At 44.0% G+C, this 71,874-nt stretch overlaps 1 protein-coding gene across 1 annotated transcript; it reads left to right on the top strand.

The window, feature by feature from the left end:
* The first annotated feature begins 18,725 nt into the window (after window positions 1–18,725).
* Utp6 (UTP6 small subunit processome component) lies at window positions 18,726–49,341 on the top strand. Its single transcript, XM_036198054.1, is given in 20 exon segments — window positions 18,726–18,937; window positions 20,122–20,206; window positions 22,487–22,528; window positions 22,952–23,044; window positions 24,463–24,510; window positions 25,426–25,489; window positions 26,488–26,606; window positions 28,654–28,731; window positions 30,782–30,863; window positions 31,576–31,657; window positions 33,482–33,669; window positions 36,238–36,317; window positions 36,674–36,751; window positions 39,564–39,632; window positions 39,634–39,744; window positions 41,044–41,124; window positions 41,277–41,386; window positions 42,367–42,433; window positions 46,446–46,518; window positions 48,102–49,341. Coding segments are annotated over 20 exon segments (1,797 nt in total). The 5' UTR covers window positions 18,726–18,845; the 3' UTR covers window positions 48,257–49,341.
* Window positions 49,342–71,874: the final 22,533 nt, after the last annotated feature.

Here is a 71,874-nt window from a genome sequence, read left to right as displayed (position 1 = left end):
CTGCTTGCCTCTTGCCTCCAAGTGCTGGGGTTAAAGGTCTACACCACCAGGCATTTTAAAATTTTTATTCTATTATTACTCTGTGTGTGTGTGTGTGTGTGTGTGTGTGTGTGTGTGTGTGTGTGCTTGTGATGGAGGCAGGGACATGCACATGCTGTGGCATGCACTGGAGGTCAGAGGACAACTTTGTGGAGTCGTTTCTCTCCTTTTACCTTACATGGGTTCCAGGGATCAAGATGAGGTCATTAGGAATGTGTGTCAAGCACCTTTACCTGCTGAACCTGTTTTTTAAGGAATGACTTTCCTCTTCAGTCTCCCTTTCCTCAATACTTACTCCAGCTGGTGCTGTTAACACAGTCACTCTGTATTTACCAAATGCCACTGCATTTTAGTGAGGAAGAGTCTCTTTCCTCTAGGACCTGGAAGGACTGGAGAGGAAAGAGAGGACTCTCAAATGCTGGAGAATTTGTCACAGCGTCCTTTGCAGCAAGTGTTGGTGAAAGAAACAGTGGGGCTAGCAAAGGAACTGAAGGTCTGCCTGTTCCTGGCGCCTCCTGTTTAACGGAGATATCACTCTGTAAGCAGGCGATTTCCTCCATATGGATGAGTCCACATCATAAAGGCCATGTTCAGTTCACTATGAGTGCTATAAAACTGTAATGTGTTGGTTATGCTATTAATTAAATCAGAGTTTCTTTTTTCCCTCCTCAACCGGCAAGTTTTTGTATCTTAGAAGTCTTTGCTTTTTAGTTAAGTGTTTGAAAAGCAGAAGAAAGAACAGAGCCACAGAGAGAATGCGTTCACGATAGATAAAATTCCCAAAGAGAGTTGGGGAACTTGTTACATCCTGTGCTCAGTGTTTTGTGATGCTTGAAATGTTTTCTAGAGAGAGAAGTATGATACATAACAAATAGCTGGGAAAGCTCTGAGTCATGAAGACGTTCTTAAGAGCCCAGCTACTGGTTCTCGCTTCAGAGATATTTAGAGCATTGGGGATGTAGCTTACTTGGTAGAGTGCTTGTCTAGCAAGCCTAGAATCTTGGGTTCCTTCCACAGCATTGCATAAACAGAGTGTGGTGGCACACTGTGTACCCCAGCACTTGAGAGATGAAAGCAGGTCAGTTCAAGAGCATCTTCAACTATGTGAGGAGTTCAAGACCAGTCTGGGGTCCATAAAGACCCCATTTCAAAAGGAAAAAAAAGGCATTTTATTTTCCTTTTGTGTTATTTATTTATTTTTATTTTATATGAATTGGTGTTTTTCCTGCATGTATGTTTGTGTGAAGGTGTCAGATCCCCTGGAACTGGAGTTACAAACAGTTGTGAGCTGTCATGTGGGTGCTAGAAATCAAACCAGGGTCCTCTGGAAGAGCAGCCAGTGCTCCTAACCACTGAACCAGCTTGTGTGGGGGGGGATTATTAAGATAGAGCCACGTATGGTGGTGCATGCCTGTAATACCAGCACTTGGGAGGCAGAGGCAGGATTGCCCAAAGTTTGAGGTTAGCCTGGTCACTGTAGCAAGTTCTGGCCAGGGCTCCAGTGTGAGACCTTGTTGTAATTTAATTGCCCTAACTTTTTCAGATAAAGGCCTTGAAAAATCAGAATGCTTATTAACATTTATCTTAACTGTTTGTTTGTTTGGTTGGTTGGTTTTTTTAGAGACATGGTTTCTTTGTATATCCCTGGCTGTCCTGGAACTTGTTCTGTAGACCAGGCTGGCCTCGAACTCAAGGAGATCTGCCTGCCTCTGCAACCTTTATGTATCTATTTTGGGCCATATTCCCATTCTCTGGTCACACTACTTTCAGCATCATTCTACAAATATTTTCTCTACTTTTCATATACTTGAAATGCTTCATGCCCCCAAATGTAAAGTTCTACGAATTTATCATTGTAATCAGAATCTATGAAATGAAAAATTTCTCTCGGTCTTCCCAGATAGGATAAGTTTCCCATAATTTTTGTACTTGTCTCTCTACTAGATAATGAGAGTTGGGAATGAGTCCAATATCATCTGTGTGTCTTTAAAGCCAATTGTAGAATAGGTATTCAGTAATTGCCTGTTGAACTGATTAGTGTAAGGAACAAACATATTGGCATAAAGTTGCTGAGTGCAATTCTGAGTGTGCCTCCAGGTAAACATCTATAGTGATAGGAAGATATTGAAATGAGAGCTAAACATCTAGGTATCTAATCCTTGCTACAAACCCCATGCATAGATATTGGAGAACGTATTTCAACTTTCTAGACCTGTTTCTATATATATTTAGAGAGTTATATGAGCTCAGTCTGAAATGGAATCATAACCTTAAATATTTTAAGTCAGAAAATTGTACAACTTTGATAAAATATGTACTAAGTCCATGAAAAAAAATACACTAATGACAGGCATAAATAGATGCTTTACTTACATGGGAAGCTTATGTTTCAGTTATAACTTTTATGCATATTTACATACATTTTATATTTAATTTACTGATGCATTTTTAATTTTAAGCAAGATCTCACTGTGGGACAGATGAGATATCTCAGCAGATTTGGGTACTTGCTGCCAAGCCTGAAGACCTGAGTTCAATCCCTGGACCCTACATGTTGGAAGGAAAGAACAGATTCCTACAAATTGTCCTCTGACCTCCATTCCATATGCATCTGTGTCATGCATACATGTAGATGTAATTCTGAATGGTTTTATTAAATAAGAAACACAGAGCCAAAGGCAGAGTTAAAAGCCCAGAGATCAGAGAGCAGTAGCTAAGAGCTGAGACCAAGACTGCCTTCTTACCACCGCTGCGGCTGCCATCTTAATCCTGAGAAAGAGACCTGTTTCCTGTGTGTCTGTCTTTTTATTGACTTTCTGTTCTTCCTTCTCATTAGTTGTAAACCCAGCCACATGACCTCCTCGTCACTGCCTGCCTATACAGACCTCCAGGTCTCTATGGTTGGTATTGAGATTAAAGGCGTATGTCTCCACGCTGGTGGTGTCCTAGAACACAGAGATCTGCCTGTCATGTGATTGGGACTAAGGGCGTGTGCTACCACTGCCAGACTTCTGCTAAATGGCTTGCTATTAGCTCTAACCTTCAGGTACTTTTTATTTATTAACATACAAATAAAATCACATTTCAGCACAAATAAAATATCACCATACACACACACACACACACACACACACACACACACACACACACACACACAGCTGGTACATGTGTGAGAGGACTACTTTGTGGAATTAGTTCCCTCTTTCTCCCTTTATGTGGGTCCAAGGAATTGAATTTAGGTCATCAGGCCTTTAAGGTAAACACTTTGCCTGCTCTACTGAGCCACCTTGTCAACATCCCAGCCCTTCTCATGAAGATTTTGTTTTGTTTGGATTGTCTTTTTTTGTTTGTTTGTTTTTGTTCTTTTGTCTTTCCAGACAAAGTTTCTCTGTGTAGCCCTAGTTGTCCTGGAACTACCTCTTTAGACCAGGCTGACCTTGAACTCAGTTCTGTCTGCCTCTGCCTCTATAATGACAATAATGCAACCAAAAGCAGATCTGATGGGCAAGGAGTGGGTGTGTTGGTCGTGTTCACCTAGTCTGAGCTGCCCAGGAGGCTGGCCCAGGAGGCTGGCCCAGGAGGCTGGCCCAGGAGGCTGGCCCAGGAGGCTGGTTTGAGTCCAATCTGGGCAACAAAGTGAGATTACTTTTGTTACACTAATCTCAGATGATTTTGCAGTAAAATTATATGTTATTGTATATGCTCTTGAGATTATGTCCATCTAAACTATATGTTAGAAATATTAATACGATTTACTATTTATATCTTTTCCCAGTGCCATGCTCAGTGATAGGATCTTGGTAGCTTGAAATCAACGTGAAGGACAGACACTATGCAAATGGGCAATCGCTACAAATCAAGGCCTTTCTTTCCTTCTTCCCACTCCTAAGAGGTGGTTGCTAAACATTGATTAGCATACCATTGTTGAAAGCCAAAACTGGAAACAGGGCAATGAAGAAATGGAGGATGGAGGAAATTTGCACAGTAGAAGAAAAAGGTGAGAGGTATGAGAAAAGAGGGAAGGAGTAGAATTATTTGGAAATTCCAATACACAAATAGCAGGAATTTGAAAAGAAAGAAAGAACAGAGATGGTGGTAGAGTGTGTGTGTGTGTGTGTGTGTGTGTGTGTGTGTGTGTGTGTGTGAAGAGATTGTGATGATTAGTTTTAATTGTCAACTTGACTCAATCTAGAATTACTTGTGTAGAGAGTCTCAGAGTGGGACTGGCTAGATCAGGTTGGCCTGTGGACAGCTCTGTGGGAGATCTTGGTTATATGTGAAGATCCCAGCTACTAGGGGCAGTACCATTCCTTAGACAAGGGGTTTATGGACTGGGTGAGTTTAGAGACCGTGTTGAACACAAGTAATATACACCCCTTTCTATTTGACTATGGGTGTCATGTGACTAGCTGTTTTTAAGTTCCTGGTGCCTTGACTTCCCCCGCAATAAAGGACTGTATGAAACCTGGAATTGTGATCAAGAGGAGACCCTGTCTCCCCTGAGTTACTTTTTTATCACAGCAAGAGAAATGAAGCTAGACCAGAAAATAATGAACAATGTAAAGGGAGACAAAGGAACACAAGAAAGATTTCGGAACTAAACTCAGAAGTTCCTGAATTGAGCCTGTCTAACTCAAGGAATGAAAAGATGCACATCAAAACATGTCTTCCTGCATTTTCAGAATATCAAAGATAGAAGCTTCCAAGAATTAACAATGAAAACAGGTTCTCACACAAATGCATTTCTACATGCAAATAAAAAAAGGATTTAAATTGTTCAGCATTTAAACTGGAAGGTAGGATATGATTCACAGTTCTAAAGAAAAATAATTTCTGGGCCTGGAGAGATGATGGCTCAGTGGTTAAGAACACTTTCTGTTCTGCCAGAAGACCTGGGTTCAATTCCCAGCACCCACATGGCAGCTTATCATTGCCTCTAACTCCAAGATCTGACACACCTTCACACAAATATACTTGTAAGCAAAACACCAATGCATATAAAATGAATAAAAGAAAAGTAATTTCCAACTTAGTATTATACACTCAGACAAATTATCACGTTAATTTGTGAGGTGCTTAAATAAAGATATTTTGAAACAAGAGCTTTAAAGAATTTTATCATCAGGTTGGGGATTTAGCTCAGTGGTAGAGCGCACAAGGCCCTGGGTTCGATCCTCAGCTCAAAAAAAAAAAAGTTTGTTAAAAAAAAAAAAAAAAAAAGAATTTTATCATCTCACCCTTTTTCAGAAAGTTACTGGAGGATGTGCTCTATCAAAATATAAGAGAAAAAATAAACATAGAATCCAGAGCACAAGGGACTCACAAAAGAAGTGAAATCCCGATGTGCAGTGGTGGTGCATGCCTTTAATCCCAGCACTAGGGAGGCAGAGACAGGTGTATTTCTGTGAGTTCGAGGCCAGCCTGGGCTACAGAGTGAGTTCCAGGACAGGATCCAAGGCTACACAGAGAAACCCTGTCTCAAAAAACCAAACCAACCAACACCACACACACACAAACCCTCTCTTCAAAAAGGGAAATCCCAGCATGACAGCAAAGAGAAATCCCAGAACAGCTGTGCAATGGGCTTCATATCCAACAGTTAAGATTGTATTAGGAAGGCTTTTCCAAGAAACAACAGAAAACGCATGTAGCCTGATCAAGCCGAGTAGTATTTACAGTTCTGACAGAGCGTTGGAGAGAAAATTAATGATGGGCACACAGAAGCCTTAATAGACCAAAAATTGTGACAATAACTGATGGGGGGGGGAATGAAAGAATAATAAAGGAAATACAGCTGCATTATAGTACACAGACACTCTGTGAATAGTAGTTTTGAATCCATGATAATGGAAATTAAAATTGTATTTAGCCCACGGTGGGACCGACATTTGGAGAGGATGGGGAAAGATGAATGGAAGGGCTGAATTGGCGAGGGACCAATAAGGCGATCCCCGCGGTTAGTGGGAAACAGACCCCGCTGGCCTCCGTAGAGACAGAGGAAGGTTTCTGGAGGTCTCGAACCCCCTTCCCATTGATGAAGACTTTATAAGGGAGATCGGGGACGGCGAGTGGAGAGATTGATGGAGGGGGTTTTTGCAACGGGGTGGCGTTGCTCCCACCTGCTTTGGAGAAAGCTGCGGGCAATGCTACCCTCAACCCGGGAGGCCCAGGAGACCGCATCTGGGAAGCTTGAAGCTCTGGTGCTGCCCCGGGCTCGACCTGGCCCTACTTTCACGAGGAACCTGTGGTGGTGATGGTAGGGGGAGGCCGATCGCCTGCGGGCAGAGGGCTCTGCAGTTGCAGGAGCTGGAGCTCGACTAGGTCCAGGCGGGGAGGACAAGGCCCAGCCCTGTTGTCGCAGCACAGTCGCGGGTCCAGGGCGGGCCGGAGACTTGCACTGGGCGCTGCCTGGGCGGGAGGGAAGCCGCAGTTCTACCCCGGCACTCCCAGCCGCGACACCCAGCCACACTAAGACCCATCAGCTGTCTGCCACTCCGGACTTCATCTGAAGCCCTCTGCTTCACTCCCACCTCACTTCATATCTGGATCCTTCTCCCACCCTGACCTCATCCCCACCCCACCTCAAACTTGGATCCCTCTCCCACCCCAGCCTCATCCCCACCCCACCTCAAACCCCTTCCAATTCCACCCTTATCCAAACCCTAACTTAGGACCTGCATATCCTCCCCAGGACCTCCCCAGACCTTCCCTTCAGACTTGGATCCCTCTAGCCCCTCAGATCTGGATCTCTCTCCCCCACCGTGGGCCTCTCCCCATCCGTACTCCAGACCTGGAACCCCCTTCCGCACCTAGGACCTACCCCCATCCAAGTCTCCTCAGACTTGACCCTTTCTCCCACGCTGGCCCTGCCCTGTTTCTCACCTCAGAGCAGGATCTCTCACGCAGCCCTCAGCTCTAAGTGTTGTCCCAGCTGTCTTACCCCAAGCCGTCCTGCCCTGTAGCCCTCAAAGGGCAGGTGGCTGAACAGCGTGTTGCCTCTGCCACCCTGCTGTACCAGGTCCATCCCTGAGCCCTGGCCGCTAGTCATTGCAGGGTGTGTTAGGACCAAAGTGAGCCAGCCTCAGCCGGTTCTACATCTCAAAGCAGGAGACAGGACAGAGCTGTCAACCTGGGCAGGGAAGGAGGCTCCGGATTTGCCTAGAAAAGAACCGAGAGAGTTAAGAGGAAGGTGGTATTTGGGTAGCACCAAGGTACTCCGCTACACCTTGGCTTTAAGAACATTTAGAAATTTGGTGGTAAGTCAACAGAAATAGCAGAAGACGGTCCATATGATTGCACAGCCAAGTTAAAATAAGAGAGGGCATGCAAGCCGGCAGAGAATGATGCTATGTTGTTACTATTTTATTATTTTACAACCTTAAAATGCTCCTTGGCTTTTAAAACGAACGTAAGCCAAAACTGTTTAAAAGAACCGTTAGTCACCTTTGTTTACTCCACGTCTTAAATTTCCCAGCAAGCTCGCCACAAGCTTTGTGATCTTGGCCAACTAACTTCATTGAGAGCCTGGTTTGCTTATCTGTTAAATGAGGGTCGCTTAAGAATTAATGACAAGGTAGGCAAATTGCTTTGTGATGCCTGTGATGGGCACAAACTAGCTGTCCAACGAACCTTATGAATGAAGTTATTCTAAATGAATAAGGCAGTTTGTAGTCAAAAAGCGGCCTCTTGTCCACAATACCTGTGTTTCGGAGAGCTGGAGTGGAGGCGATCCAATTTGAATGTGCGGTTTTGAGCAAACCAAAATTGTAAAAGAGAGACCAATAATAGAGCTGCTTGTGTGAACAATTTGAGGTCTTTTAAAATGTTAATTTGTACCTGGACAGTTCCCAGGTTGTAGAAGCTTAGGGTGAGATGGGGGGGGGGGGGCGGCAGAATCTTCCAGAGAGACATAATTCATTATTATGTATTTCATCTTACAAAGAGTGTTTCTCCTATGAGAAATGAATCTCACGTTCCTTTAGGCAGAAGTGTCTCTGACAAAACTAACAATGTCTAGAAGAAAAGCTGAGGTAATTTGCTGTGACATATCGGTGAGAAATTCAGGGAAAGTATATTTTCACCTTACTATCCTAGCTAAACCTAAAGTGATATGAACATGGGATCTGAACAAGAGCTTAATTCCAAGGCTTTTCTTTAGACTCTATTAAAATGTTTTTCTTAAACAGAAATCACAGAAACAATATACCTTAATTATATAATTCATATTGACTACACCATTCCTTCGATAATAAATATGAATGGTTTGGAGAGCAATCCTCCAAGATTTATTTATTAATTAAATTTTATCTATTTATTATTGCATGTGTGGGTGCATTATGTGTGTGTGTGTGTAGCCCTTCTGCGGAGGTCAGGAGACAACTTTGTTCAGCTGGTTCTTTTCTTCTGCTTTTACATAGGTTTCAGGGATCAAATCCAGACGACTAGGCTGAGCAGCTACCAGTGAGCTACCCTGGCTTATTTCTTTTGTTTAAACACCTCCTTTTTTTTTTTTTTTTTTTTTTTAAAGATTTATTTATTGGGTTGGGGATTTAGCTCAGTGGTAGAGCGCTTGCCTAGCAAGTGCAAGGCCCTGGGTTCGGTCCTCAGCTCTGAAAAAAAAAAAAAAACCTTTAAAAAAAAGATTTATTTATTTATTATGTATACAGAAGAGGGCGCCAGATCTCATTACAGATGTTTGTGAGCCACCATGTGGTTGTTGGGAATTGAACTCAGGACCTCTGGAAGAGTAGTCAGTGCTCTTAACCTCTGAGCCGTCTCTCCAGCCCCTCTGATACACTCCTAAAGTGGATTATACAATATATTATTCTTCAATGTGCCTTTTAAATTTTGGGGGCAGGCTTCGAGACAGGATTTCTTTGTGTAGCCTTGGCTGTCCTAGAACTAGTTCTGTAGACCAGGCTGGCCTTGAACTCACAGAGATCCACCTGCCTTTGCCTTTTAAATTTTTAACCATGTGTGTTAGTCCTCTTTCCATTTCATTGTATATGTATGTGTACACACACTGTGCATTCCTTTCATTGTTGTTCTTCTATTTTGTTTTTGGATACAGAATCTTCCTGTGCAGCCCAGGTTGGCCTGAACCTCACAATCCTGCTGCCCAGCCTCCTAAGTGCTGGAGTTCCAGAAGTGTGCCACTATGTTGACCCTCACTCTCTTAACAGTTTTATACTGTGACCTGGGGACATGGCTTAGTGGGTCAAGGGCTTCATGCACAGCATAATCTGAGTTCTAACCTCCAGCTGGCACATAAAAAGCTGGGTGTGACATCATGTGCCCCTGTACTGTAATACTGTGATTAATTCAATTGACACACACACACACACAAATACACCATTATATACTTGTACTATTTAGTTACTTTCTTAACAGATAACCTCTCTCTCTCTCTCTCTCTCTCTCTCTCTCTCTCTCTCTCTCTTTTTCTTTCTCTCTGAAACAGGATTTCTCCGTATTGCCCTGGCTGTCCTCTAACTTGTTCTATAGACCAGGCTGGCCTTGAACTCAGAGATCTGCCTGCCTCTGCCTCCGAATCCCCTCTGCCTCTGGGATTAAAGTCATGTGCCACCACCGCCCAGCTTCTTTTTTAAATTATTACAAACAGTGCTTCATTGACCATTCTTGTACAGGACAGGTTTGGAAATGTTGGGATTGGTGGGCTTAAGTCATGTGTGTTTAAAACGTGGCTAGATATTGCCAAACTGTACTCAGAATAAAGAAAGCTTAGTGATCTTAAATATTCCTCAAGGAGTTGTGAGAACATTTTTGTTTGTTTGTTTTTGGGGACAGAAATTCTCTGTGTAGTCCTGGCTGTCCCAGAAGTCTCTGGTCTCCAACTGCCTCTGCTGAGATTAAATGTGTGCAGTACTTCCACCATGCTCAACCTATGTGAGAACATTTTAAAAGATAACCCCTGTGCTTAAAACTATGATATAAATATCTTTAGGGGCTGCAGAGATGGTTCGGCGGTTAAGAGCACTGGTTTTTCTTCCAGAGGACCTGGGTTTGATTTCCCACACCACATGATTGTTGACAAAGCACTGTGACTCCTGTTCCACAAGATCTGTTGCTCTCTTCTGGTCTCCAAGGGCACTGAACACTTGCGGTGCCCAAGTGTACATGCAGGCAAAACACCCAAACAGAATTTTTGTTGTTGTTGTTTTTGTTTTTGTTTTTCGAGACAGGGTTTCTCTGTAGCTTTGGAGGCTGTTCTAGAACTCGCTTTGTAGACCAGGCGGGCCTCAAACTCACAGAGATCCACCTGCCTCTGCCTCCCAAGTGCTGGGATTACAGGCATGCGCCACCACCGCCTGGCTACATGGAAATTTTTTTTTAAATGCCTTTATTTTTACGTATCAGGTGCTCTGTCTGCACATAAGCCTACACACCCGAAGAGGGCATCCGATTGTGAGCCACCATGTGGGTGCTGGGAGTTGAACCCATGACCTCTGGAAGAGCAGCCAGGACCTCTGGAAGAGCAGCCAGTGCTCTTAACCGCTGAGCCATCTCTCCAGTCCCTCATGGTGACATTTTCATACATAAATATAATTGAACTTTGCTCATGGTCCTCTTTGTACTTTTTCTGGAAAAACTCAGTGGTTCCAAAGACAGTATTTCTCCCTGTGCGTTGTAATAGATGTTCAGAGCTCCATGGGCTCCATTTGCCCTGGGCTTGGAAGATCATCTCAGATGCATCACTGGGCATAAAGTATGAACATAAATGCCCTTGTTCTTTGTATGTGGCAGCAGCCATGCACCCCACTGTTTGTGGGAGGGGTTTGAGAGTGATGGAGGACAAGGGTGCTTCAGTATTTGGCAGTTTGGCACTATTGTAAGTTGACACAGAGGACCTCAAAAGCTTCCTGAGACTGCGATTCTGACAGGTCAAAATGGGACTCAGCTGTAGAAGCTCGTGAATCCTCCCTCCAGGGTGACTCACAGACTCTCTCCAGTCGTCCCTTGGGTGCTCTTTTCTCCCCCTGCTTCTTTAGTCTAGTCTTTCCTATATCTCCTAGTTTCTACTGTGTGTTTTGCTTCCTTACAACTTCCCTTGTCAGATGGGTGGACATGGTGGCTCGAGCCTGTAATCCCAGCACTTGAGATGCTGAGGAAGGAGATCACTGTGAGTACCAGAACAGTCTGAGCTACTAGGTGAGAGTCTGTCTCCAAAACTAAGAAAAATCAGCTTTCCTTTGTCAGCGTCCTATCTCTCATAGATTCTTTTTGACTGTAAATAATATATCTCCACCAAAACATTTTCTTTTTACATTTTTTTTTCTTCTTGTAGAGCTGGGGGATTGGACCCGAGGCCCCATGCATGCTAAGCAAGCAGTCTCCCAGAGCTACACACCTGCCTTTCTACACATTCTATTTCTTCTTCGTTTATTTATTTTTGTTCTTTTGAGACAAGGTTTCTCCTGTAGCCCTGAGATCTGCCTGCCTCTACCTCCCAAGTGCTGGGATTAAAGGCGTGCAAAACCACGACCCAGTGCACAAGTGGAAGGAAACATTCAGAGAACAACTATGTGGAGATGGGTCTCTCCTTTCCCTCCATGGGATTCAGGGATTGAACTCAAGTTGTCAGGCTTGGCAGCAAACACTTTTAACCCACCGAGCCATCTTAATGGCGCCCCCTGCTGGTCTTGAATTAATGCGCTCCAATGATGCTCCTACCTCAGTCTCCAAAGCGCTGGAATCACAGGTGTGTGTCTCCACCTTGATACCAGAGCAAGTTTGGGAATTAGAGCATTAGGAACTTGGGATTCTCTCTCTCTCTCTCTCTCTCTCTCTCTCTCTCTCTCTCTCTCTCTCTGTATGTGTATATATAGGTATATATTAAATCATATTATATATGACAGCGTTAGAGAAAGTGCCCTATCACTGAACTATATGTATAGTCTTAATTCTACAGACACACTACATTTGAAATGCTTCTAAGATCTCCAAGATGTTGAATTGGCAGTTGGGTATACTAGCATAAGTCTGGAATTTAGGATTGGTGCTATGTTTGGAAGTTAGATCAGTATTGGCCAAGCTGGCAATGACTAAGGACATGTGGCAGTTAAAATCAGAACAAATAAAGTGATGTTTAAAATGCAGTTTCTCTTGCACCTGGTGAATCAGCTCTGTGGGTAAAGGCACCTGCCATCAAGCCTCACCGACTGAGTCTGATCGTGGAGATCCACATGGTGGGAGAAGAGAACCCACACTTGTAAATTGTCCTTTGACCTTCATCCACGTGCCCTGGGACGACAGCAGGCTGGTGGTACATGCATACACACAAATTTTAAAAACAGGGCTGGAGCCTGGCAGTGGTAACACACGCCTTTAATCCCAGCACTCGGAGGCAGAGGCAGGCGGATCTCTGTGAGTTCGAGGCCAGCCTGGTCTCCAAAGCAAGTTCCAGGAAAGGCGCAAAGCGACACAGGGAAACCCTGTCTTGAAAAACCAAGAAAACAAAAACAAAAAACAAAACAAAACAAAACAAAAAACAGGGCTGGGAGTATTGGCCTATGCTTTTAATCCCAGCACTTGGGAGGCAGAAGCAGGTGGACTTCTGAGTTTGAGGCCAGCCTGGTTTATAGAGCGAGTTCCAGAATGGACAGGGCTACACAGAAAAACCCTGTCTTGAAAAACAACAAAGACAAATTAAAGAAATATTAACCATCATTTTTTGAAAATTCAGCTTCTCAGCTGTTCTAGCCTCTCAATAGACATATGTGGTTAGTGGCTTCCATTTCCGAAACTGCAGATAAAGGACATTTCATTTTCACATACGGAAGAGCAGGAATGATAGCACACACTTGTAATGCCAGCACTCGGGAAGCGGGAGGCAGGGAGATGGCCAGTTTGAGGAGAAGCTAGGCTATACCGCCAGATCTGTCTCAACATAAAAGAAAATAAACCTCAGTTGGGGCCTGTGGAAATGGCTCAGTAGGTAAAAGACTTGTCCTGAAACCATGCACATACAAACCTTAGGGGTAGCGTTTGATTCTCAGAACCCACATAAAAGCTGGGTGGGGTTGGGGATTTAGCTCAGTGGTAGAGCGCTAGCCTAGCAACTGCAAGGCCCTGGGTTTGATCCTCAGCTCAAAAAACAAAAAAAGCTGGGTGGATTTGGTGGCCCAGTAGTAGTCCCACATCTGGAGGCATTGACTGGAAATCTTCAAAGCAGGAAACCCTGCCTCTATGTATAAGATGGAGAGAGTGATGGAGGAAGACTCTCTGTGTCAACCTTGGCTTACACACACACACACACACACACACACACACAGTACTTGCATACTCGCATATACACACAGATACAAACATGCATATACTACACACATACATTTGAAAAATACAAAAATTCAATTGGGTAGCAATGATAAGCAATGTCATTTGAAATCATAATCCTGGGTAAAATCTCCTAGCAAGCAGCAGCTCTTAATATAAATATACCTAATTATTAAAAAAAAAATAGTGATGTTAAGCCAGATGGCACACACCTTTAATCCCAGCACTTGGGAGGCAGAGGCAGTTGGATCTCTGTGAGTTTGAGGCTGGCCTGGCCTACAGAGTGAGTTCTAGGGCAGCCAGGATTACACAGAGAAACCTTGTCTTGAAAAACCAAACCAAACCAGACAAAAACAGGGGTGGTGTGTTGTTTTATGGTTAGCTTTTTTGAGACAGGGTTTCTTTGTGTAGCCCTGGCTTTCTGGTACTTGCTCTGTAGACCAGGCTGGCCTCAAACTTCCAGAGATTTACCTGCCTCTGCCTCTTGAGTGCTGGGATTAAAGGCGTGCACCACACTGCCAGACCTTTTTGGTTTTTAGAGACAGAGTTTCTCACTCTGTAGACCAGGTTTAGTGGTGGTATGTAAAAAGCAAGTTTAATTTTGAATTTTAATAAAAAAAATTTTTTTATGAAGTAAGCTTACCAAATAGATAGTGAGCTTTCCAGACATAAAAAATAGTATGTATTTGTTTAGTGAGGTATAAAATAGCATGACATTGCTGGAAATTACTAGAAAGCTGACATTTTGGGGGCAGGGCCACATTGTTTTAGCACACACACACACACACACACACACACACACACACACACACTTCACAAACTTCTTTGCATCAATGTTTTCTGACTGAGCCTGTGGTGTTGAGGCTAGTCAGACCTGCTCTAATTGGGAAGCGGAATGAGATGAAGGCAAAAACATTCTTCCTGCACTTGTGAATTGTGAATGGGATTAGATGGTACTATTAAGTTTGGAGAAGTGGAGACTACTGCTCAAGTTCTTTCAGTGATAAACATCAAAGAGGATAGTCACTTCCAGTTTTTTTCTTTTCAATGTGTTGTCCAAAAATATTTTAAAAGCTAGAACTTAATTTTGACTGTAGTTGGGAAAATGGGAAAAAGCAGTAGTTGTAGCTAATCAGCCACGGCTTTTGTAGAATGCATTTGCACACAGACAACTGTCAGGTCTAGAAGCCAGTCATTTGGGAACATGGTTTTGGAAAAATGTCAGTTTCAATAGTCAGGCTGTTTACCCAAACTGCCATTTTCTTCCTCTTCCTTTTCTCACCTGCTCCTCCTTCTTTGATTTATTTATTATTTTTGAGTTTACAAAATCCAGTAACTTAAACTACAGGAAAAAGACACAAAACTCATTTTTTTTTTCCCAGTTAAAAGAAACCCTTTCCATTTACCCGTGTTTTTGAACTACAGTAGCCTAAAAAAAGTGGCGATTTCATTAGGGAAAAAACAAAAAACAAAAAAACCGTTAAGAAGTGGCGTCTACTAGAATGTCACGTTGTCAACTCTGTGCTCCTGCAGTTAAAACCCGTGTCATTATTTCCATTCTGCCCACCTCCTCATTGCGAGGAGGGCTTATTAGCTGGGTTGTAAAAACTTGCTCCAGTTGAAGTCTGGCAAGCTGACAAGGCTGGGTGCCAGAAGTAATTTACTATCCAGTGCAGTTTGTAGAGCAAAAGGAGCCATAAATAATAGAAAAAGAAATGAAAAGTTACTGGTTCCAAAGATTTTCATGCACGTAACGCATGTCACCCCAAACTTGGATACCTTTGCCTGTCTACAGTGCTAGAGAACGTGGAAGGTTTGAAGAGTGTGGGCGCTCCACTCTCGACTCAAGCTGAGGGCTCTGAAGTTCTCAGGCATCAAAGCCCCATCTGCGTCTACCACTTCTGCCTGACTTTGAAGTCTCTGTGTGGGAGAGACAGACAGGGGGACTTTGAACAAAGTAGGGGGATGGGATTCCAGGTGCTTTGCCTCTCATTGTGTTTGAAATTAGGTGTTTTTCTTTATCAAATAATAACAGGGTGGGGGGCATTTCTTTCTCCGCTATGTTGAGCCACTGAGCTCTCTATGAACGCTGCCTTCAGATGTACAATGTGACCACCCCAAGGAAAAGTTCAAGTTCACTTTAAAGTTTGCATTCAAGTGCATTGAAGGCAAGAATAGACATTTTAATTTCTGGTTAATGTTCCTCTGGTAGGCTCCTCATGAGATTGTCTCAGGACCTTAATTGAGGGCTGTTTGCTGTTTTCCAGACTGGCTCATCAGCACCAAAATGGAGACCAACTAGCCCTTGAAGGCCGTGGGTGATCAGAATACATCTTTCTGGCTGATACCACTCTTTCTTGATAATGGGGTGGGGGTGTAGATCATGAATATTTAGATTAAAATAACCCATGGACTTGGGAGCAGGTTCTGTGTGTAAAGTGTTTGCCATGCAAACATGAGGACCTGAGTTTGAATCTCCAGAAACCAGAGTCCCTAGAAGTCATCTAAAGCACCCAGTTCTACAGAAGTGGAGACAGGAGAAGCCCTGAGCACTCAAGAGCTAGCTATCCTGGCTCAGGCATCAATAAAAAGAGTTCCTGTCTCAAAGAAGGTGGAGGGCAGGGACCAACGTCTGAAGCTGTCCTGTGGCTCCACATACTCATACACATAAACGCACATCATACACACAAAGGATTAAAGCAGGCAAAACAACCGCTTAAAAAGCCAAGCACACGGGGCTGGAGAGACGGCTCAGTGGTTAAGAGAACTTTCTGCTCTTGCAGAGGATTTGCCACAAGGCAACTCACAATCATCTGTAATTCTAGTTCTAGAGTTCACCTTCTTCCAACTTTCTTGGGCATCAGACACATAAATGGTACACATGTACAGATATATGTAAAAATTCATATACATAAAATAAAATACATTAAAAAAAAAAAAAAAGCCAAGCTCAGTGGCACAGGCCCATAATCCTGCGGGAGGCAGGAGGATCAGGAATTTAAGGTCATTTTGGTTGTAATAGCAAGTTTGAGGCCAGACTGAGCTACATGAAAAAGAATGCAAAATTAATGTAAATGTTTTACATGCTTTAGAGAAGGTTGATAATTTTTCTTTTCTTTCTTTCTTTCTGTTTTTTTTTTTTGTTGTTGTTGTTGTTGTTTTTTGAGACAGGGTTTCTTTGTGTAGCTTTGTGCCTTTCCTGGAACTTGCTTTGGAGTTCAGGCTGGCCTCGAACTCACAGAGATCCACCTGCCTCTGCCTCCTGAGTGCTGAGGTCAAGGTGTGCGCCACCACCGCCCGGCCTCCCTGCTTTTTTTTTGAGGGGGCTGCTCTGGGGATTGAACTCAGGATCTTCTGCATTCTAACTCTATCCCACTGAACTAGATGTTCCAGCCCTTAGCAGGTGCTTTCAGACCTTTTAGGTTGATATTAAAAAATAATAATAATAAAAAAATAGAGTTGTGTGTGATGGCACATGCTTTTAATCCAAGCACTGGGGAGGCAGAGGCAGATGAACTTCTGAGTTTGAGGTCAGCTTGGTCTACAGAGAGTTCCAGGACAGCTGGGGCTGAACCTGTTTCAAAACCAAAAACTAAACCAAACCAAACCAAACCAAAAAACAAACAAACAAACAAACAAAAAAACAAACAAACAAATAAGAGGCCACCTGTCTCTGCCTCCCATGTACTGGGATTAAAGGTGTGTGTGCCACCAGGGTTGGCCAAATGAATATTTATGTGATGTGATTAGGTGGATGAACACATAAAGGTTTAGAGCAGTGCACATAGTACTCTAGGTGCATAGCTCTTATTATGAGATGCAGAAGTGAAAAGAAGATTTTGCCATTTTTATTATAATGATTCTTAGGGACAAGATAATTATAATAGCTAAATTTCAAAATGAGATAGGAGAGCATAGTTGATTTAAAAACTGTAGTTAGCTCTTTAAGGTCTCTGTCAAGTTTGCCTCGAAATGAAGGATTACAATCTGCCAGAGCTCGTTTGACTTCCTTGTACTTAACGTTTGTAAATGCCTCGCACATTGTCTTGCTGATCTTTTACTACAAGCGTGGTATTTCTCTAAACTTCAGTGTTGGAGGAATGCCTGTCCATACTGAACTTGCTATTCGCGGCCATTCTGGCTGTTGACCAGTCCTCCTTTACTATTACAAAGAAATGGGATCTTTGATTTGCATACCTGATTTCCTACCAGTCTCAGATCTTAGCCCTGAAGGGTTGAGAAATGATGAAGCCCACATCAACCCCTGTGTCTGTTCTGAGACCGGTGGGGCAAGATGTGAAACACAAAGAAAAGGAAGGCAAAGGGCTGGGTGGAACTGGGTAATTGCTAAGTCTATGCCCTTTCATAAATCACATAGGGGATCAAGGCAATGATGTGAGTGTTGTAATAACAGGTCTAACAAGAACCCCGGCTTTGGCTTTTTATCTTCTCCCAGGACTTAAAGAGAACTGAACCACGGAGGATTTTTTTTTTTTTTTTTTTTTTTTTTTTTTTTTTAGGTGTAGTAATTAAACCAGCAATATTGCTTCCTATGTGAGTTACAGGATGGTTCTCTTAGAAATGTTAATTTGCTTGGGCATTGCTGTAAGGAAGATCTAAGTAAATATTGATTTCTTTCACCGACTTTAAAACCTTTCACTATCAAAATCCTGTTTTCTAAAACAAATGAGACTCTGATAGCTACCGGAACCCAGTATTTTGAAATATTTTGTCTACGTAAATCAGGATATTTACTTTTAATTTAAAATCGTGTGTGTGTGTGTGTGTGTGTGTGTGTGTGTGTGTGTGTGTGTGGTGTGCTATAGGGCGAATGTTGAGGTCAGATGACAACTTGCCGGAATCAGTCCTCGACTTCCACAGAACTCAGGTGGTCAAGCATGGTGGCATGGTGGCCCTAATTATTTAAATAAGAAAACACTTCTCACCATTTTAAAACGAACCTCCCATGCAGAGGCTTCAATTGGCACATGAAAATCCAAGTTACCACGCTGCTTTCCAGAAGCTCGCAGAATGCTAAGGCGGGTGGCCAGTCTTAGAGCCACATCGAATTTGCATATTTAACAATATCATCTTCAGTTACATATCTTAGTTTTTAGGTTCTTGGTGATGGGAAGTGAGGACCTGGGATAGGAGAACGATAAAAACAGACGACGTCCAATAGAACGCGTACTTGGGGCTCTTTCAGGTAATCCCCGAGGGGCTTTTTCCGGGCTCCGTGGCGCGAGGGTTTGGCCCCGCCTCCAGCCCCGCCCAACCCCGCCCACTCAGGAGCTATAGTCCAGACCGGAAGGGGTTCTCGCTGCGATTCTCCAGTCAACCACAGGGAGGCGACAGCGGCTTCGATAGCGAGGAGGACGTTCCCAATGGCGGAAGCGGAAAAGGCGGGACCTAGAAAGCACGTTCAGTCAGTCAGTAAGAGTGATCCTGAAGGCTGAGAGGTGGATACTTGGTACGCGTGTTGGCTGCCGGGCGGCTTGTGAAGTTCCAGCCTCATGGCGGAGATAATTCAGGAACGCATAGAAGATCGAATCCCGGAGTTGGAACAGCTGGAGCGCATCGGACTCTTCAGTCGCGCGGAAATTAAGTGAGAGGGTCAGGGAAGAGGAAGGACTGGGGCGGGCTGAGGGGTGCTGGAGGACGTGGGGGGACTTTTCTTAACATGCTGAAAGAGGAAAAAGCCCATTGTTGGGATTTGATGACGGTCAGCATTCAACATTAACCCATTGCAAGGCGATCTGTCTGTCAGTCTGTCTGACGGTCGGTCATTCAGTGGTCAGGCTCTTGGGGCCATAGAGGTGATAGAGCCAGGATTCCAGCCCATCAAGGACCCAGCTGGGCAATGGGAATGGCGGGAGAATTAAAATAGAACTTAAAAAAGAATTGGTTGTAGTTTAAAAGCTTGGGGTATACAACTTTAGAGAGTCGAGTACAGCGTCATGGAAGCCCGGGGGAAATGGGTAGAACTTCCTAACTAAGCTTGTAGATTGGAGACCATTTAACTCGTTTCATACACTTATTTAGAGCTTTGCCACAGCGCCTGGCATATAGTTGACATTCAGTAATTTGTTAAAAATCAATTACTTTCAATGATTCTCTGTGACAGTTCACTTTACAATGACTCTGGGTGAATTACAGTAATGGTAATAGGCTCTTCTGTTCTTAAACATTACTGAGTATATTCAGCATTCAGTTTTCCTAAAACATGTGTGCACGCCTTAGCTAAGGATGGGCTGTCTTCTCCCCTAAGTGTTTTGTAGAAAAGCTTTTTAGAGACAGTTTAGATGTTTAAGAATTCACATACTGAAAATATAGAAACCAAGATGTTAGCATAGAGATTTGGTAATTGTAAAAACCTAAGTGTTGAGGGTTGAGCCTGCAGCTAAGAGCAACGCAGAGTGCTTGCTTAGCATGCACAAGGGCCGGGGTTTGATTCTGGGGAATGCAGAAAAAAAAAAAAATGGGGACCTAAGTTTGGAGGAGAAATCTTTGTTAGTAATGTGTATAAGTAATAAAGTGTTGGCATTATTTACTTCCTTGGTGGAAATGGCAGTGATCTTGGCAACTGAGGTGATTTTTCCCGAAAGTTTAAAGATGTATCTGGACGTTCTTAGCAGCGCAGAGGTAATTGTGTAAGAGAATAAGTGGAAGATGACTGTATTCAGGAACTAGCTGTTTTGTTAAATGTGTATTTTCAGTATATCCAGAATAAAATTCTTAAGTTCAGATTTAACTTTTCAGATGTTACAGTTTAATTGGCTTCCTTTGCAGGGCTATCATCAAGAAAGCTTCTGATCTAGAATACAAAATACAGCGGAGGGCCCTTCTCAAGGAAGACTTTATCAATTATGTTCAAGTGAGTGATTCATAGCTTTTTAGTCCCTTCAAAAATTTTAACTCGTGGTGGTGGGGGGGAGGAGGTGGGGGTGGCTGGAGAGACGGCTCAGTAGTTAAGAGCACTGGCTGCTCTTCCAGAGGACCTGGGTGCAATTCCAAGCGCTCACATGGCAGCTCACACCTGCCTGTAACTCCAGTTCCAGGGACCTGACAACCTCACACAGACATACATGCAGGCAAACCACCGATGCACATTACAGACAAACAAACAAAAAACCCCAAGATTTTAACTCAGACAATGATGAACTTAACAGTAGTTTTCTGCAGAATTCCAGGATTCTGTGATTGCGCACACATTTTTATTTAGGATCAGAGGTAATTGTGTGGAGTGGTATTGCCTCCTAAGGCTTAGTCCTTGTCAAGCTGACCTCTCCTCCTGTTGGGTCAGTAGGTCAGAGACATCATTGTGCATCAGGATTTTAGCAAGAAATTTGCCCTCTTAGGAGTGGGCAAGATAGAGGAGTGAGGATTTGACAGAAGCAGGTGATTGGGAGGTCTGTAGAGTGCTTGCTTAGCACTGTCAGCCTGCAAAAGAGGTAAGCTCCAAGACACCTCCACCTTCCAAATGGACGAGGAGCTATGGGAAAATCAGACATATGGGATAATTGTCCAGTGAGGGAGAACAGCTGCTGTGTAAGGACTCAGAATCAGAAAGACAGAACATTGTTTTGTATGTGTATGTCATGTAGTGTGCAGTGTCTGCAGAGGCCCTGGCTGTCCTGGAACTCACTCTGTAGACCAGACTGGCCTGGAACTCTCAGAGATCCACCTGCCTTTGTCCCTGAGTGCCGGGAGTAAAGGCATGTCATGTATCACCACTGCCCAGCAATATCTCATGTTCTTGAGCATTAGGATAAAGCATGTAGGGGGATTTAGCTCAGTGGTAGAGCGTTTGCCTAGCAAGTGCAAGGCCCTGGGTTCGATCCTCAGCTCCAAAAAAAAAAAAAAAAAAAAAGAAAGGATAAAGCATGTGTCATGGGCTGGAGAGATGGCTCAGTGGTTAAGAGCACTGGCTGCTTATCCAGAGGATACAGGTTTGATTTCCAGCCACATGGTGGCTCACAACTGTCTATAGCTAGTCCCAGGGGATCTAATGCCCTTTTCTGCCCTCTGGGGATACTTAGTGTACATCATACACAGATCTATTTGAATAAAACACCCATACACACATAAAAACAACAGAACAAAAGCAGGTGTCACCATGTCTGGTGGGGGCTATACTGGGAATTTAACTTGAAATCGCACTTCTTGAAGCTGGGCAGTAGCTCAGTTGGAAGAGTGCTTGGCTAGTATGTACAAAACTCTGGGTTCAGTCCCTGGCACTATGTAAGACTGGATGTGGTGGCTGGAATTACATGTGTAATCCTAGCCCCCTTGTAGTTCTAGCACATGGAGGCAGGAGAATCATATGTTCATTCATGGTTACATAGTAAGCTCCAAGCCAGCTTGGGCTACATGAAATACTAGAAAAGAAAATGTAAAAGAAAAAAGCAATCCTGCTTTTACTTCCCAAATTCTGAGATTATAGATGTGCATTACTATACCTGGAGGTGTTGGGGCGCTTATGCATGTCAGGCAAGTCTTTTTTTTTTTTTTTTTGAGCTGAGGATCGAACCCAGGGCCTTGTGCTTGCTAGGCAAGCACGCTACCACTGAGCTAAATCCCCAACCCAGGCAAGTCTTTTTTTATAGATAGAGTCTCACTATGTAGCCCTGGCTGGCTGGTCTGGAAGTCCCTATGTAGACCAGGCTTGAACTTATAGAGATCCAGCTGTCTGCTTCTGGAGTGCTGAGATTACTGGAGTATGCTGCAACACTGACTGGCAAGTGTTGTGCCTCGTGGCCTACTCTCCTAGCACCTTGAACTCACGACCCTCCTCCAGTCTTAGCCTTTGAGGTATAGACGAGTGTCATAATGTTTGACTTAGATTTTTTTGTTTAGACCGATAATTGGAACATGCTGTTAAATCTAAGTCAGGAAGTTGAATTAATTGATGTTATAGATCTTACAGGTCTCATGCTTCTAAGTAATGTGCTGTCTTTGAATCTTGCCTACAAACCTGTCGTTACTAGATATATTTGTAAGTTTTATGGAGGTGAGTTTTTAGTGAATTCTAGATATTTATAAATTCTGCCTATTGATAAGTTATCTTTTATCTCATGTTCTTAATTTCTTATTAATATCCTATATTTAAAAGATTATAGTTTTTATGCTTCTCTTTGTATTTCCTCCCACATAGTATGAAATTAATCTTTTGGAGCTGATCCAGAGAAGAAGAGCAGTAAGTTGATGTCTAATTTAATTTAATTTTTGATTTGCTTTTTCGAGACAGGGTTTCTCTGTATAGTTTTGGTGCCTGTCCTGGATCTCTGTAGACTAGGCTGGCCTCGAACTCACAGACATCCGCCTGGCTCTGCCTCCCGAGTGCTGGGATTAAAGGTGTGTGCCACCACTGCCGCTACCGCCGCCGCCACCACCACCACTGGTGATGTTTAATTTTTTAAGTTGGTTTTTCTGTTGTGGAGGCACTGATTGTTGATAACCTATGCTGTACCCAAAGTGGATACTTGTAGTTGTCTGTTTTTTTTTTTTTTTTTTTTGTTTGTTTGTTTGTTTTGTTTTTTGTCAGTACTGAGTGTGAGTACGTGAGAATGCTACTGTGGATAAATGTGATTAACAGAGACTTTGTTTTTGTCCCTTTTAGAGAATTAAATATTCATTTAAGAAGGATGAGATTGAAAATTCTATTGTACACCGGGTACAGGGTGTTTTCGGTCGTGCTTCGGCAAAGTGGAAAGTAAGTGATGAGCGCATACTTGGGACATGACGATACACAGTATGCATATTGTGAGTTGGATGTTTGGCTAGTCAAATGCCGTGTCCTCTGTTCCTCTTCAGTTCTCAGTGTTGATTTGCATGATGGTGCCATTGCTTGAAACAGGTTTTGAGCCACATAAACCATTAAGAAAGTTCATCTTACACTTTATTGTTATTCTGTGAGGATGACACTGAACACTGTATTTAATACATTATTAGGGATTAGAAAAATCAAAAGGGTCAGGCGGTGGTGGTGCACGCCTTTAATCCCAGCACCCAGGAGGCAGAAGCAGGTGGATCTCTGAGTTGGAGGTCAGCCTGGTCTACAAAGTGAGTTCCAGGACGGCTGTTATATAGAGAAACCCTGTCTTGCAAAAAAAGAAAAGACAATCAAAAGAGAGCTGTGTATGGTGGTGCTTTTGGGTGTTTTTTTTTTTTTTTTTTTAGGTAGGGTTTCTCTGTGTAGTCCTGGCTGTCCTGGAACTCACTCTGTAGACCAGGGTGGTCTTGAATTCAGAGATCTGCCTGCCTCTGCCTCTTGAGTGCTGGGATTAAAAGTGTGTACCAGTTGGTGGTGGTGTCTCACACCTTTAATTAGAACTTGGATGCAGAGGCAGGTGGATCTCTGTGAGTTCGAGGCCAGCTTGGTCTGCAGAGTGAGATCCAGGACAGCCAGAGAGCTGCACAGTGAGACCCTGTCTCAAAAACAAAAAGAGGGGTGGAGGCTTGTGTAGCCTGGGTTTAGTCCCTAGCACCTCATAAATGTGGTGTGATAGTACAAGCCTGTAAAACCAGAGTTAAGGTGGAGGCAGTACGATCAGAAGTTCAAGGTTATTCTCTGTTTTGACAGTTGACCTCAGTGGTTTTGTTGACTAGTTGACTCTTAGTTCATCCCTACTTACGTATTACTAGCTACTATGCCAGGTATTGTATTTGTGAAAAAGAAGGTCTGTCCTAGCTTGGGATACATGAAACACTGTCAGAGAGAAGACAGTTAAGAAAATCACCAGGGAGATGGTTGGATGATGGCTTGGAGGTGGGTGGTACCTCGATGAGTTGATGGTCAGATTTTGATGGGGACTGCTATGTATATATGAGAAGTGCTTTATATTTCTGAGAATATAAAGTTTGAGTTTCTTTACCTGGTTTGAGGAGTTTTTAGACTTTTCCTGGACAAATTAGATAAGTGTAGATTTTTGTCTTGGAACATGGTAGGTGGGAGTGGAGAGTTAGATTGAATTCTCATGTTTAAGAGGTCCCAGGCTTCATTGAGGAAGAGCCTCATAGATGAAGAATGTGTGGCACATTGGATCTTTTGAAATTTGCCTCTTTCAACGAAGTGAATTAATACAATGTAAAGATCAAATTCAAGCTTCTTGTCCTATGCTTTTCTTGCAGGATGATGTTCAACTTTGGCTATCCTATATAGTTTTTTGTAAGAAATGGGTAAGTAAAGCCATGTGTAGCTGCTTCTTCCCTCTCTGCAGTTTGCCTCTTAAGCTTCATTCAAGGTATAAGCTTAACAATTGGAGAAAGAACCCAGGGAAGCAGGAGCTGAGCCTCAGCCTCACATTTGTGTATCTGACCATACAAATGATTCTAAGTCAGTTGACTCTAACTCAGTTGAAAAGAAAATCATTTTTATACATATTTGTTCAGTTAAGAAAAAAAATTAATGCTGGGCGGTGGTAGTGCACACCTTTAATCCTAGTACCCGGGAGGCAGAGGCAAGTGAATCTCTGAATTGAAGTCCAGTCTGGTCTACAAAGTGAGTTCTGGGAGAGCCAGAGCTGCTACACAGAGAAACCCTGTCTGGAAAACCAAAAACCAAACCAAGACAAAACAAAAATTAGTGCTAGAAAGTTGTGTTTAGTGTTTTTCATTGAGTGTATGTGCGTGTGTGCGTGTGTGTGTGTGTGTGTGCGTGTGTGTGTGTGTGTGTGTGTGTGTGTGTGTGTGCGCGCGCGCGCGCGCGCACCTCACTATGTAGCCCTAGCTGGCCTGACTGACCTTGAACTCGAAATGATCCATCTGCCTCTGCCTCCCGAGCTCTGAGTTTAAGGTGTGAGCCACTACTCCTGGCCTTCCCATTGGATTTATAGTTAGTAAGAAATATATACGCCAGGCGGTGGTGGCGCATGTCTTTAATCCCAGCACTCGGGAAGCAGAGGCAGGCAGATCTTTGTGAGTTCGAGGCCAGCCTGGTCTAACGAGGGAGATCCAGGAAAGATGCAAAGCTACACAGAGAAACCCTGTCTCGAAAAACAAAAAACAAACAAGAAAAGAAATATATATGGCTAACAGATGAAGAGCAGTGATTTCTCTGTGCAGGAAGTAAAGTGTTTTTCTCTTGTTCTACAGGGTACCAAAGCTCATCTTAGCAAGATATTCTCTGCCATGCTTGCCATTCACTCAAACAAACCAGGTATGTCAAAATCTTCAACAGTTCTTTTTCTACATTTTATTTCAAACTCAGGCCATTTTGGAATTTACTGTGTTTGATGAAGCTGGAAAATCGTTCGGCGGGCTCTAGCTCAGACAGTTGCTGTGTCTGAGTTTATCCCGCTTGCTTTGCCCATCTTGTTGCTGGGCCAGCTGTTGCAGTTGTGGACAGGAAGGATGGTGTATCTTTTTAGCTGGTAGTTCCGTGGAACACATTTTATTTGGAGGCAGTAGATTCTGAGCGATTCGAAAAGTTAGAAGGATAAAATATTAACATAGATTTATAAGGTCGCTGGCACAAAGTGTGTACTCATTTTTTTATTTTCCCAAGATGAGGTTTCTCTTTGTAGCCCTGGCTGTCCTTAGAACTTACTCTGTAGACTAGGCTAGCCTTGAACTCACAGAGATCCACCTGCCTTGGCTTAAAGGCGTGTGCCACCACCGCCTGGCCTGTAGTCGGGTTTTATTCGGGAATCATGTGTGAGTGGTGAGTAAGGGCATCCTCTTGTCTAGCAGAGGTGCTCTAGTAATCGTTCTCACGGTATTAGGTCCAACCAAAGATTTATGTGACACAACACTCAAGTGATCTTAGCAATTTGCAGGACTAAAAGTCAGTGTGATTCCTAAGTTGAGGTTTCTGGAGGAACTGCATGAGTGGGTAGGGGAACTGCTTTGGTAACCTGTGGGTGCAGGAGATTCTGGAAAGATCCATGCCCAGTTATATATATGGGCATGTACATGCCTTGGCACATTATGTAGAGTTTAGGGGAAAATTTGTGGGAACTCTTTCTTTTTCTCCACTATGTGGGTTCTGGGGATCCAACTCAGGTCATTAGATTGATGACAAGCATCTTTCCTGATGAACTAGCTTGCCAGCCCTTTTTCTAGCTTTAGACAGATTAATAAATAACCCATTAAGTATTAAAATTGGAGTATTGATTAATTTGCAGAAATAAAGTCTGATTTTTTTTCTTTCTATAGCTTTGTGGATTATGGCAGCCAAATGGGAAATGGAAGATCGCTTGTCTTCAGAAAGTGCCAGACAGTTATTTCTCCGGGCTCTACGATTTCATCCTGAGTGTCCAAAAGTCTATCAAGAAGTGAGTAATTTGGGCAGATAGGATGAGAGAGACATCTCTATGACTCTTAGAGAGGGAGATAGCTCTGTGAAACATAGCAAATACTGTGTAAAATGTAATTATTCCTCCTCTGCTTCTGTTTCCTTTTTTTTCCCCTCATGGTAATTGTGTTTTGTGAAAATCTTGTTGCTACTTTAAAACAAAAATAGTTTACTTTTATTTTATGTACATTGGTGTTTTTCCTGCATGGATGTCTGTGTGAGAGAGATCTTGGAATCACAGACAATTGTGAGCTGCGTGTGGATGCTGGGAATAGAACCTGGGTCCTCTGGCAGAATGGCAAGTGCTCTTAACCACTGGGCCATTTCTGCAGCATCATTTTGTTGCAACTTTTAAAAACAAAGTAGAGGAGCTGGAGAGATCAGCAGATACCAGCACTGGCTGCTTTTGCAGAGGATCTAGGTTCAATTCCCGCCACCATCTGTTGGCTCACAATCATCTGTAACTCCAGGAGATCTGGCTCTCCTTACCTCCAAAAGCACCAGGTGGTGCACAGAGATACGTGTAGGCAAAACACCCATACACAAAAAATGCAATTAAATTTTAAAAGACCAAAATAAGTAGAGTAACATTAAAATTTCTTAGTTATTTTTCTTTTTTTTGAAGTAGTCTGCTGGGCAGTGGTGGCATATGCCTGTAATCCCAGGACTCGGGAGGCAGAGGCAAATGCATCTCTGAGTTTGAGGCCAGCCTGGTCTACAGAGCTAGTCCAGGACAAGCTCCAAAGCTACAGAGAAATCCTGTCTTGAAAAACCAAAAAAAAAAAAAAAAAAGTCTAGATATGTAGCCCTGGCTGCCCTGGAACTCTCTGTGTAGACCAGGCTTGTCTCAAACTCAGAGAGATCAGCCTGCTTCTGACTTCCAAATGCTAGAATTAAAAGTATGTGCCACCATGCTCTGCTATTTTATTTTATGTGTATGAGTGTTTTTCCTGCATATAAGTATGGGTGCCACTTGCATGTGTGGTGTTTGAGGAAACCAGAATACAGCATCAGATACCCTGCAACTGGAGTTGGAGACTGTTGTGAGCAGCCATGTGGGTGCTGAGGATCAAAGCTGGGTCCTCTGTAACAAGTACTCTAAACCCAAATATGACTACTTTCTCTTTCCCCTCTCTTTTCTCTTCCCTCTCCGAGGTAGGGTCTCTACAGAACCCAGGTCATCCTGGAACTCACTACATAGACCAGGCTATCCTTCAATTCACAGAGATTCATCTCCCTCTGTCTCTCAAGTGCTGGGATCAAAGGCGTGAGCCCCTGCACCCTGCAGTTACTTTTTTATTGTCCTGATAAAATACCATGACCAAAGGAATTTATAAAAGAAAACATTTAGTTTAGGGATTCATGGTTCCAGAAGGTTAAAGTCCACGACCATCATTGCAGGGAGCATGGCAACAGGCAGGCATGCGTGGTGCTGGAGCAGTATCTGAGAGCTTACATCTGATCTACAAGTGTGATGCAGAGAGACAGCTAATTGGGACTGATGTATGATTTTGAAACCTCAAAGCTCACCCACCCTAACAAAGTACACACCTACTCTAACAAGGACAGGCCTCCTAATCCTTCCCAAACAGTTCTACCAACTGTGGAGCAAGCATTCAAATGCATGAACCTGTGGGGGCCTTTCTCATTCAAACTACCACCCTGAAGAAATGACAGTTTCCGTTTAGTAAACATACTCTCATATGGCTCTGCTTTGTTGCTAAGTGGGATAGAAATCTGTTACCCACTTAGCCTTTGTGGATACTTTTTACTATATATGGATAAGATGAAATGAAATACTTGTAGAAACTTCCATTAAGTCTTTTGACTCATATACTTAGATTACACGTCAAATGATCTCTTAAAATAATCTCTTCCATTATACATTGTCAATATCAGCTGGTTTCATCCCAACGTAAAATATGGTCCTCCATTTTTCTATATCTGATACTAATGAAGTCATCTTGAATATTTTTAATTTAAAAAGCATCTCTAAGGGCTTCTAGGTCATTATTTCCTTTTTGTAGTACTTTAGGATGGAGCTGATGCATGCTGAGAAACTGAGAAAGGAAAAGCAGGAATTTGAAAAAGCTGCCATGGATATGGTAAGAGCCTAATGTACTATCAAGTGTTAGTCTTTTGAGCCTGCTTACAAATAAAGGAAGAATCTTTGAGGTATATATTTTTCTTTCCAATTTAATGTCACATTTTCCATTTACAGATGAATTTGTAATTTATTTTAATTTTTAGAATTACGTGTGTGTGTGTGTTTATATCATGGTGCTTGTGTGGAGGTCAGAGGACAGCTTGAGGGTGTTGGTTTCCTCTTTCTACCACATGAATCCTTTTTTCCACTGAGCCATCTTGTTGGCTCAAACCTGGAACTCTTGATTTGATCCTCCTGCCTCAGCCTTCTAAGAGATGAGATTACAGGTGTGCTCTACCTTCTCAGGCTCTTTTCCTTTTTTTTTTTTTTTCCCCTGGAGCTAAGGACCAAACCCAGGAAGGCACGCGCTCTACCACTGAGCTAAATCCCCAACCCATCTTTTCCTTTTTATATAATTTGAAATGTGACAGAATAACTTTAAAGAAAAATCTTTGAATGTTAGAACTGGTATTATGGGACATACCTGTAATCTTAGTATTTGTGAATCTGAGCCTGGAGGAGTATGAGTTCCAGGCCATCTTGGGCTACATAGCAAGACCCTGTTTTCAGAATATAAAACAAAACAGAAACAGACAAAGGAATTTGCTGTACTGTTACTGTATTTCCAGCTCAGAACTTTGTGTGTAGGTGGGGTATGTATGTGTGGTATACGCTTATGTGTTTGTGTGTGAGGGAGTACAAGAGGGCACGTGTATGTCCATGTACGCGGTAGTAAAGATTGATGTGCGTCTCTCAACGGCTTCTCCACCGCATTATTTTACTTTTAATTACATTGGAAAATACTGTTTTGCGGGGAGCACGTGTCATGACAAGTATGTGGAGGTCAGAAGACAACTTACAGGAGTTGGTTCTGTCCTCCATCAAGTGGGCCCTGGGAATCCATCTCAGGTGGGTCAGGTTGGCAGCAGGCACCTTTACTCACGGAGCCGTCTCATCAGCCCTTATTTACTTTTTCAACTACATTTATTTATTTGTCCACAGTGCTCCTGAGGAGGTCAGAGATGACTTAGAGGAGTTGGTTCTCTCCTTTCATTATTTATCTCAGAGATCCAGCTCAGGTCATTAGACTCGTTAGTAGGATCTTTACTCATGAAACCATCTCACTGGCCCTTATTAAAATTAAAAAACAATTATTTTCCATTTGTTTAATTGTTTTTGAGACGGGGTCTCATTATGTGCCTCTGCCTTGCCTAGATCTCTTTTATGTTGACCAGGCTGGGACCCTCTTGCCCCTGCCTCCTGAGTGCTAGGATTAAAGCTATGCTTAGCCGTAAGACACTTTTATGCACTGTGTGTGTTGGGGGCGGACACAGTTACCATAGTATGTGTGTGGTGGGCAGAAGACAACTTGTAGGAGTTGGTTTTCTCCCTTTACCTCGTGTGTCCCAGGGACTGAATTGTCATAAGGGTTTGTGGCAAGTGCCTTTGCCTGTTGACCCATCTCACTGGTCCTTTCCACCTTCTTTTTTGAGATAGAGTCTCTGAATGTGGAACTCACTGACTTAATCAGACTGGCTGGCCAGTAGGCCCCATTGATCCCTGTCTCTTCCTTCTTGGCACTAGGATTTCAGGTGTATGCCTTGAGTACTTTTTGCATGAGTACTGGGGATACAAATTTGGGTTTTTACACTTGTGTGGCAAGCACCTTATGAAAACTGATCCATTTCCCCAGCCCTCAGAACTTTTTTTATTCAAATAAAATACTCTACAGAAGGATAGTCAAAGCATGTGTAACCCTGTCTGTTCTGGTCTAAATGGAGAGTGAGGCTAAGATCACAAGGCTCTAGGAGCCTGAGAGAAACAGTTGGATGATTAGTGATGTGTAAGCTGCACACTTTACAAGTGAAGGAACTGGCCTTGGAACTGTGATTTGTCAGAGTTTCTATGGCACTGGTAGTCTAGGATAGTTAATTTCCATCCTGGTGGGTTTGTTTGTTTGTACTTCCTGGTACTGTCTTTTCAATTGTGGTTGATGTAACACTTTGTAGGGGAATTTTGATCATCCTGAAGAAATCCTTAAGGGTGAATTGGCACGGATCATTTACAAAAATTCTATAAGCAAGATTAAAGGTAAGAATCCTCTGGATATATTTTTTTTGGTAGGCATTCTCTTTGTGATGAGAAGGACTGTTAGCTTGTAGGTAAAATGTACTGTATCCTTCAGAAAAAGCTTCCTTCTGAGCTGTCATTGGGCATTTCAGTAAGGTTTTGTTGAGTAGTCCGCTGATTTGGGGGAGTTAAAAAGGAGTAGATGATTTAATCTTTGTCTTATGCCCTTAAGTTTATGAGACTTAAAGTAGTTAGAAATATTTCAAAACATTAATAATGTCTTTGTTTATGTGGTAGGGATATAGGGTGATATTTCCTCTCTGTCCCATTTAAAATAGTAAAGTCACCACAAGAAGGCTAACTATGGGCATAGCTCAGTGGTACATCATACATGAGGTCATGGTTCAACTCAGCACCAGGAAAACAAAAACAAAGCTTGATATGGTGCTACCTAACACCTGCTGAGTTGGAGGCCCGTCTGTGGTGGGGCTTGTACCTCAGTGATAGAGTTCTTGACTAGCATGCACAAGACCCTAGGTTTGATCCCCACCATTAGAGCTCAGGGAGGAGTAGAGGCCAGTCATGGCTATGTAGTAAAACCCTGTCTCAGAGCAAAAGACAACAACTCCCAAAGACTAACTCTAACACATAAAGAAAACAGTGCTTTTAGAGTAAAGTCTGTCTTTACAATTTAGCTACCAGCAAACTTCCCTTGGTTTTTTTCAAATTTTAGGTGCAGAATTTCATGTATCACTTCTTTCAATTGCACAACTGTTTGATTTTGCCAAGGATCTACAAAAAGAAATTTATGATGAGTAAGTAAGACAGTGGTAAGGCAGACACGTCTATTTCTGTCTTGTGATAATAAGACTTGAGGCTGGGGAGAGGTGAAGAAGAACACACACCTTTAGTCCCAGCACTCAGGAGACAGGGGCAGGCGGGTCTCTGAGTTCAGGCCAGCCTAGTCTACAGAGTGAGTTTCAGGACAGCCAGGGCTGTTACACAGAGAAACCCTGTCTCACCCCACCCCACCAAAAAATACACATTCTTTTCTGCAAAATCAGAGTTGTATTCATAACTCATTATAGCTTAGTGCTGTTGATAATTGAAGCTGCAGTGTCTGGTTCTACTATTTAAGAATTAGTTGCCCAGCACTTGGGAGGCAGGGCCAGGTGGATCTCTGTTAGTTCGAAGCCAGCCTGGTCTACAGAGTGAGATCCAGGACAGGCACCAAAACTACACAGAAAAACTCTGTCTCGAAACAAACAAACAAACAAAAATTATTTTGCATGTATTAGTTAATTTTTTTGTGCTGTAATGAAATGCCATGACCAAAAACAACTTACAGAAGAAAGAGTTTATTTTAGCTTATGGTTCCAGAGGGCTGGAGTCCATAATGGTGGGCAATACATGGCATGCTGATATGAGTAGGAAGCTGGCTGATCACATCTTTACCTGCACACAGGAAGCAGAGTGAGTGCATGTGGAATATAGCTATAAACCCACATATCCTGCCCTCAGTGATATCCTTTCTCCCACAAGCTGTACTTTCTTAAGATTCCATAACTTCTCTAAACAGCGCTTCAAACTAGAGACCATGTATTCAAATCCATGGGCCTTTGAGAGGAATGTTTCTCATTCAGACCATTGATAGTGCTTACATTAGGCACTTCCATTCTTAGGTTCCATTTCTGGGGTCATGGGAGATAAGCTAGAACATGCAGCAGTTTGTTCTTTGGATGTCTTCAGGGTTTTGGTAGAGGATTAGGCTGTGCTTTTTCTCTGCCTCTGTTTGAAGAATTTAAGAGCCCAGGCTTTCTAGGCTTCTATGGCCGCAGGTAACTAAGGATCTGATTTGGAGAACTATCATAAATTTTTTTTTTTCTTTTTGTACTCCTGGCTCTTCTGGAACTAGCTTTATAGACCAGGCTGGCCTCAAACTCAAAGAGATCCACCTACCTCTGCCTTCCAGGTGCTGGAATTAATGGTGTGCACCACCACTACCCAACTTGAGCTATTATAATTTTTTTAAAAGATTTGTTAATTTATGTGTATGGGTGTTTTGTCTGTGTGTACATCTACACACCAGAAGAAGGCATAAGAATTCATGAGGACTACAATTATAGATGCTTGTAAGCTGCTACATACAGGCTGGGAATTGAACTCAGGACCTCTAGAAGAGCAGCTGGTGCTCTTAACCACTGAGCCATCTCTTCAGCCCCCAAGCTATTATAATTTTAAAGTTAATATTTGTTAGGGTTCTGTTACTGTTTATTTATTTATTTAAAGCAGGGTCTGGAACTCACTATGTAGCCCAGGCTGGCCTTGAATTTGTGGGAATCATTGTGCCTCAGGCTTCTGAATGCTGGGAATATAGGCTTGTGCCACCATGTCCAGCTAAAAGTTAACTTTTATAAATTATGCCTGAAACATTCTGAAATCTAATTGCTATATAACAACTCTGTTCTATTGATAAGTCTATACGTTATGCTATTCTGGAAAGCCTATCAGGAAATACTCTTGTGGTAGTGCATCTGTGAAAGGGTATCCCATGTCCTTTATAGTAGGCCATCAGAACTTTGTTATTCTGGAATTAGTTGCTTATCGTGGGACAGGTGCCAGTGAGCTGTCATTTTCAGCCTTCAAGCTCTGCACACCGATGACCCATTCACTTGGGATTATGTGGCACGGCGAGAATTAGAGATCCAGTCCCAACCAGTTGAAGAGCAGCAGCCTGTATCGAAACAAGCCAAAGCAGTGGAAGTGGGCCGGAGGGAGGAGCGTTGCTGTGCAGTGTACGAAGAGGCAGTGAAGACCCTGCCTACGGGTGAGTCTGTCTTGTGGTGGAAGAGTCCGAGAATGTGAAACTGACACTCTCATTGTCAACACTGAAGTTGGTATGGGCAGTCTCCCTATAGAGGGATATAGCTCAGTGGTGGAGTACTTACCCAGCAAGCATGTGCCCTGAGTTCTGTCCCCACCAGAAGAGAAAAAACGGAAGAAAATCTCAGTAGAGGAGTTTACAGTGTGCCTGGCTTTCTTTTTCTTTCCTTAAATTAAAAAAATAATTACATGTATTTATTTATTTTGTGTGTGTGTGTGTGTGTGTGTGTGTGTGTGTGTGTGTGTGCATGCCACAGCATACATTTGATAGTCAGAGGACAACTCATTAGAGTGGGTTCTCTCCTGATACGTGGGTCCTACCTGGGAAGTGGACTGAGGTTGTCTGGCTTGGTGTCAAGAGCCTTTATCTGTTGAGCTGTCTTGCTAGCTTCTCTACACCCCCTTTTCTCTTTTGAGACAAGATCTCATATATCCCAGGCTATCCCCAATCTACCATATAAGCCAAGATGACCTTGAACTTCAGGACCAGTATGTGTTGTGCCTCACATAAGCTAGACAAACATCCAGTCACCTGAGCTATATTCTTAACCCTATATGCCTCTTTATGCCTCTGAGATGATGAAAAACTCTAGTTTTTCATGGTGAGAGTTCATGTAACCCGGGCTGACCTTGAACTCCTGACCCACCTGCCTCTGCCTCCTGTGTGCTGGGATTATAGGTGTGTGCTAGAGTTTTCATGAACTTCTTTAGCAATAATGGTATTTAGGCTCATCTGTCTGGCATCCATACTTAGTATAACTGAAGGGATGGGGTGTAGCTCATTTGGAAAGTGCTTTCACAGAGCACATGAAGCCCTGAGTTTGAGCTCTAGCATTGTAATAAACTACAAGTGCTGGCGTATACTTAGAACATACCTTGGAGGTGACGGCAGGAAGATCTGAACGTCAGGGTTATCCTTAGCTAGATAGTGAGTTTGAGGCCACTCTAGGCTGCATGAAGCCCTGTCTCAAAAACAAAAAACAAATAAGCCAACCCCTAAACCCCAAGAGATTATAATTGTTTAAGTATCCTGTATCTTTTTTTTTTCTTTTTCTGTGTGTGTGTGTGTGTGTGTGTGTGTGTGTGTGTGTGTGTGTGTGTGTTTTGGTTGGGGAGACAGGGTCTCACTATGTAGCCCTGGCTGGCCCAGAACTCCTCAAACTCACCGAGATCTGTCTGCTGGGATTAAAGGTGTGAATCATTACATGGGGCTTCATCTTGCATCTTTCCTTAGAGATTACATTCTTGTTTAGTAATATTGGAAATAAAGGCAGTGGAGATAGCCAGCCTAGACAAGCATTTTGAGTTTTTGTCCTTGCTCAGTTGCTTTCCCAGTATCTGATGTTTGGTTCTCTGTAATGGGAGTAGCGTTGTTTTTTTTAGCTAGGTTAATTTAAACTTTTCTTTTGCTTTTTGTTTTTGTTTTTTTGATTTTTTTTTTGTTTTTCGAGACAGGGTTTCTCTGCGTAGCTTTGCGCCTTTCCTGGATCTCACTCTGTAGACCAGGCTGGCCTCAAACCCACAGAGATCCGCCTGCCTCTGCCTCCCCAGTGCTGGGATTAAAGGCGTGCGCCACCAACGCCCGGTTTGTTTTTGTTTTTTATTTTTTGTTTCTCAAGACAGGGTTTCTTTTTTTTTTATTTAAATATATTTATTTATTAAAAATTTTTTTCATTTTACATACCAACCCCAGTTCCCCCTCCCTTCCCTTCTCCTGCCTCCTCACCTCCCTCCCACTCTGCCCCCATCCACTCCTCAGAGTGGGTAAGGCCTCCCATGGTAGTCAACAAAGTCTGGCATACCAAGTTGAAGGAGAGCCTAGCCCCTCTCCATTGTATCAATGCTGAGCAAGGTATCCCACCACAGGGAATGGGCTCAGAAAGCCAGGTCATGCACTTGGGATAAATCCTGGTCCTGCTGCCAGGGATCCCACAAACAGATCAAGCCACACAACTGTCATCCATATTCAGTGGGCCTAGTTCGGTCCCATGCAGGTTCCCGGGTTGTCAGTTCAGAGTCAGTGAGCTCCAACTAGCACTAGTCAGCTGTTCAAGACAGGGTTTCTCTGTGTATCCTTGGCTGTCCTGGAACTCGCTTTGTAGACCAGGCTGGAACTCACAGATCCACCTGCCTATGCCTCCTGAGTGCTGGGATTAAAGGAATGAGCTACTGAGCCTGGCTTAAACTTTGTTTTCAAAAACAATTTATTTTTGTTATTTTTATTTTATGCGTGTGTGTGTTGGTCCCTGTGAATGAATAATGTCTCTTGTGCTGGTGTCCACAGAAGCCAAAAGAGGTTGTCTGATCCCTTGGAGCTGGAGTTACAGGCGGTTGTGAGCCACCCAGTTTGGATGTTAGGGTCCTAACTCAGGTCCTTTGGAAGAGCAGCAAGTACTCTGAACCACTGGGACATCTTCAGCTATTGACATTTTCCTAGAGCAATTTCCCTTTGAAAGGAAGATATTTAGACTAAGAGGATGGTGAGCTAATTGATGTCATCTGACTTTTCCAGAGGCCATGTGGAAGTGTTACATCAACTTTTGCTTGGAAAGGTTTTCTAAGAAGACCAGTAGTGTACCCCTCAGAGGGCAGGTAAGGATTTCCATTGTATAGCTACAGTGGTTGGTTAGAAAGTGTCTGTCTACTAGACAAGGACAGAGTTCTTTTGGGGTCTGGGCCAGCTCCCAGAATTTCAGACTTAGCAACTTGATTTTCACTGTGGGTGACCTGTCTGTTTTGCTCTATCCTGGGTATAGGATAGGAGGGCTTTCTGCTGATTGGGCTGTGCCAAGTGCAGGGGCATAGCTCATCTCATCATGAGTGACACCCCATTCAGAACTGAGTCCCATCTCTGAATTCTCAGGAACATGCAAGAGCACTTTGCCCAGATCAGTGGCCAGAGACCCCCGTAGATTCTGTTTAATGACCCCAGATGTTTCTGATTTTAGAGGCTGGAAAGAACCATGCTTGCGTTCAGGAAGGCCCATGAACTGAAGCTCCTTTCTGAAGTCCAGTACAAGCAGTGGGTAAGGCCATAGGAAGCACATTCATTGCCAGTTACCTATGCTTCATTCCGATTTAACATCGAAGACACCAGAACAGGAAAGTCAGAGTGAGCCTGCTTGGCATCCCCTCCCCCTTTTCTACTTTACTCTGTTCTGTGTCTCTTCTCTTCCACATCTCCCCTCCCCACATTTTTAAAGGACTTTTTGTTTTGTTTTTTGAGACAAGGTTTCTCTGTGTAGCAGTCCTGGCTGTCCTGGAACTCCCTCTGTAGACCAGGCTGAACTCAGAGATCCGCCTGTCTCTGCCTCTTGAGTGCACCATCACTAACCGAGGAAGGATTTCTTTTTTATTTTATGTGTTTGAGTGTTTTTCCTGCATATATGTATGTATGTATGTGCAAGCTGGAAGAGGGTTTTGGATCTCATGGAACTGGAGTTACAGATGGTTGTAATGTGTGGGTGCTGAGAATTGAACCTGAGTCCTCTGGAAGAATAACCGGTGCTCTTAACTGCAGGACCTTCTGTCCAGCCCTTCTCTCTCTGACCTTTCCATTCAGCTTCTCTCCCTTCCTCCTCTACCTTTCTCTTTCCCTTCCCTCTGCTTCCCGTCCTTCCTGGGTGCCTCCCTTCCATTGTCCTTCCTCCCACCTTCTCCTCCTCAGCCCCTTTCCTTCCTTCCTCTCTCTCCTCCCCTCCCTTCCTTCCTGTCTCCCCCCCCCCCCCCCCCCCCCCCCCCCCCCCGCTCTCTTTTCTCCTCTCACCTCTGCAGTGTTGGTGCTGTGACCCCAGTGCTAGGGAGGCAGAGACAGGCAGGTTCCCTGGAGCTCATCTTTTCAGTGCAGAGAAGCACTATCTCAGAACATAAAGTGGAGGGCCGGGAGACAACTCGGCCGGTATGTGCTTGCTGTACAAGTGTCGGGACCAGGGTTTGGATCCCCAGCACCTGTGTACATACCTGGAATTCTAGTGTGCTCAAGGGGAAGACAGGATGCCCAGAGGAACCTGGCTAGTTAGATTAACTGTGTGGTGAGGTCTGGGTTTAGTTGAGACCCTGCCTTAGTGAATGGGGTGGAGAGCTATGGTTGAAGCTGATATCAGCCTTGGACCTCCATATGTACAAGTACACTATGCATGTGCATCAGCATGTACATATGTACCACATACATGTGAGTGCATACATATATACACATCACACACATAGATACATGCAAAAAAAAAAAGAGTCATTGTGGAAAGCACTCAAATCAACCTTTGGCTTCTATTTGCATACTCGCACACACACACCCCTATATCAAAATGCACATGTGTACACTCATACAAACAAATGTGTAAATTAAACACACAAATAAATGTTAAAATCACAAGATTATTCTGTATTTTCTCATAGTCTTTTGGGTAAAGTTATTCAAACTTTAAAAAAATAGTTTATTCTAACTTCTTACCGTGATCTTTATATTTCCAGAAACATCTTCTACGTTAGTCTTCTCGTTGACATCCCACCCTCCAGTCATTGCTAAACATGAATTTCCTCTCATGCTAAGCTGTCTCTGTCTTCAGCCCCTAGGGCAAACTGGTTGGAGAGCCTTGACTTTTCTGGTTCTGTGTTTCCCTGTCTTCCTGTTTCTCCTTGTCTTAGCTTGACTGCTTTCTTTCCTGAAGTCCTTCCTCGTCCCTGCCATACACAGTGCTGGTCCTTCTGCCCTGCACTCCTGTACCAGGTGGTTCCTTTTCTGTGTGCCACAGAGCTCGTGAGCTTGGAAGCTCTGTGGGCAGGGAGGAATGTCTGATTGGCTCAGTATTAAATTTGGCCTTTAACAATGCATAGTAAATGTACTTGCTGAAGGAACTAGTTAGAAACTGCTGTTCATTTTTTTTTTTCCCCACAAATTTGTAAAATTAGACTGATACTAGTTTTTTTCCCCCTATAATAAACTAGTGTGGATACAAGTTTTGTATTTTGAACAGAAAAGGTTTTCTTTATATTTTTTGGGGGTCATTATTTTTTAAAGTAAAATCTAAGACTCAACACTTCCATGATTCTTTGTTTTGTTTATTTGTTTGAAAGACTATTTTTATGTGTGTGAGTGTTTTACCTGCATGTACATCTTCCCATCACATGTGTACCTGGTGCCTTAGGAAGCCAGAAGAGGGTGTTGGATCCCCGAGACTGGGATACATACTGTTGTGAGCCGAATGTGGGTACTGAGAATTGAACCCAGGTCTTCTGGAAGAGCAGCTACTGCTCTTAATCCCTGAACCTTAACCTTTCCAACCCCCCCCCCATGATTCTTGTTATATAGTATCTAATTACATTTTGAAAAAGTTATACCAGTTAAGTCCATTGAACAATTCATGTATTTCCTTCTGAATCTACAGATACTGTTTCTGCCTTTATTGTGCTCTACTGGGTGTGAGTTCTATCTTAAATTACTAAGACTCTGTTTTTCATCCCTTTTCTGATGAAAGGAATATCATTACTCTGAGTATGTATGTGTCATGATGTGTGTGTGAGGAGAGTGTTTTTGGGAGGTGGTTTCCTTTCAGTGTGGGATCCCAAAAGAGAACTCAGCTGGCTGGGTTGCCCAGCAGGCATCATTTCCTGCTGAGCCATCTCTCTCCTCAGCCCTGCTCTCTGATTTTCTGATAGTCCTGTGGGTAGGAGCAGGGGAAGGAGGAGGAATTCCAGATGCCTTTTGTGCCTCATTAGCAGCTATGGAAAAGGTGTAGTGGAAGACTGTTGAGATTATTGTCATAAATAGTCTTTATATGCCTCTATTCATATATACCATTTTGCTTTCCAGTGGCGCTTTACAGTGTACTTTGTCTTTCTTAGATTGACTTATTGCTGCGCCAGGACCTCTTTAAAGAGGCTTTGCAGGTGGCAGAAGATGGGACGGAATTGTTTCAAGGACTCTGCAACAATGTGGCAGATGAAGCTGCAGGTGCTCATTGGGTCAAAGAGCCCGGATGTAGCTGTGCATTTTGAAGAAGCCTTTGCACACCTCAAACCCCAGGTCTGTGAATTATGTCTTTCATATTTTACTCTCTTTATCTATTTATTTATTTTTATTATTTTATGTGTATGAGTGTTTTGCCTGCATGTATGTCTGTGTCTCATGTGTGTGCCTGGTGCCCAAGGAGGTGTTGCAACCTCCATGTTGGTGCTGGGACTGGAACCCGGGTCCTTTGTAACCACTAGTGTTCTTGACCACAGAGCCAACTCTCAGTCCTTATATTCTACTCTTTTTGGAAAACTGGTTTGTTTGTTTGTTTTGTTTTTTTGTTTTTAAAAGACGGGGTCTCATGTAGCCCAGGCTGGTCTAAGGAGAACCTTGAACTTTGACTCTTCTGCTTCTACCTCCTGACTGCTGGGACTTACAGGCACGCTTCCCCATGTCTGCTTTATCTAGTGCTGGGGACTGAAGCCAGGGCTTCGAGAGGCTGAGCAGCACTCTATCTCCTGAGCTGGATCTCCAGCCCTCTCTTTGGAAACCTTCTAAGGTTTCAGTGAAAGCTCATTTATAATATAATGTCTAAAGAGAGCAGACCCTGGAATAATTGTTGTTAAATGGTAATAGTTTGAGGATTGAAGAGAAATTACTTCTATTTCTAGTCTGTATTTGTAAGTTTACCAAATCATGTAAGATTTCTCATTCTGTTTAAATGTCTTACAAATGAGAAATACTAATAGAATATTCTCACATCTGATCATAAACTCAACTTGAAACTACAAAAATCTAAACGTTAATGTTTTAAACTTACATTGTAGAAAATCTTTCTTTTCCTTCTTGTTTTTGGCTTTTCAGGACAGGATGTCTTTGCGTAGCCTTGGCTGTTGTAGAGCTAGCTCTGTAGACCAGGCTGGCCTCAAACTCCGAGATCTGCCTCCCAAGTGCTGGGATTAAAAGTGTGCACCACCACTGCCTAAGTAAATCTTTTCTTTAGTGACTGGGAAAATGGACTGCAGAGGGGAAACAAAGTACATTACTGCTTTCTGCTGTCTGCCCCTCTCTACACAGTGAAGATCAGGTAGGCCACCCCAGATCAGTTCTTAGACAGTAGCTCCCAGACCACAGACTCGTGACCTGGGTAGCTGTGGGGCTGACTGGATGTGGCTTTTTTTCACTTGCTTACCTGAGCGGTGACTGCTGATCATGGCTGTAGTCAGCATCCCCTCAGAATTGGACTAAATTATCCAAGTGTTGCCCTGGGTGACTTGCTGGGGGCTGCAATGACGCTCTTCCTAGTGATGAGTTTTCAGAGCACAGTGATGAGAAAGTCAGCTCTGACAGGTCTGGTTGTTTCTTGAGCAGGTCTGCCTGCCCCTGTGGATCTCTTGGGCAGAGTGGAGTGAAAGTTCTGACAGCCGGGAGGACACTGAAGCAATCTTTCAGGTACAGGCTCTCTTCTGACCTTGCGGTGCAGGGAGTGGGTGTTCAATATCTTAGTCTTCACTTCCTGGTTTGGGGTGGGTCTTGGTAACATGTTTTGACGTCACTGAGTTCCTTTACACAGCTTGTTTTTGTTTCTTTTCTTTTATCTGTAGAAAGCTATTTTAGCTGTCACAGGTGCCGGTTCAGTAACTCTGAAGGAGAAATACCTGGATTGGGCTTATCGAAGCGGTGGCTACAAAAAGACCAGAGCAGTGTTTAAAAGGTACTCCCTGGTGCTCACAGTGGTTTCTAGTCTTCCTGCCCACACTCAGCCCTTCATACCCAGCCTGTGTGGATTACAAGTAGTGTCTGCAGTGGTAATCAGAGGGACTGTCAAAACTTAACTTCCTCTTTGTGTGTTTGCACGGTTAAAGCAATTCATTACACACAGGGAAAATGACGTCAGCTCATTGACGACTGTCATTGTGTCACTAGTACAAGCAGCTCTGTTAGCAAATCATGTCTTTTTTTTTTTTTTTCCAAAACAGGATTTCTCTGTGTAGCTTTGTGCCTTTTCTGGAACTCTGTAGCCTAGGCTGATCTTGAACTCACAGAGATCCGCCTGACTCTGCCTCCCAGTGCTGGTATTAAAGGCGTGCGTCACCACCGCCCAGCACAAATCATTTCTTTTTAAGGCAGTAGGGATTGAGCCCAGGCCCTTGCACCTAGACAAGGGCTGTACACTGAGCTGTATCTCTAGACTACTACATCATTTTAGTACTTGTTTCTTATATAGTTGATGTTACACTATAATCCCAGTTTTCAATACCATTGCTAAGCATTAGACTGTCTCCTTCCTCTTTAAGAAAGCATCTCCATAAGCAGCAGTTATTTAAAATAGATGTATGGAACCTCATATGTACAACATGCCAGTAACCCCAGGAGACTAAGTCAGGAGATCATTTGAGCCTAGCACATACAAACCAAATAGGGCAACATAGAGAAACATGTTATTAAAACAAAACAAACAAATGAACAACAACAAATATGTGTATGGGAAATTGTTTAAGGGTGGTGAAGGGTCAGTCACTCCAAGTTGAGGTATGGGAGTCACTTCATCAGGCCCAGTTTGCCTGAGATTGCTGCTGAGTCTCTGTTAAACTGCCTGTTGTGGAAGCAAAGCCTGGTTATTCATGTTTATAAATTATATAAATTATAAGTTATAATTGTCATTGTGGGAACTAATATTCACCCACTTTTTAGTTTACAGGAAAGCCGTCCATTTTCAGTTGATTTTTTCAGGAAAATGATACAGTTTGAAAAGGAGCAGGTGAGTATTCTGAGCCCTTCCTGCTGGAACAAGGCTCTGTGGTTATTACTCAGGGCAGCATCTTTCATTTAAAACTTTAGTTAGAGTGGAGAACAAACTCCTGGTCTCTCTAGGTTCAGCCTTTTTCCATAGAGCCGTTAAGAATGGTAATTAAGCCAAGAGAAGGTGTACATCTGGAGGACAGGAAGCTTCCCTGATAGGCTGGCTGATGTAGCTGCTGCTTGCCTCCACAGTGCTTGGGTTGTAGAGTGAGCATGTAATTACTGTTTCTGATGGTTTTAACTGTAACTTATGAAGAGAATGAAAAAGTAGGAGAGCCTCAGTTAAATAATACACAGCTCAGGGTGGTGTGTAGTGTTCGTCTTTAATCCCAGCACTCAGGATCTCTGAGTTTGAGGCCAGCCTGTTCTATGTAGTGAGTTCTAGGCCAGCCAGGACTATATAGCAAGGTCTTGGCTCAAAAAAACAAAACATTCACAAAACAAACCAAACAATAAGGTTTCTCTGTGTGACCCTGGCTGTCCTGGAACTCACTCTGTAGACCAGGCTGGCCTTGAACTCATAGAGATCTGTCTGCCTCTGCCTCCTGAGTGCTAGGATTAAAGGTGTGTGTCACCAGTGTCTGGCATTTATATTTTTAATTAGTTAATTTTGTAGTGATGGGGATTGAATTCAGGGACTTGCTAATGCTAGATGAGAATTCCATCATTGAGCTACATGATATCTTACTTAAAACAAGAACAAAATTTGGGCGCATGCCTTTAATCCCAGGACTCAGGAGGCAGAGGCAGGTGGATCTCTGTGAGTTCCAGGCCAGCCTGGTTTACAGGACAGGTTCCAAAGCTACACAGAGAAATCCTGTCTTAAAAAAACTAAAAAAAGGGGCTGGAGAGATGGCTCAGAGGTTAAGAGCACTGACTGCTCTTCCTAGAGGTCCTGAGTTCAGTTCCCAGCACCCACATGGTGCCTCACAACCATCTGTAATGAGGTCTGGTGCCCTCTTCTATGTACATAATAAGTAAATAAATCTTTAAAAAACAACAACAAAAAAACAACAATATTTATTCTAAGCTTATCCAAAAAAACTATTCATTATCAAATTTCCTGACCATGGTAAACTTGGAATATAAACGTATATATATATATATAGTATATGTATATGTGTATATATATTATATGTATGTATGTATATGTATGTGTATATGCATATATAAACTTGGAATATATATATGCATGTGCATATATCTGCTTGCCTCTGCCTCCTGAGTGCTGGGATTAAAGGTGTGTGGTACCATGCCCTGTCTAAAAAATGCATTTTAAAATATTGTCAGATAGCTGGGAATGGTGGCACATGCCTTTAATACCAGCACTCAGGGAGGCAGAGGCAGGTGGTGAGTTTGAGGCCAACTTGGTCTGCAAAGTGAGTTTCAGGACAGTCAGGACTGTTACACAGAGAAACTCTGTCTCAAAAAAACTATTGCTACTACTACTACTAATGTCAGATATGGACTGCCGAGGTGGCTCAGTGGTTAGGAGCACTGGCTACTCTTCCAAAGGACTCTAGTTCCAAGGGATCCAACACCCTCTTCTGGTCTCCATGGGCATTGTATGCACATGATGTACATATACATGCAGGCTAAACACTAACATAAAATAGAGAAGTCTATTAAAAAAAATTCTTAGAAAGTCAGAGTGTGCCACCATACAGGTTATATATGCTAACATGCAGTTTTCCAAAAGAATTATAATTGTTTATAGAGGTAGTCAGCTAATGGATGAGTATACCTATTTCCTCATAGCTTCTCTAAGTATTCAGCTTTGTTTTTTCCTTTGATTTTGGTATTTCATCTAGTATTTATTTTTATTTGAATTTTGAAAAATTACTAGTGAGGTTGAGCTCCTGTATTCATGGTTTTGACTATTGTTGCTTAAGTCAAGTACCTGTTATGCTGAAGTATAGTATAGTCTTACATGATGAGATAATTTAACATAATATTTAATAACCAGTCTCTGGATTATTAATGTAATAGTTATGCTGTGGTCAAGTGACTTAATTGTAAGTCTTAGCCTCATCGATATAGGAAGGCCCTCTGCATGCTAAATGAGTGTGAGACATCTAAGGCCCAATGGGATACTAGAGAGGAAAGAATGTGCTGAGTAGTGTATATTATGGTCACTTAGCAAAGTGTTTTTGCATACTTACGCATGTGAGGTTAAACTGACTTCATATAATGTGGTTTGGTAAAGGGAGATTTGAATAAGGAAAATATTTTTTCTAATATTCTTTAATGGTGCTAGGGATTGAATTCATGAAGTAGTTTCTTTATACTAAATGCTTTTTGAAAAAGCTTTTAAATTATGTGTGTGTCTGTGTGGAGGTATTTATACAGGAGTGTCAATACTCTTGGAGGCCAAAAGACAGCCTTGGATCCCCTGGATCTGGGGTTATAGGTTTGTGATCCACAGGACTTGGGTGTTAGGCTAGGAATAGGAATTAAAAAAAAAGGCTTTAGATGATACTAATCTACCATGAAAATGCATTCAAAGGAATACATTTAATAGCAGAGGTGGAGCTGGAGCCTAGAGGTGCTGTAGTAGGGTGCTTTCCTAGCATGCACAAAGCTCTGGCTTTGATTCCCAGTGCCACATAAACTGGGTGTGGTGATGAACACCTGCTGTCTCAGCACTTAGGAGGTGGAGACAGGAGGATCAGGAGTTCCAGGCCATTCTTAGTTACATAGAGTTCAAGGACAGCCAGAGCTACAAAAGTAGTGCCCACTATTCTGTTAGGTTATAGCCTGTCGCCATTCTAGAGGTGGAGGACCTGGGAGAGTGTGGAGAGGTGGACTAAAGTCTCATGCAAGAGCCAACCTTATTTGGAGCCTCGGACAATTTCTAGTCAGGTTAAGACAGGTCACATGAGTAAAGTTCTCACGAGTTCAGACTGTATACAGTCACAAGGACAAGCCAACATGGCAAAAATATGCTTTCCATAGAGGCACATAAAGGATAATTGAATAATAACAACAGCAAGCAATTCCTATCTGCTGCACCTGGGGACAGCACGAAAACACATTCCAAGGACAGTTCTGTGCTTTTGAAGACACTGAGGTCATAAGACTCTCTCCTGTTTTCTTGAAGTGTTCTCACAGCACTCAGAATTCTCCTCACCTGACTCCATTCCTGACTGTGTTCTGATGTAGCCCACACTTTGTTACCTGTGATGGTGCTGAGGTGCTTGCCAGGTGAAGAAGTACTTAAAGCCAGAGGGCTTAAGGAACGTGAAGATCATGTACTAATATTTAGGTGTTATTGTGGTATGCAAGTTTTAGAGCAAGGTATGGTGGCTCATGCCTTTAATCCCAGCACTCGGGATTGCTATGAACTCGGTACCAACCTGGGCTACATAATGAAATCTTGTCTCAAAAAAAGGAAAAGGAAGGTTTTAAGGTGGTCATAACTCTGTCAGAGCACAGATTCTCCAAAGAAGAAATCCCAGCATAGGCTGTAGAACTGTCTGTTTATTTTTTCATTTAAATCCCACTCAGCCCCTCAAGGGTTTCAAGTGTTATTCCTGTGACACCTCACAGGTTCCACCCTGAATATAATTAGACTTTTCCTACATCAGCAGGGCAAAGTGCTTTCCTGGTTGACATTCACTTCATTCTGGTAAATGTGTGTGTGTGTGTGTGTGTGTGTGTGTGTGTGTGTTTTCTTGGTCGTATTTATTTTTTGTGTGCCACAGTGTGACAGCCAGAAGACAACTTTGGGAGTTGCTTCTCGGCTTCTGCCTTGTGGATGCTGGGGATTGAACTCAGGCTGTCACGTTGGTGGCAGGTGCCCTTGGCTGCTGAGCTGTCTCTGAGGTCTTGTTCTTCCTCTTTTGGGATAAGCTGAGAACTGGGCTGGTTTGGTCCTTCCCCTTCAAATACCTCACAGAAGTTGCTTAAAATACAGTCGAGACGGATTTATGGTTAGACGATGAAGCCAGACCTTCTGGTTGTTTTTATAGGAACCCTGCAAGATGGCAAACCTGAGGGAGTATTATGAGAGGGCGTTGAGAGAGTTCGGGTCTACGGACTCTGGTAAGTAAACCAGTTATGTGTGTGAGCGGTGCTCGTGCACTCGGACTGGTAGGTGGGTAGAATAGTGTGTGTGGTTTGCACCTTAGGCCCTTCTCAGAACACTTCTGCAGTGCTTTTCCTGCCCTCTTGTGGTTTTTGAGACAAGGCCTTGCTCTGTAGTCTAGGCTACCATGGAACCCACTACATAGCCTGACTGGCCTCAAACTTCTGCCAATACCCCTGTCTCCACCTCTGTAGCATAGGATTTTACTTCCAACTGAAGTTTGCAAGTTCTCATATCCACTAGTTCTCTTAAGGACTCTGGATCAGACAAAGATTTGCTTGGTTGGGTCTCTCTATTTTTTTTTTTTTTTTCCAGACAGGGTTTTTCTGTGTAGCCCTGGCTGTCCTGGAATTCCCTTTGTAGATCAGGCTGGCCTTGAACTCAGAGATCTGCCTGCTTCTGCCTCCTGAGTGCTGAGATTAAAGACATGCTCCACCAAGCCCAGCCTTGGATTGGATCTCATAAAAAGAAATTTATGTGGGCTGGTGAGATGGCTCAATGGCTAAAGGCACTTGTTTCCAAGCATAAAGATGTGAGCTGAATCTCTTGAACCCACATGACAGATAAAAAGGACTGACTTCCACAAGTTGTCTTCTGACCTCCACACGTGTGCCATGCCATGCAGGTGTGCACGCACACACACACAATACAAAATAAACAGCTCTTTAAGAATGACGTGTGCTGGGATGTCGTGGTTCATAACTATAATCCTATCCTGCAGCGGTGGACACAGGAATATTGCCAAGAATTTGAGGCCAGTCTAGGCTATGTAGTGAATTCCAGGCTAGTCTGTACCTCAGAATGAGACCCTGTCTCAAAAAATCAAACTAAATCAGATTAAATCAAAACAAGTATGTATAAACGTTAGTGTAGGCCAGTAGTCACAGCTGGTCATCACAGAGGAAAGGAGGGTCAGTCAGTGCTTAGTCAGTTATACTGGGGCTAGTCTGCTGTGGCACGGGGAGGGGCTGACTAGATAACAACAGTGTACCGTGTCCTTTAAAGTGTAGAAAGGAACCTGGCTGGTGGTGAGCGGTAACTGTGATCTCCTTTAATCCCAGCACTCTGAAGGCAGACAGGTCCACAGAGCAAGTTCCAGGACAGCAAGGACTCTAATCTTGAAAAACCAAAAAAAGTAGGCCAGCACTCAAGAGACAGGCAGGCAGATCTCTGTGAGTTCCAGGCCAGCCTGGTCTATAGAGTGAGGTCCAGGATAACCAGGACTACACAGAGAGACCCTGTCTCGAAAAACCAAAACAACAACAACAAAGTAGAAAGGAGTTTGAAAGTTTTCACTGAAAAGATGAATGTTTGAGGCAATAGACAGGCTTAACTTTATTTATATGCTTATATGTATCAGTATTACATGGTACCTCATTTTATTCATATATATTTTTTAATTTTTACTTACATTAATTGTATGTGTGGAAGTTTCTTAGAACTTTTAATTGGCTTACTATTAAATAATTGAATTTGCCTAATAGAGCCTTCCCAGCTTTCTAATGAGGTTTACAATAATTTTTTTTGTTTCCTTTTCAAGATCTTTGGATGGATTACATCAAAGAGGAATTGAGCCACCCCTTCGGCAGACCTGAGAACTGTGGACAGATCTATTGGCGAGCCATGAAAATGCTCCAGGGACAGTCAGCAGAGCTGTTTGTAGCTAAACATGCCATGCATCAGGCTGGCCACTAGCAAAGAGCACTACCGATTTGGTGAAGTGGTATTGCCAGCCTCAAGGACGGTTTGTAGTGGAGTCAGTGTATGAACTGTTGAGAAGTGGCAGACGGGGTATCCGATTGCTTTTGTAACACTTTAATTTGGCATTAGTCTTTGGGTCCAGAAAAGAGAACGCCACTGCCTGTTAAATCTAAAATACATGGAAATCGTACGCTTGAGTTTCATTTCTTGTTCCAGGACAAGCACACACCACTCTAATCCAGACTAGGTCTGATGGAGCCAGTGCACACGCAAGAGAAAGGATAGTTTCGTGTGTTCTGTCCTTGTTGTGAAAGCCTGCATGATGCCCGTGGAGACAGGAGAGACCAGGACAGTGCTGAGGAGAAGAAAGCCATCTGTAATCCAGATGAGGTTGAACCTAAGTGACTGATTCCCTGTATCAAAGTTGGATTTGTACTTCTAGATCATTCAAGAAATCTGGGCCTTCCTTCACATGCAGGAACGAAGGGAGACTTGGATGAGGAACAGAGAAGGAGGTGCTGGGTATGGGGGAGTCCTTTAAGAAGGTTAAGGTAATGCAGAAAGTTACTTACTCCAAGGATTGACAGGCCAAGAAGTGTTTGTATAGAGGAGGCCCAGCAACAAAAGGACAGGCAAGGGAGTGGGGAAGTGCCTCAGTGGGAGGGATGCAGGGTGGAGGGGAGAAGGGATGGAAGGTTGCATTTGGGGAGCAGGGAGGAAATTGTTTGGAAGCAATCCTTTCTCTCTTCCTTGATACCAAGGGTAGAAACTAAATCTGTATGATTTGAGGCACGTGCTTTACCGTGGAGACAGCTCCTCACCCCTCTTACTTTCTGTTTTGAGCTGGTCTCACTAAGTTCTTGCTGGCCTTGAAAGTACTCAAGTCTAAGCAGGCCTTGAACTTTCAATCCTCCTGCTTCAGCCTCTCAAGTAGCTGAGATTACAGGCCTGAATCACTAGATCTGGCTTTAACTTAACATTTTGATATCACTGGGAAAGTATTCAGAACCAGTTACTTACTATTAAGCCTTAATTAATGTTACGTTATTTCTCATGTTATTAAATGAACTTAAAAAACACCTAAGGAATTCATAGCATTCCATTGTCTTACTTTATTAATCCCCTGTGGTTAGACCTTGCCATTTATTGTTTGTTTTAATTATAAATGTTGTTGGTGAGGATCCTTGTCAATCTTTGGTCACATCCATGGGTGCTTCTTTAGGGGACTTATCTATCGACAGTGAGATTGCTGGATCTAGGTAAAAGACAGAATACTGATGTTCTGCTAGTTTGCTCTTTCCAGCAGCATGTGAACGAGACATCACCTTTGTCTGCATTAGGTATTACATATTTCATTTTCATCATTTTATAATCCTCCATTTAGTAGGTGAAGATACATCATTGTTTAAATTACTTTTTCTTACTAATTTATGTTTTAAAAATACATTGAGAGTGTTGGTCTTTTGTTGGTCTTTCATGTCATACAAATAAGTTTATGCTTCCTTTTCCCTCTGTTTGGTGTTTTTGATGCCCAGAAGAGTTTTTATGTGATTTCCCATTCCCCCACCCCCCCAGTACTGATATCAGACCTATGCCTCATACATGCTAGGTAAACACTCTACCACTCTCCACCCTCAGTATTGTCTCTCCTCTTGCCAAGGACAACTCAAGTAGCACTAGGTAGCTAGTCAGATGGTTCTCTGTTTGGTTCATTCTATGACCCTTAGTATATATTGAATTCTTTTTTTTTTTTTTTTTTTTTGCAAGAGCTGAGGACCGAACCAGGGCCTTGCACTTGCTAGGCAAGTGCTCTACCACTGAGCTAAATCCCCAACCCCTTGAATTCTTATGTAGGTTAGAGTATTTAGTACATTTTTATTTTGAGCCTTTGTACTATGGTTTGCTTGTCATTTGCTTTTTAAAAATTTAATTTTATATGTACGGCCATTTTGCCTGCATGTATGTCTGTGTGCCATTTGCATGTTTCACTCTGTAGTCCATGCTGGCCTTGAACTCATGGAGATCTGCCTCTCAAGTGCTGGGATTAAAGGCGTGCACCACCACTGCCCAGCTGTTTACTTTTTTTTCCCCTTTGAGACAGGGTCTCTCTGTGTAGCCCTGGCTGTCGAACTCTCTCTGTAGACCAAGCTGGCCTCAAACTCACAGAAATCTGCCTGCCTCTGTCTCCCCAGTGATTAAAGGTCTATGCAGCTATGAGGGACCACACTTGTTACATCTTAAGTGCTTAAATAGCCCCATGGTTACCATGTTAGACAGGACTGATAATAGACCTTTTATTTCCACTCTTGCGAGAGATTCTGATAGGGAGCACAGTGACAGAGGCAGTCAGATTTGAGGAAACTAGTTGTGCATCAGCACAACAGAACACACATTAATTGGCCACATTCCCTTCTTTATAGGAAAGTATATGGAGGGGGAAAACCAGACATTGAATATTTTTTTTTAATATTTATTTATTTTATGTATATGAGTGACTTGTCTTCAATGACACCAGAAGAGAGAATCTGATCCCATTACAGATGGTTGGGAGCCACCATGTGGTTGTTGGGAATTGAACTCAGGGCCTCTGGAAGACTAGCCAGTGCTCTTAACCTCTGAGCCATTTCTCCAACTCCCTAACATTGACTATTGTGTGTCAGCTTTACCCTATTTTCTTCCCTTAATATCTTGTGTTATTTATAAACACATTCTCTGGGGTAGATAAAGTTGAAAAGACTCACTTATGTCCCAAAGACTATACCAAGTATAGCCTAATGAACCAGTGACTTTATTGGGGTTACTTACAGGAGCATGGTTGGTTGAAAGGCACCACTGAGAAGTCCATAAAAGCTCTACTTCTCCTCATCTTGCAGGCAACTCCTGAAGTCTCTCCCAGCACTATTTGATTGCTTATATAATATTGGGGTGGGACTTCCCGAGTCTTCAGAAGGGAGTGCATCGTCAGTGAAGGCTGTCTGCAGTTGGGCTTTCCCCTGCAAGTCCTGCCTGTCCCAGGTGCCTCCTTATTTGCTTTGAGGCTACAAGGAGAGTGGCCAGGCTCTGGTCAGAGTGTCACAGGACAGAATGTTTAGGGTCCACACAATAGGAGTTTTTGACCAACTATTTTGGTGTTGAATGGGTTAACTCTAAAGACTGTCCTTAACTCAGGGTGGGGGACGTGGTTGCTGAGTTCTCATCCATTTGTGAATGAGGTATAGTTGAACTGCATCCTAGAATTAGAGAAAAACCTGTGAAGTGACAGGGTGAAAAGTGGTTGGAACTTCAGAGGCATTTTTATGCCATCAGGCATACTCGGCCGTTTTCATACTGTGATGGGAAGTCAAGTGGTGAAGCTGAAACACATCAGTTATTGGGAAGGGATGGTACTTACCATTTCAGACCCAGCTAGTCATTCAGCCTTAAGCCCCACACAGGTAGTTGCCCCAGAAGTCTGAACCAGCACTGGACAGTGGGGAGTACTTGTCCTGTCAGCAGCACACGATGTCTGTCAGTGCCCCCCCCCCTGCCCAGGTTTCTTCCTGACAGGAATCCTTAGAGGGAGTAGACCTTTGCAGTAGATTCTTCAGTTGACAGCCAGATCCTGGGTATCTTGTGGCTAAGCAGCTTCCCAGGTGTGGAACCTTATAGCACACCTGGAATCTCAGGCAGCTGTGGTCAGGTGCTGGAGACCACATGACTACCTCAGGTCAGCAGCTATGGAGCTTGCAGGACGCTTCCCCCAGCTCAGAAGTGAGCTCTGCCAGCACCTGCAGCCTGGGGTGGGGAGGTGTGGGCAGGTGCAACCGATCAGGGGAAGCCTGTGGGCTGGCAAGCTGAGGCCGGAAATAGCCAGCTAAGAGGCCTCAGGGCAGGAAGCCCATGAGTGTAGATGGGCACTTGGAAGGCAAGCAAGGCTGGAGGTTCCTCTGTGTCTTGGTAAATGAGAGTTGAAGCTGATGGCAGAGCTGAGGACAGCAGCTGGGGAGCCTGGATGAGGGCCAGGTAAGGGCAACAGAAGAGGGGGCCCACCTAAAGTTGCCTGCATGTTAGTGGGATGCTCAGCTCATCCTGAACACCAGGTCACAGATGTGTGTTCTAATTCAGGGTTTTCCTCTGAAGACCATTATTACAGTCTTCACCTGGCCGTGTTCAGTGTCGGCCCCTGCTTTAGCAGTGAGCTCCTTGGCAGTAAAACTATGCTTAGGGCTGTATCTGGCACGCAGCACCTTGCCTGGCACAGTCCATATGCATAGTAATGGGGCTGGTGATCCAAGATGGCACGTACTAGAGAATCTGAAGAGACATTTGGAAAGGAAGTGACTTTGGGTTGCAGAGTTGGGTGAGACTATTTTGTCAGGGAAGAGCAGGACAGCATGTGCTCTTTTCCATGGTGAAAGGATGGTGGTCTCCTGAAAGTGGAGAAGAGAAATCGCAGGGCAAAAGGCCTTGGAGTTTGGGTCCCAGAGCAGGCAGAGGCAGACAGATATGTTTAGCAGGTCCATGTGTATAAATGACAGGGCTGACCTTGTGGTAGTGGAATGCTGTGGAAAGTTTCGAACTTTGATATGTACCTGTGAGTGCCTGTATGTGTATGTATGTGTACCATGTGCATGCCCGGTGCCCACCGACCACAAGAGCATCAGCTCTCCAGGACCTGGGGAGCTACAGGCAGTTGTGCATTGCCCTGTGGGTGCTAATCCACTGATCCACTTCTGCCTGTGCCTCTGATCGGAAGGCTCCACAGCTTCCCAAATAGTGCCACCCCCTGGGGACCAGTGTTCACACATGAGCCTGTGAGGGGCATTTCACATTGATCTCTAATATGGAGCTGATAATAACTACCTCTTAGGGTTCTGGGGATGGAGTAGAGGACCTAACTGTACTGTCTAGTAGTCAGTAGCCACCAATCCCGGGTAAGTTGTTATAATTAAAGTGAGAAGTCCTGGCCACGTGTATGTGTTTGGTGGGCACACATGGCACACTGTTCACCAGACAGACTTGAAAGCCTTTCTAACCTTAAGGAAAGCTCTCATGAGTGGTATTGGTTGAAACTGCTGAAGCATATGGCTTACCCTTGATGGGTACTCATTGCTAGAGAACTTCTCCCCTCCCCCCCTTTTTAAAACACACTCTCACAACAACCCTATGTCCATTTTCCAGATGAAGAAACTGAGGCACAGAGTAAGCTAAAGACAGTTTTCGATGGTTGCAAATGATGAGTAATGTAAATCTGTTACTTAACTATTTGGGGCGTACACTCCAGAGATATCTGTCACAGTGGAAGTACTCTATGACTGTCCATGACCATCTGGTTCCAGAACATTTCATTGCTCCAGAAGCAAATTCTGTATGCCAGTAGTTCCTCCATTTCCCCCTCCTGAGCCTGCTGTCATTCATCTGCTTTCTGTCTATCCAGTTACCTATTCTGGGTAGGAAAATGTGAGTTGACTATAAATGGAATCATGTGATATATGGTTGCTCGTGCCTGGCTTCTTTCAGCTCAGCATATTTTTGAGGTTCATTCATGTTGTAGGAGATGTCAGCACTTCATTCCTTTCTGCGGACGAATACTTCCATCACTGGATGTACCACATTTTGTTGATCTTCATCCATCGATGGACAGACATCTGGAATGTGTCTTCCTGCTGGTGACTGGGCTGCTACAAGCATCCTTGTTTTGTCTGATGCTGTCTTTAGTTCCTTTGGGGTATGCATTTGGGAGTGGAGTCACTGGGTCCTGTAATGCTAAATAAGCTACTGAGGACTCCGCTAAGGAAGTCACAGCTCAGTTCCATGTTTAGTAATTGGCAGAGCGGATTTGAACCCAGCCAGTCTGCCTCCAGACTCTGTGTTTTGACTGTCTCGCTGCTTAGAGCTGGTGTGATTACTACAGCCTTAACACCATGCCTTTTTAGGGTGATTCCTTTCCCACCCTAATCCCTGGCACCACGAAAGCACTCTGCTTGGAAATCCATTGTCTTTCTCCAGGCTTTCTTCCAGTATTGTGAGGCCTTTTAACAGTGTACATTCTAGCTTCCCAGAAGGCAGGAGGATTGTTGGGGCTGCCTGTTATGACTGGACAGGCCTTACTCTTCTTCCTGCACCCCTGACCTCCTACCCCACCCCTTCATCCGCACCCACTTTTAACATTCTCTTTGAGGTCGAAGAGAAGAGCTGAAGAGCAAAATTCAGTTCAAGCTTGTACCATCTGCTAGAGACCCTTTGGCTTAGTGGCATGTAAATGGCCCTGAATTGTTACCTGTAAGAGGCTCTCCATGTGGACTCCATGACTTGGCAATGAATGGCCTTGTTTAGGACAAAACATCTTGTTGAAAGAGAGATGACCAACCGTATTTCTGAAAGTGTGCACCAAACATTTTTGTAAGTGCTGGGGTAACCCCAGGGTGCTGGACACTGTCTGGCTGCTCTCTTGGGAAGTTGGCCCAGAGTTTAATAAGGGCCTGAGCAGACCTGCAGTTTATCAGTTTAAAGACCTTCCTTCATTAGTTTCCTAGCCAGCAGAGTCCAAAGCATCCCTAATCACACCTACTCATGGGAAAGGCCCTCACTGAGAAAAGGAAGGCTTTGCTGTGGAGTCTGATGGGGAATTGGGTACCTGGGAGCTGATAGAACATGATGTCTACTCAAGGAAGAGACTAGTCGACTGGGGTTTTGCCTCTGTTTCTGGGTTTTTTCTTTATATGTGTTTATCATTTATTTACAGACAGGGTCTTGCTATTTAGTCCAGGATGGCCTCTGGATCTAGTAATCTTCTTGCCTCAGGCTGGGATTATTGATTATGTATAAGAAATATCAATATCAATATGTCATTCATAATTTTGGCTTTTTTTTTTTTTTTTTTTTTTTTTTTGAGACAGGGTTTATCTGTGTAACAGCCCTGGCTGCCCTGGAACTTGCATTGTAGACCAAGCTGGCCTTGAACTCACTGAGATCCATCTTCTTCTGCCTCCCAAGTGCTGAGATTAAAGGCATGTACCACCACTGCCCCTACCTTTTCTGGAGCTTTTAGACTTTGAATGTACTAGTTATTTTTCTCCTTGCTTTGTCCACACACATGACAAAAGACAGCTTAAAGATGGAAGACTATTTTGGCACAGGCTTTTTGTGGACAGCCCATCTAGATGGGAAAGGTGTGGAAGAAGAAATGGGAGGCAGCTAGTCACATTGCACCTATAGTCAGGAGGCAGAGAATGATGAATACTGGTGTATTCACTTGCTTTCTCCTTGACTTTGTTGTGAGTGTGTGCACACTCATGCTATCATACATGTGTGGCAGTTAGAGGACAAGTCAGAGAAGTCAGTTCTCTCCTACCAGGAGGAGCTCAGCGATCGAACTCCAGTCGTCAGGCCTGGCAACAAACACCTTGGCTGACTGAGCCATCTTGCCTGGGCCCCTACCTCAGAGAGTGGTCCCACCTTTTTTCTTTCATTGAACACTTGGAATGACCTCATAGACAGTTCCATAGTTTGTTTCCTAGGTGATTTAAATGTAGACGAAATTCTAAACGGTTTTATTAAATAATGGTTTTATTAAATAAGAAACACAGAGCCAAATACAGAGTTAAAAGCCCAAGAGCTCCGAGCACTAGCGAAGAAGCCAAGACCACCTTATCTTACCACTCACTGCCGTCCTTCCTCAGAGAGAGACCTTCTTCCTGTGCCTCTTGTGTTTTATTGCTTTCCTGTTCTGCCTTCTCATTGGCTATAAGCCCAGCCGCGTCACTACTTGGCTATACAGACCTCCTGGTCTCTATGGTTGGTGCTGGGATTAAAGACTCAAGGGTCACCAAGCTTGTCTGTGTTCTTGACCACACAGAGACTCTGCCTGCCATGTGATTGGGTTAAGGGCATGGACTACCACCACTTGACTTCTATTCCTGGCTCGCTAATGACCTCTGATTTCCAGGCAAACTTTATTTATTAACATACAAATAAAATCACATTTCAGCACAATTAAAACATCACCACATTGAAATCTTGTCAAGTCTGACAAGATTGCTCTGAGAAAGTAGTGCCTTCTGCAAAGAGCAAAATCTAAAATGAAAGCCAGTAAGTGTTCAGAGAATGTTCAAGAAAATAAACATTCACCTAGTGAGGAGAAGGAAAAAGCCAATTTCTTCTCTCTTTTCTTGTTTTAAACGTTTCGTGCAACCCAGATTGGCCTCAAATTCCCTTTGTAGTGGAGGATGACCTTAAACTCCTGACTCTCCTGCCTCTTCCTCCCTGAGATTACAGGCATACACACCTTGCTCTGCTTACGAGTCAGTTCTTTGCCACCTTTCTTTGGTAAGATACATGATGTATAAAGATGCAGTTGGATGGAAAATTCTCTCACTATAGGAAAGTTCGAATTCTCCCTTCCTCTCCCACACCAAAAATGTTTCAGATCAGGCCTTGCTCTGGACAAGGAAATGTGAGTAATCCTGCACTGACTTCACATTGTGGTCTAACTCTAGTTAGCATTTTCTTTAAACCCTGGGGTTCAGTGGTAGAACACTTTCCCAGCATGCTTGAGGCCATGTTTTCAGTCTCCAGTGCCATATAGAACAACTCACAACAACAAGAATAACAAAATTAGCATCCATTTTCAACTAAGTTGGAGTTAAAACTAAATTGAAAAAAAAAAATATGTAAGACTAGTGTTTGTCTAGTGGCCTAAAATACAAGTGTTACTCCAGGAGCACTGGGCCAAGAGGTGCCAGGGGACAAGAAGTGGGCTGGTAAGCTGGGTCAGTGGTAAAGGTGCTTGCTACTAAGCCCAATGACCTAAGTTTGATCCCTAGAACCGAGGTTCTTTGCAAGAGCAGCGTGTACTTTTAAGCACTGAGCCTTCTCTCCAGTACTGACTGGTAACTTTTTACATTTTACTTGTTTGCATATATATGTGTGTGGAGGTGTGAGGACAAACAGTGGGGGTTGATTCTCCTGCCACCACGTGGATCATGGGGACAGAAGTTGGCAGGCGTGGTGATAGGAGCCTTTGCTGACCCCACTGCTGTGTTTACCTTTAGTGCATCGTGAAGGGTTCCTTCCACACACAGGCAAGCTTTGCAGTAACTGTAGAGGGTAAACAGTGCTTGTACACACAGACAAACACGGGAGAAGCAGGAGAGTTAAACACGCAGGCATCCTTCAAAGGAAAGAGATGTTTGATCGTTTGATCTGTTCCTTCTGGAATGCTGGGAATGGGTGGTTTACAACTTGGTTATCCTCTGCTGTCTGATGGGTCAGGCTCTACCCATATCTCTCAGGATTTATGTTTTACTTATCCAGACCCTTTCCCCCTAAAACCTTCTAGGTCATAACTCATCCTTGTGAGAGATGTCATTTATACTTTACAGCAGCCTAGGTGACTTCTATGCTATCTTAGTGCCAGGCATTTTGTTTACCTTGGTCATTCTCCCTAGACCCTTATCTTGAACACGGCTTCTAAGTCAACAAGAACCCATCTTATGGGTGAAGCCATGTGTACTTAGTAAAGAGCTTCAATGCAAACATGTCTTAAACTTTGCTGTACTCACAAGACTGAGATAATTGTTATGTAAAGACCTTTTCCCCCAAAATTGTGCTATGCTTAAATATGGCAAAAATATATGAGCTAACGTCAGGCTCCAAGAAGTCTTGGCCTGGCACCAGTTACCAAAGTCAGACTGATTTGAGTTTCATTCTCCCTGGATTGTTTTCCCTGCCTACTGTAAAACCTGCAGGGACCCACACATAACGGTGCCCCAAACTCAGTGATGGCTATGGTTCTAGCACAGCTTAAGGGGGTTGCTTTTTCTTTCTTCGTCTCGTTTTGTTTTTTTGAGACAGGGTTTCTCTGCATAGCTCTGGCTTTCCTGTAACTCTGTAGACCAGGCTGGCCTTGAACTCAGAGAACCAACCGTCTGCCTCAGTCTCCCAAGGGTTTTCTAAAATAGACCGATCTATGGCTGGAGAGATGGCTCGGAAGTTGAGAGCATTGGCTCTTCTTCTGTTTGGTTTCCATCATCCACATCAGGCAGCATACAACCTCCTATAACTGCTTCTAGGGCAATCTGATGACACCCTCTTCTGGCCTCTGTGGGTACTCACCTACACACGAGAGATACCTGTACAGACATGAGAACACGTAAATACATTTATATACATCCAAGGTAAAAAAAAAAAGTAGGGTGCAAGAAACCCTGTGTTGGGAGTTCCTGGGATAGAAGGCCTGCTAGAAGTTAGTGGGTGTGTGCACATTAACATCACAGGAATTGAGATATGGGGCTGTGGTGGTCAAGTCTTCCTTCCCTCCTATCATTGGGACATCCATCTTGGGTTGGTTGAAGGTTGCAGCTATTCCAATGACCTAGGCTTGGATCAGCTCCAGAGGCAAGAGTTTCTGGGCTTCTGTCTAGGCCTGGATGGCAAAAGCCTCAGCATCACAGGCTTCTGCAGGCAGCCTGGTCCAGAGGGTCCATTGATTTCGTGTATTTCTGCTCTTCGCCATACCGCCAGGATCCTCAGAGCCTAGGATTTGGGCTAGTAAAGGCTATGGAGGAACCAGAGGTCAACCAGCCTCTAGGTTTTTGCGTAGGGAAAGAGTGAGGGGCACTTCTTGGGGACTGGGCTAAAGCAGGCTGCTTCTCTTGTTGCCTTTTCACTGGTTTGTGGAGTGCCTCTGTCCCTCAGGGGTGCTTGGCCTTCTGGGTAGTGAGGCCCTTGCCTGCTGCTCAAAATGCTGGATGCTTTCTTGGATCTGTTTTGTGATCAGAGAATTCATGGACCTGAGTAGCTATAGGCTTTTCTACTGGAACTTTCTTTCTTTTCTTCCTTTCTTCCTTCCTTCCTTCCTTCCTTCCTTCCTTCCTTCCTTCCTTCCTTTCTTTCTTTCTTTCTTTCTTTCTTTCTTTCTTTCTTTTTTAAATGGGGTCTTACTATATAGTTCTGGCTGTCCTTGAATTCACTATGTAGACAAGGCTGGCCTTGAACTCACCAAGATCCACCTATGTCTGCTTCCTGAGTGCTGGTATTAAAGGCACCCAACATGATTTACACTTTAAGGACCAAAGTACTGGAGAACTGAGACTGTTCTGGGGAAGAAAAATAACCAGTTTTATTTCTGTATATTTGGCACTGTTGAGCAGGGATTGGAAGCCAACAGACATCGGTGAGTTTGTGGGTGACTGTTAGCTATTTCTGCTAGTGAAAAAAGTGGAACATTTACTTAGTTTTCAAGGACTTTCCGTTGGCTGAGAAACTAAATGGCAAATTAATGAAGGCAACAATGATATAATCCTTAAGTGGCATGAAATTCTATTTTCTACTTAGTCTTTTAATCCTTATAATTGCATGAAGCCACTATTTTGTTGTTGTTTTTTTGCTTTTTCAAGACAGGGTTTCTCTTTGTAGTTTTGGTGCCTGTCCTGGATCTCGCTCTGTAGACCAGGCTGGCCTTGAACTCACAGAGGTCCGCCTGGCTCTACCTCCCGAGTGCTGGAATTAAAGGTGTGCATCACCATACCCAGATTGCTTTCAGTAAGGGGGGAAAAAGGCTTATTTAGTACACATAGTGAGCAGGGGATAATATACCTCACTTTCAAACCGAGACTGCAAGACTTCTCCAGGATTATGTGGTAAGCTTCTAACGGAGATCCACACATACACAATCTGTGGCCCTCATTGGCCCCCACCGTTCTGAAGCCTGGCAGAGGGGCTTTGGGCGGGACACTTCTTGGCAGGTCTGTGGTCCATCACAATAAGCTACCTTGACAACCAAGGGCTTTTTTCTTACCTGCTTCAGAAAAGGTTTCAGATCTGAAACCTGAGTATCATAGCAGTTAATTGAATATTTAAATTGTTTTCTAAATGCCTGGGGAGAAATGTGGACAAGAGCTTTCTCTCTGTTTCTCTTTGTCTCTGTCTCTGTTTCTCTGTCTAGTCTGAGCATGCATATTGCTCAGTGTGGTCTAGGCTGTCTGCGAATCTTCTCTGCCTGCTTCAGTCTCTGGTCTGTTACTGACGTGGAGGGAGCCATCATGGCTGGCTGGTGCTGTGAATTAGAAGAAGCATCTTTGTGTTGAGGTGTAGTGGCCCAGCTCAGCCTGTCCTCCTACTATTCAAATACTGCAAGTTGGCAATCCCGCTTCTCCGGCTGTTGTTCTCTAGGCTAAACAGTCAACAGGCAGTGATTCAAAGTGTCTGAAACGGAGAGGGGTGGAAGGAGGGAGGGAGGAGGTGCTGGAGGTGGAAACGGAGATTTCTGAGTTTTTAGTAGACGTCTCAGCATTTTCTGAGGTTGGCTTGTTTCCTGAGGAGTGGAGAGTTCCAGAGGGTGTGGATCTGGTCACAAGGGCAGGCTGTGGCAGCAGAGGGGGAGAACCAGGTGCCACTCAAGTCAAACTGAGAAGGAACTTAAGGAGGAGTCTTAGAAAGACAGGCCAAGGGGGAGGGGACTAAAGGGCATTTCTGGTGTGTGACTGAGTGCTGTTGTGCAATCGTGTTGTGGGGTGGGGCAGGGGAGTTCCTGTGATCACCCCAGCTGTGCCTTTACCACTGACTGGGGCCATGGTGACTGCTGCCTAGCTTCTGTCACAAGTGTGAACCAGGCTGGGATGGGATGATGAAGGGACAGAGAAGGAGGAAACAGGACAAAAGCTGACTGGCCACTGAGGAGCAGAGGGCTATTAGGAACAAATGAAAACAATTCTTGTTTTGGACAGAGTAGAATCTGTCTGCCTTGCCTCAAACCCAAGGTCCTCCTGAGTTCTGGGACTCGGGGACTGCCACCACACCTGCATGAGAAACTTATATTGTTTTTTTAAAAAAATTTTAATATTTTAAATCATATTTTAAAAATGTGTGTGAGTGTTTTGCCTGTGTGTATGTATGTGCACCACATATGTGCTTGGTGCCTGTGAAGCTAGAAGGTGTCTGATCCCTTGGAACTGGAGTTACAGATGATTGTGAGCCACTGTGTGTATGTGCTGAGAACTGAGCCTGGGTCCTTCCGCAAGAACAGCTAGTGCTTTTAATCACTGAGCCATCAGTCTAGCCCTGAGAAGGTTTTATTTTGGCATTTATTTCAAACACCATCTTTAATGTGTGTGTGTGTGTGTGTGTGTGTGTGTCTGTGTGTGTCTGTGTGTCTGTGTGTCTGTCTGCCTGACTGTCAGTGGCACATGTGTGGAGGTCAGAGGACAATTCTCAGCAGTACATTATCCTGTCACTTTATGGGATCCAGGGATTAATCAGGGTCATCAGGCCTATGTGCAAGGGCCTCTCCCTGTGAGCTATCTTGATGGTGTGGCGCATTTTGATACTTTAATACACTCTTGCTTCTGATTTATGGCTGTCTCAGTGTTGAGAAATTCGGGGAGTGTCTTCCTTCCTCCCATTTCTAACTCAGTTTGGTACCACTTTAGAATGGCAGTCTAGTGACCAGGAACCCCTGGCAGGCTTGCTCTGTAGGGTGATGTTTTCCCAAGCTGCCTGTATGCCTGGGCCAGCCAGAGCCTTTCCCGAGAACTTTCTCCCTTCTCAGAAGTAACTGGCTGGACTCAGCTCAGCCTGCAGGAAGAAATCTGAGCCTGCCTCCCTGGGAGACAGAAGCAAGTTCGTTGGCTAAATAAATATCTTGGTCCTGCACTGCCCTTGGGTTTCCAGAATCCGCATTCTTAGCTCCAGCTAATACAGGATGGTTGGAATAGGAAGAAAGAAAAAAAAAAATGGTCCTGCTCATAGTCCATCTGGATTCCGCCTCCCTGTTCTAGAGCAGATGCCCCATCTAAATTACAGAGTGATGGACTTGGAGGTGTGTGCACTCAGTGTGCACTCATATGTGCAAGTGTGATGAGCCAAGAGGAACCACCAGGTTGCAGGGTGTAACGGGAAGCAAGGGCTGGCTCCCTGTTGACTTAGCAGGTCTGGCTGCAAAGCCAAGCCCTTTGGAAAGAATGGCCTCCAGCTTCCAGCAGCTCCTGTTGGGCTGGTTCTGGACAGACTAGACCCTGCCTTATATATTGGACAGGAGGACAGGATTTGTACTTGATGGGGGCCTTTGGGGTCAAATCTGACCATAGATTCTAAAGGAGGAATCTCCCTCCGCCTTCCCTTCATGTCAGAGAGAAGCTGTCCAAGGAGGCACTCTCCCATTCTCTGAATGTTGCGACGTGTTCCTTCCTTTACTTTTGTCCCGATGAGGTAGTGTTGATTTCCAAAGCGGTCTACTCTGACAGCTTCTCATTAGCCGTTGCACAAACGTGGCAGATGAAACGGAGAGCCATATGTTTGGCAGCTGCAGGCAGGTCCTTGAATCTCTCCCAACCACTACCCGTGGCTTTATTCTGCTTGTCCAGCAGGTGGCAGTAAAGGCACGTTGACTCTGCAGTCTCCAGAGTGGTTCAGTCTTACTAACTGGCATCTATCTTTCTTGTTAACAAACTCTGGTCAATCTTCAGCATCACTAGAAACCTAACTATGACAGACTGTTTATGGGGATGGACCCCAAGGCTTTGTGCATGCCAAACAAGCCCTCTACCAACTGAGCTACATTCCCAGTCCAGGAAGTAGTGTTTTTGTTTCGTTTTGTTTTTCAAGACAGGGTTTCTTTATGGCTGTCTTAGAACTCGCTCTGTAGATCAGGCTGGCCTCAAACTCACAGATCCATCTGCCTCTGCCTCGCAAGAGTTGGGATTAAAGGCGTGCGCTGCCATTGCCTGGCTGGAAGTAGGCAATTCCCACTTTAGATGTATTTATTTATTATGTATACAGTGTTCTGTCTGCATGTCTGCCTGCAGACCAGAAGAGGGCGCCAGATCTCATTACAGATGGTTGTGAGCCACCATGTGGTTCCTGGGAATTGAACTCAGGACCTCAGTGCTCTTAACCTCTGAGCCATCTCTCCAGCCCCCCCCCCCCCTTTTTTTAAAGATTTATTTATTGGCAATTCCCACTTTACAGAAAGAGAAACTGAGGCTTGGGTACTAAAACAGCTGGCCAAGGTCACAAACACAGGGTACAACTCATGCCTGATTCCGAATTTGGGGCTTGTGTGTTAATTTTTCTAAAGTAGGAAACATTTAGATTTGTCAAAAAAAAAAAAAAAAAACTATGATGAATTTTATTTCAGTTAAAACAAGGCAATCCGGTGTAGGTTTGATATTAAGTTTGGTTGTTGCTCTTCGAAAGAGGATCTCAGTAGCCTGGACTGGCCTTGAGCTTGCTTTTAGCTGATGATGATCTTGAGTTCTTTATTCTTCTGTTTCCATCTCCTGAGTTCACCAGTTACCCTTGACCACCTGCCTTGTACTGTAGACTCAGGATGAGTGTGGGGGCCACATTCCCGTGTTAAAGGAATCAGGTCGGGTGATGATGGTTCACATGGCAGAGCCATAGAGGAATGGTTGGAGAGGACACAGTGTGGGAAGGGGTGGAGCTAGGAGGGGCTGTAAGTCAAAGAGCCCATCCGAGGACCGAGACAGCCTCTATGCTAAATCCTTGAGGACTCAGGCAAATGGTGGTTGGCGAGCCATCATCTAGGCCAACTATGTGTGTAAAGTCCCCTAAATGCGAGAGGGCTTGTGAATTGGAGAGGACTGGGGTGCATAGCGAGCAGAGAAGCCAGGTAGCAAGGGCTCTTGAAGTCATGCCGAAAGCTTGAAGGACTTCAGGAGTGCGGCACGGGTGGGTTCTCGCGTTTGGAAGATTCTTCTGTTCCTGCTGGAGAGTGGCAGGAGAAGGCTGGATTTGGGGCCCACTAGAGTAATCCAGGATGTTCTTCAAATCCTTAATTACATATGAAAAGACCCCTTTTCAAAATAAAGTCACACAGGTTTTGGAGTTTAGGCAGTAGACATAATTTTAGGGGACACCATCCATCCCACTACAGCCCCTGCACATGACAAGATGGAAATGCTACTGTGATGACATCATTGAGCCCCCATTGATCAACCAGTCTTCTGGACATCTTCTTGATGGCTCTAAGCCGATCTGACACAGTCCCCTTATCCCTCACTGCTAAATGTGTCTTGACTGGCACCCTGTGCCCATCTGGAGTCCTGCACACAGGCAGGCATGGTAGAGAGGTGATGACACTTGGGATCCTCAGTCAGTTTCTACTGAGGACACTTGGTGTGCCCTTGGGCAAACCAGAGCTTGACTGACCATCATCTTGAATGTAAATGGGCTCTTGTCCTTGCAAAGGGCTTTTCAAAATGGAAGAGTGTGGAGTCTTTTGTTATGGCCTTTGCATTCCAAGAAAGATGTAATAGAACTGGAAGAGGGCCAGATACCAGAGTAATGAAGGGCTTTTACCATGGAGACAGCCTCTTCAGTGAGAATCCTCCAGCCTAGGAAGATGGAGGCTGAGGTATACAGGCAATCAAAGTCTTTCATAAGATTGGGGGTGTTGACAAGGACACGGGGCAGAGCAGACTTGCTCACTGGATCCCAGAATCCTTATGAACTCAGAAAACTACTTCTAAAAGTCTGAGGAGTTGTTTGAGGGCAAGTGAGAGAAAGCACAATTTTAGAGGGTAGAGAGATGGTCTTGAGGCTCATGGGCAGTTCGGTGTAGTGCAGCTGGAGATAGAGACATGGTTTCACTCCAGATGTTTGACCCTCATCAAACTTCCCTTTTCTTGGAGTCTAAGATCATGCATCAGTAAACTGGGGGACAATAACCCTGGTAATAAGCCCCAATACACTTCTGAAGACTACCACTGCTCTCCCTGCTCCCCAGAACAGGCACTTATGAGACTCGGCCTCCTGCTTGTTTCTGTAGATAGGCTTCCGTGGAAGAGGCTGCTCTTCTCCATTTCTTTATAATAATAATATTAATTTTTTATTATTAATATTATTTTGGTTTTTCAAGACAGGGTTTCTCTGTATAGTCCTGGCTGTTCTGGAACTCATTTTGTAGACCAGGCTGGCCTCAAACTCACAGATCCACCTGCCTTCTGCCTCCCAAGTCCTGAGTTTAAAGGTGTGCACCACCCTGCCTGGCTTGAGAACCATTTCTTACAAGTTGTCCTCTGACCATGGCACATAAATAAATAATTAAAAAATACTATTTTATTTCCCATCTTAAACAGCTTTCTCTCAATTCCATGGTCTTTGTAGCTACTGCCCACTTTCCCAGCAAAAGCAAAACTCCTTAAAAATGGTTTGTTCTCAGGAGACTGGAGAGATGGCTCAGTGGTTAAGAATGCATGCTCCTTTTTCAGAGTGGCCTTGTTCAATTCCCAGCTCCCACACTGAGCAACTCTAGCTCTGGGGGATCTGACACCCTCTCTGGCTCCTGCAGCCTTCTCCACACATGTGGCATACATACAGGGAGACACAGACACATAAAGAAAAACCTAAAAGTCTTTAAAAGAAAAGAATTGCCTGTGCTCAGCTAGGTGTGGTAGCTCACAACTATAACCCCAGCATTCAGGAAGCTGAGGCAGGTGGATTGCTGTGAGTTCAAGTCTAACCGAGGAGACTGTTTGAAAACAAGACAAAACAAGAATTGGCTGCTCTTTTTGTCTTTTCTTCTCGGTGACTTCATAAAAAGAACCCATCCACATCACAACCACTAAGATTTTATAAAAAGAATATGACTGGCACCCCAGGACTCTGTACCCCTCTCTTTGCCCCAGGTAACTATGGCTCTGATTTATTATGCCATAGATCCATTTCACCTTTTTATAAAATACATGTAACATAAAATATTTACCATCTCAACCATTTGAAAATGTGGCACTCTGACGCTAAGCACACTCAGAGTACTAGGTAAACCAGCACTCACCACCCCCAACCTCCGCATGCTGGCATCACTTCAGAAGGAAGAGCCTGTCCATTAATGTGCATCCGCTCTTCAGCTTCCGTTACCTCGGCCTGGAGCAGCCACATGTTTGCGTTTTAGCTCTGTGGACTTGTCTAGTCTGAATGCTTCATATAAATGGAATTCTGTTTAATGCAGGGCCTTTTGTGTCGGACTTCTTTTTTTCAGCTTAGTATTTTCAAGGTCCATCCATGTCGAATGTCTCAGCACCGTATCCCTTGTTATGGCTGAATAGTGTTCCATTGTGTGGCTGGACAGCATTTTCTCATCCATTCACAGACACTGGGGCACTTTCCCCTTTTGGCTATTGTGACTAGCATCACTATGAATCTTTATTTTTGAGATTATAATATAATTACATTATTTCCCCTTTCCCTTCCTCCAAACCCTCCCACGTACCCCTCCTTATTCCTTTTCAAATCCACGGTCTCTTTTTTCACTGCTATGAATCTTAGTGTACATTTTGCTTATTTATTTTTTGAGATAGTCTCACTGTGTAACCCAGACTGGCCTTGACTTCTGAACCCTGCTTCAGCCTCCTGGGTATGAGTATTATAGGCGTGTGTCACAATACCCAGTTTATACGAGGTGTTGATGGTGTGTGTAATAGTTTTATATGAGTTTGAACTTTAAATGGGTTATGACCTCCATTCCTTTTCAACTGTTATTTGTTTATTGGTTTTGGTTTTGGTTCTTAGAGACAGGGTTTTTCTGTGTAGCTCTGGCTGTCTTGGAACTTGCTCTGTAGCCCAGGCTGGCCTTGAACTCAGAGATCCACCTGCCTCTGCCTCCTGAGTGCTGGGATTAAAGGTGTGTGCCGTCACCGCCACCACCACCCAGCTGCCTGGCTTATTTTAAAACAAATTTGGTGTGTGATATTGTGGCTTGAACCTAAGACCCCGTGCATGCTTGGCAAATGCTCTCCCATTGAGTCTCCAGCCCATGACTTTACAATCTCTCAGTCATAGATAGACAGGTGGTTCATCTATGTGGTTGCCTATGTAGCAGTGGTTCGCTCGCTTCCTTGCTGGGTTCTGCGTCACGGAGTGGCTGCCTTCTCTGTGCTGGTGGGCTGTCTCCAGTGTGGGGCTGCTAAGCTGGTGCTGCGACAGTTCTAGCTCATGTCTTCTGGGGACACGTGAGCAGCTTGCTGTGGGACACATACCTGGGGGCGGAGTCGTGGCTCACAGATTATGCACATTCACCTTTAGTTTCAATGTGAAAGGGTTTTCCGAAAGGTTGCACCAATCCCCACTCCCACAGGGAGTGTGTGAAAGTTTCCTTTGCTCCATGTCTTTGTCAATATATAGTATTTCAGGCTAGTTTTGATCTTAGCTTCTCGGTAGGTGGGGATCTCTCTCTCTCTCTCTCTCTCTGTCTCTCTCTCTCTCTCTCTCTCTCTCTCTCGTGTGTGTGTGTGTGTGTGTGTGTGTGTGTGTGTGTGTGTGTGTGTGTGTGTATTAACCTCTGCCCCTTGGATCCTTTAATTTTTCCCCCCCTGAGACAGGGTTTCTCTGTGTAGCTCTGGCTGTCCTGGAACTCACTCTGTAGACCAGGCTGGGCTTGAACTCACAGAGATCTGTCTGTCTCTGCCTCCAGAGTGCTGGGATTAAAGGCCTGCACCACCACCACCTGGCCCATGGTGGTTTTCTCTGTATAACCAAGTCCCAGCCTCATTCACCGCATAAGGCCACTCTCATCAGTGGCTGGTGCTCAGTCCTGTCCCACTGACCGACCAGCCCCCGCAGTTAAAGACGTGGACACCCTCCTCCACACATCTCCGTGGCTGGGCTTGCAGGGCCTCACGTTCTCAGGCCTTCTTTCATCCCTGCTGGCTGCTCCTTCCCAGCCACCACACCCGATTTCTTCCCTCTGACCTCTGACTGACTGTTGGATGTGCCTCAGTGCTCAGGACTTGGTTCTCTGCTCTCTTCACACTCACTCTGATGATGCCATCTGGCTGCATGGATCATACATTATCTCTGTGTGACTCTATCCCAAGCTTGGGTCTGCAGCTGGAGTGTTCCCCTGGATCCCATACATCTGTGAACTTGATGCATCCTTTTGACTCATAGATGTCTCAGACCCATTGAGTTTCAAAACCTCTGTGCCCCTCCTCTAGGCCCATTCCCCATTTCAGTCAATGGCAGCTCTTTCCTGCCAGTCTCTCAGGCTAAAAACCCTGGCATCACGTTCAGCCAACATTGTGAATGGATTCTCTGTGTATGCCAACACACCCAACATACGATTCATGCTTCCACCTTCCGGACATGCTGGAGCTGCCATCCTTTTTCACCTGGCTCTGTGGAACAGTGCTCCATCTGGTCTTTCTCTTTCCAGTCACATGTTCTGAGGGCGGAAGCCAAGGTGATTTGCTTCCTTTATAAGACGGATCGTCTTATTTCTCCAGTGAAACACTTCCATTCTAGAATGTGGCCGTTTGAATGAGAAATGCCCCACGAGTCTCCCTCATTTGAATACGTGGTCCTTAGTTGGTGGCACTGTCTGGGGAAGTTTAGGTTGGTTAGCCTTGCTGGAAGAAGTGTGTCACCAGGAGCAGGCTTTGAGAATAAAGACTTCACCTATTCCCAGTGTGCTTTCTCTGCTTCTTGTGGTTCTAGATATGAGCTCTGAGATCCAGGCTCCTGTCACCATGATTGCCGTGCTGTGCCTCCCTCTGCCGCCGTGGACTCTTAGCCCCCTCGAACCATAAGCCAAAAATAAACTCGCTCTTTTACAAGCTGTCTTGATCATGGTGTTTTATCATGAAGAAAGTGACTGAGACATTGGAGAAAGTCCAGGTTTTACAAGCACACACCAGGCCCTGTAACCTGGCCTCCTGGGACTTGTATATGACTCTACTGACTATTTCTCTTTGGCTTTCTCCTACCACATTCAGAGGCTTTTTTGTGTTCCTGGTATTAGCCAGCATGGCCCTGGGTTAGGACCATTGTGCTGCCTACAATACTCTTCCCTCGTGTGTGTGTGTGTGTGTGTGTGTGTGTGTGTGTGTGTGTGTGTGATGTGTGATGTGTGCACTGGAGCTCTAATACAGAGTCTCATGCATGCTAGGCAAGTGCTCTGCCATTGTACCACTTCACTACATTCCCAGCCTTAGATAGTCTTTTTTTTTTTTTGAGCTGAGGATCGAACCCAGGGCCTTAGCACTTGCTAGGCAAATGCTCTACCACTGAGCTAAATCCCCAACCCAGATAGTCTTTTTAAACATGTATGTATGTGTGTATGTGGGTGTGTATAGGTGCATGTGTGTTGTGAATGTGCATACTCACCAAGGTCAGAGGTTAGCCTCTGCTGTTGCTCTTTGGGAGCACTGACCTCATTCAGTCTTAGATATTCTTAGAGTTAACTCCCTCTCCTTGAAAGCCTTATTTGAGTGGCTTGAGGGTTTTGGCCTACTTATGTATGAAATTAAACATAATGGATAGCTTGTGGTCTACATAAGGGTAAAAACATTTTTCTTTCCTCCAGTTTTGAAGTTGGACTTGGGCCATTTCCCTTGCTCTTTTGGGGACAGGCCTTTTTTTTTTTTTTTTTTTTTTTTTTTTTTTTAAAGCTCACCACTGAGAAAATAGCCCAGCAATGTAGGAGATCTGATGGACTCTCTGTCTCAGCCAGGTTGGGGTCTGTCTTCACTTCCACACACTCCCTGAGGCCTTTAGCTACAAAACTCCAGATCACCTGGGTTGGCATGTTGCCTTGGGAGCAATCTGGCTCCCCCATCTTCTCCAGGCTCTGACTTTTCACTCTTGTGTGACCTGTTTGAGTCCTTGGCCATCTCCCTAGTTATTGTAAAGGGCTCAGACATCTCACCCAGTGTTTCCGCAGAAAGTGGGTCACAGTGTCCAGTCCAGTTATTCCCAGAGCACCACTCTGTTGCCTGTCTCTGTAGGGAAGCACCATGCCACGTGGAGAGGACCAGGACCCAGGACACTCGGTCCCCATCCCAGTCCTGCCTTCAGGGAGCTGTGCCTGACACAAACGCCCTGAGCCCTGGAGCCTCAACATATGGCAAGTTGAGGGTCAGGGACTAGGGTGACCTCAAAGATTCTGTGATTTCAGGCTGAGGTTTCCCTGTCTCTGCATTAGTAGAAGTTATGACTTGGTGAGGCAAAAATTCCAGCGGAGATGGCCTTTCTGTATTCTCTCAGGAAGCTGCCAGAGAATCATCTGGTTCAGAGGTCATGGCAGATGTTCAATGTCAAAGGTAAGAAATTTAAAATGGTGTAGAAGAGATGTCTCTGTGGTTAAGAGCACTGGCTGTTCTTCTGGAGGGCCAGAGTCCCATTCCCAGCACCCACATGGTGGTTCCCAGCCACCTGTAATTCTAGTTCCAAGGGATCCAACACCCTCTTCTAGCCTCCAAAGGCACCAGGAATACATGTGGCAGACAGACATACATGTAGGCAAAACAACCATACACATAAAACAAAACAAATTAAAAGAAATTTAAAATGAAGGGTAGTTGATTAGGGACCAGCAAGATGGCTCAGGGGGTAATGGTGCCTGCTACCAAACCTAACAAGTTGAGTTTGGTCCTTGGACCTACTTGATGGAAGGAGAGAACCAATTCTGGCAAGTTTTTCTCTGATCTCCATGTACACTGTAACAAACACCTCCCTCCCAAAAGAAAAATTTAAACAAAAATTTTCAAAGGGGCAATTGATTAATTCCTCAAAGATCTGGGGGAAGGGAGAAGAAGGGCATTATGCAGAATGTGAGACACAGTGTTTATGAATCTGTATGTGAAGATGAGAGATCTTTTCTCCTCCTCCTCCCTTCTTCCATCCCCTCCTTCCTCTTCTTCCTCCCCCTGCCCTCCTGTAGCTCAAGTTGATCTAGGACTCACTATATAGCTGAGGATGACTTTGAACTCCTGATCCTCCTCCTTCTACTTCCCAGGTGTTGAGATGACAGGTGTGTGTGTTATCATGCTTGGTTTATGTGGCACTGATGATTGAAGCCAGAGCCTCATGGATGCTCCCTGAGCAACAGCCTAGCCTGGGCAAAGATTTTACATCATTTGAATGAGAACGACCCCCATAGGCTTATGTATTTGAATGCTTGGTCCACAGTTGGTAGAACTGTTTCAGGGAAGGATTAGGAGGTGTAGCCTTGTTGGAGGTCACTTGACGTGGGCTTTGAGGTTTCAAAATCCCCTGCCAGGCTCAGTCTCATACTCTTTCTTTGTCCACCTCGTGGATCAGGATGTAAGCTCCAAGCTAATGCTCCAGTGCCATGCCTGCCTGCCTGCCTGCTTTCCGCCATGATGGTTATGGATTCACCCTCTGAAAGTGTTAAGCAAGCCCACAATTAAATGCTTTCTTTTATAAGTTGCCTTGATCATGGTGTCTCTTCAAAGCAATGGAATAGTAACTAGGACACCTGGTAAGTCTGTGGGTGAGATCCACCCTGGGCAAGATGTGTGTGTGGGTGGTACGTAGGATCCAGAAAGAAGGTCCTCCAGGCAGAGGCTCAGGGCTTGGCCAGTGTTTTGTCCACTATCACCCCATTTTCCATTTTCCTCCTGCCTCCTCTCTCCTGTTCCCTCCTTTCCTTCCATACCATTTATCTTTCATTTGGAGTATATAAGCATGTAATTTTAACGTAGTTTAGATTTTTCAGGAAAATGGAGTAGCTAGTGTGAGTGTACTTAATATCATTGACCTCTATACTTGGTTCAATCTTGAGTGTTATGTATGTTTAAACACTGGCTAAAGAAGAAAAACCTAAAAAAGTCTGAGAAACTGCCACGGAATTTCCATATACGCTGCACCCAGTG

The sequence above is a fragment of the Onychomys torridus genome, chromosome 8, assembly GCF_903995425.1.
Source record: "Onychomys torridus chromosome 8, mOncTor1.1, whole genome shotgun sequence".
Classification (NCBI taxonomy): Eukaryota; Metazoa; Chordata; class Mammalia; order Rodentia; family Cricetidae; genus Onychomys; species Onychomys torridus.
Note: the sequence above shows the minus strand (reverse complement) of the source record. Positions and strands in the feature narration are given on the sequence as shown.